The sequence below is a fragment of the Cinclus cinclus genome, chromosome 1, assembly GCF_963662255.1.
Source record: "Cinclus cinclus chromosome 1, bCinCin1.1, whole genome shotgun sequence".
Taxonomy (NCBI): Eukaryota; Metazoa; Chordata; class Aves; order Passeriformes; family Cinclidae; genus Cinclus; species Cinclus cinclus.
Window position 1 is genome coordinate 119,227,814 of NC_085046.1, and position 69,655 is coordinate 119,297,468.

Consider the following 69,655-nt stretch of genomic DNA (forward strand, 5'->3'; position numbering starts at 1 on the left):
TAGGGAGAGTGAAGGCAAAGCCAGTGAAGGGAAGGTGGAGCGGTGAAAGCAGGCGTGCCCAGGCAGCCCTGCAGGTGACACTAGACAGAGATTTGGAGGCGTTTCACAGTGTGATGCAGTAGCACAAAAAGGATGCAAAATTCAGGCTGCTACTGTGGCATTTCTCTTCTAATAGAGCAGAGAAAAAAAAAATCCTTCTAGCTAAATCTGGCTCAGTTTTCACTCCCAGAAGACATGCAGCATGCTGGCATAGATTGAAACAAACTGAAATGAAGGGTAGAAAGAGAGAAAAGGTCTTAAAGGTTGCAAGAAGAACATTAAACTCCTAAGAGGTTTTGAAATTTCCCCTTCAGAAATGTTACAAGAGGCAAAGTTTGAAAACATTAGATAAAACATGATGGAGGGAAATGAAGAAGGCGGTTGGCAATGGGTATATTTTTTGATTGAGTCAAATCATTCCAGCCAGAAACCATTCAAAGTCTCTTGCAGATGAATGGTGGCAAATTAGAAATGGGATGTCATTCTCTCTGCTAGTCCCACGGAGAAAGGCTTCATTTTGCAAATACCTTGTGCCAAATGACATCTCCATCAGTCACAACAAAAGAGTCAAGATCTGAAAGGAGAAGACAAGCAGCTTCTTTTTCAGATACATGTGCTCTCAATAATTCTTAAATTATTTCATGAACAATATTCATCATGTGGACCAGGGACTCATTATCTCCATTTTTCACAAGAATTCTGACCAACATTTTAATAATGTGTCATTCTGAAAGCTGACGCTAAAATCATATTAAATAATTTGAAGTATAAAGCCGTAAACTTTGCTGTTTAGCAAAGAGCACCACTGCCATTAGATTTGGCTACTCCCTCATCCTGCCAAAGCTTCCTTTAAATTGTGCTGTCCCTGACTCTATTTCAAGACTTTTCAGCTTTTTCTCAACCAGTGCTTCAGGTAATGGCTGCTACTGGCAAATTGAGGATGGGCAATTCCTGGCCTAGTTTCTGATAAATATAACTGCAACTACAGACCCAGTAGGGTTTGTGTGCACTTCTTCCTCAGTGCTGCTCTTATTCTCTGAAACTTTGGAGTAGTCATGGTGCAATAAAAAACACTCTTCCTTATGCAGAAGGAGAACTGTAAAACTTCATTAATATTTTTTTTCCTTTCTTAAGGGATAAAACCAAAACAACATGCTTCTCATCCTTAATTTTATGCACTGAGACTTGAAAATGGTGACTCACCAGAATTAAAAGGCAATTCAACTCTGTCTTTTGAGCCAAGATAAAAAGACTCATCTGCTGCATAAATCTTGGGATCCTACTAGAAAACAACATAAAAGTGTAACTGCTCAGTCCAGCCAGCATACAAAACAGTATCAGAGAAGTCTCACCATCACATATCTAGGTTCCCTCACTCCTCAAAAACCCTTCCTCTGGCTGTTACCCATGATGTTTGAAATAAGCACATGAACTTGGCCAATCCCTTATTTGCAACCAGACTGCCATGGCACCTCCAGCTGCTGCTCACCCCGAGCAGCATCCCCAGGACTCCACCCTGCCAGGCTGTGCTCCGCAGGATTTCATCTGTGCTCTGGCTTTCGGCTGTATCTAACCAGTTCTGCCCAAACACAGGAGTAGAAAAACAGAGCTCTGGCACTGTTGGTAACAGTGTGGACCTCTGAGGCTGAAAGAGTTCAAAGGCAAGGAGCCTTTCCACCTCCTGTCAGCTTCCTGATACCTGAGCAGGCACGCGCGTGTTCACGCACCTGCCTGCATGCACACACAGTGTGACAGCCATTCAAAGCCAGAGAAAGAAGGTGACAAATGAGTTCTGATCTCTTTCTCTAAAAAGAGGGCCATTTCATGTACTGTTAGAAGCACTGCATTGGCAGAATCAATGGTAAGCATCATCCTGTTTATAAATCAAACCAAGATTGTTTTCCTAATTACATTTACATCACTTTGATTTTTAAATTTTCGTCATAAACAGGGCATATATTCTGGAATGACATCAAGGACTTTCTAATGGCACAGAAAATAGGCAGATAACTTTGCAGCAATATTGACTTGTGATGCTTGTGGGCAATAAAAAAAATCTTTTTTCATCAGGACTCTGCATATAGGGGACTCCAAAACAAGACATGAAGCAACAAGAAATTGTTTATGAAGTATACTTTTATATTAACAATCAGGGAGGTGGGGAAAGTTAACAAAACCAAGTTTTAGTTAATGATCTTTACTTTTGTTCTAAGTTTTTCTGACACTAGCTCTGCTTCCCCTGCTCTGCCTCTCCTTGCACTGAATTCTGCCTGATCACATGGCCACAAGTCAAAATGAGATCAAATGACGCAGAAAACTAAAATTGAACTTTAACCCCCACTTCTTCTCACTAGTTATTTCCCCCATTCACAGGCAAGGAAAAAACCCCTCAAATATGAAGCAGAAGTCATTCCCCCACAAATACTGAAGTCAAACATAACCCAATCCAAACAAAAAAATGATTCCAGACAAACACCTAAAATGTTTAATTTGACACAAAGACTATCCTTTTTGCAGAGTTCTGCCAGCAGATTATCTGCAATGAGAAGTAGAGCATTTAGAATGAAGAGCAGAAATAGAATTGTAGGCGTGGAGACTGCTAGCTCAGAAGAGTCTTTTGTCTGGCGATACTGTGACTAAAGATAATCTTTGTTTATCTTGTATGTTTAACTTGTGTCTTGTATACCCAAAGTGTTGGAAAAAAAAATGTGGAATTACAAGTGAGTAACTGAACAAACCCATAACACAGGGTATAATTTCTAGGCATGGTGAAGGCAGGAAAAACAAACTCAGCAGTTATTATACTGTATTTATTCTCTTTTTTCTTTATAAGCACTCCCAGACTTGTGGCACAATAATGTTACAATTAAAGCATACTTTGACCAACAATTTCACAGCAGAATGGAACGAATTATGTGACATTCCTAACACAGCAAAGCAGAGCTGCAATGCACCCTGGCTACGCAAGTACAGCTTACAGCTAAAACTTTAGAGATGAAGGAGTGAGCTCAAGGCTGACGAAAACTGAATAGGATTTAAGTATTTAGTGTCACCCAATCAGTGAAATATGATTAATGAGTCTGGAGGAGTACACTGCTTTTTAGTCTCCAAAGAAAGGCGGACATGGGGGGAAACGTATTGGAGCTCTTCAGCGATAAAAGCTGCAGCAAAATTCTGCACAGTAAAACTACACGTTCAATTGCAGCTGCTTATTTCTCCTCTGTGTGATTAGAGCCTCCCATTTCCCTCATTACAGGCTTGATATTATTGAAGCAAAGCCAACAGCAAGTTAGCAAGCCAGCAGGGGATCAAATTGATTATACAGTTAGCTGTGAAAAAACTGAAATTCTTTATTAAGGGGAAATGAAATACAGTTAATTTATGCTTCATCTGAACCCCTCCTACACTACACTTACTCTGCTGGTATTCTGAATTTTCTCTGAAGCTACAAGACAGCTGAGAAATTACAAAAGCTTTATTGATATAAAAATAAGTCAGGCCTTCAGTATTTTTTAAAGGATTTTTCTATTACTAATTATCATAACTCAGTATATAGGACAACACGTCATTAAAGCCGAAAAGAAATGAAGGTGGAAAGCCTTTGGGTTTAGGTAGACTGGAAGATTTGTTGTCTGGTGTTACAGAGGCAGCCCATAAGTAAATGTAAGCATCACCTTATCAGTAAAGCAGCAACTCAATTTTTGTGGTATTTCAGTTGTAAATCTCTTTCCCAAAATGAAGAAAATAATCATTTCGGAACAGAAGTAATTTTCTGGGAATAAAACCAGGCCTGTCAGTTTATTTCTGACAAGGACAGACTGAGATAAAGCTTGTTTCTAAAATGAGACCTTGCAGAAGATGGCACCATGCTTGCCCCATCCCAAGCAGTTACAGCCAAGCAGTTCAGATCTCCCCTATAGAACTGAAAAGTGCTGAGAGCTCACAAGAAGAAAGTTCCCCCTGCCCCACAGCCCTTTGCTCTCCAGCCCCAAACATTTGTCCTTGGCAAAGCCCTGATAAGTAGAGCTGTGGATGGAACTCTGCTGAGGAATGTCTCCTCTACAAACAGCTGTCACCTCCCATTGCTTTCAGCAATGTGGTCCCAGACCACCAGCCACCCTTCCCAAAGACAATCACTGCTTCTTTTAATCTATTTTGCATTGTCCATTTCCATCCCCTGGCAGGAAAATGGGTACATCCTCTTCAGAAGGCATCTTGGTTTTTGTCCCATGAGGCACGAAGGATGTTGTAACTTGTGGAAGTTTAGCAACCAAGCCTACACAAGGGTCCCATGGCGGGAAATGCTTAATGAGACTGCTCTGCAGGAAGTGAAAATACCATACAATGCATTTTTAATAAATATGTCAGGATTCACAGCCTTAATCGTTGTTGTTGACAAGATTTGCTTTATCAAATTGCAAGGAGTAGCAGCCCTCCAATTGCCAGTCTCCTTAGATAGGCCTTCCTCTGCTTCCCTAGACTTTCTTCTGCCTTCCTTGTGTTTCTGATGCTTTCTTCATGTTGCAACATCCCTGTAATGTGCTTTTTCTCCCAATCACTGAGGGATGCTTTGAGATTTCTCCCTGGTTTCCAGACAAAATTTCTACCAAATTTCTATACCTGTCAGTGTCTTTTTGGATAAAAAGATCGTGACAATTTTGGCTGGCGTAGAATAAATTTTCTTCATAGCTGTTATAAGGCTGTGTTTTTGATTCGTGCTGCAAACTTGATAACACAGAGATGTTTTAGCTGTTGCTTATCAGAGCTTGCACAGAGTCAAGGCCTCTTCTGGGGGTGCCAAGGAGTTGGGAGGGGACACAGCTGGGACAGCTGACCCCAGCTGACCAAAGGGATATTTCATGCCGTATGGCATCATGCTCAGCATACAAAGCGGGGGGAAGAAGGAGTAAGGTTGGGACATTCAGAGTAATGTTGTTTGTCTTCCCAAGTCACCATGATGTGTGATGGAGCCCTGCTTTCCTGGGATGGCTGAACACCACCCGTCCTGTGGGGAATGGTGAATTAATTCCTTGTTTTCCTTTGCTAGTGTGTGTTGCTTTTGCTTTACCCATTGCATTTCTTTATCTCAGCTACTGAGTTTTTTCTCCTTTACCCTTCTGATTCTTTCCCTGATCCCACTGATGGGAGTGAGTGAATGGTTGTGTGGGGCTAAGTTACCAGCTGGGGTTAAACTATGACAAATATTCATGGGTCCTATAAGAATAAAAGCAATCCAGCTTGATTTTACACTACCCACTTTAGCAATATTAATAATAAAAGAGAAGTAAAAATAAAAATTATGCTTTTATTTTCTCTTGCTCTTCTCACCCAATAATTGAAAAAAATAAAGGTCTTCTTTTCCAGTTTTTGCTATAATATACACAGGCTGATCTGAGGAACTGCTAATAAATGCAAGTGAAAGTTTGCACACAACTTAAAATGCAGAAGAGCTTATTTCACTGAAGGCTGCATGTTTACCAGGAAATGAGGTGGACTCAAATTGCCCTTGTGACTGCTTGAGACATATACTCATTAAAGATACCATTGAAGTAATATGGAGGAGGAAATAAATTGCTTGAAAGGACAGTGCCAAGACTGGCAAATCTAAAATTTACTACACAGTCATACAGTAGCTATTCTGGGAGCCACAATCACCTCTTGGAAAAATAAACACATTTCCACAGAACAGCAATTCCGTATGTTGCACTTGGCCATCTTGACTGAAGCCAGTAGGGTAATGACTTTTACAAGTGGCAAAAAACCAGTCTCTTGGCAAAAACAATCCCTAACCTCATGAAATACAGAATATTTTGCTAAAAGGGAAACAAGGTTTAAATGTATTATATATATATACATATATATATATATATATATATAACTGTTGTTTACAAGAAAACTTCTACTAGAAGACAGTAAGTCTATGGTACACAAACTCTGATATGAAACAATCACTGATATAGAAATGCTGCTCTTATTCTGACAGGTGGTTTTCAAAAAGAAACAAACAAAAAAACCCAACCTGCTTCACAAACTGTTAAGTGAGACATGTTTCTGATAAATTCTCTGGGACATTCAGAATAAGTTTTTTCCTGATCCATAGCAGTTATCTATTTCAAACAGTATTATTTTTATATGATACAAAAAACATCATAGGGAAACAAATCACCTAAGCACCCTGGACACGTCATGGCTCTGACTGGGATGTAATCAGAAAGCATCCAGAAAGTTGTGTGTATGTGTATATACATCTATACCTACATATATACTCTGCACACAGAGTCCTTTCATAGGCTTTTATCTTGTATTTTGATGTTTAAATTTGCTTTTCCTTTGCTATGTGATTGGTTTTTACATTTATATATATAAAAATATATAAAATTTGAAATTATATATAAATGTATGTGTAACTCAAAAGATTTCCATTTTGCAAATGGAGCATGGCAAAAGACTAAAGACCTAGGGCTCTTCTCAGTATCCTAAGCTAGGGCCTTAAAAAATTCCTGTTGTGAAAATCAGTCCTCATATGGCTGTGGGGGCTCTTTAGCTAAGTGGTGTCATCTTAAGGTAGGGGCTTGAATTATAGAGCCTGAGTACTGATTTGGAGAACCCCCATTATTTGCAATAGAGTTGCAAGACTTAGTAAATACTATATGACTTCATAGTATATGACCAAAAAAAACCTCACCATGGCACAGAGAAAACACAGGGGACAGAGCTTTTCTGTTAGGGCAAGTTATTGTTCTGGGGATAAAGCTGCATACATGTAAGATAATCATATCACTGAATTGATCTATCCATGTGCAACAAATCTGCCATCTTCCTTTTCAGCACAATAAAGACAACCTGATCCATGCATAATAACTGTGCCATTTAACCATCCCTGGACTGTGGACAAGAATTAGTGAGTCCAAGAACCCTAAATTCCTTTAGGTGATCCTGTTATTGGTCTCAAATACAAATAATGTACTTTGAAGGTAGAAGAAACTTCTTTTGTACGGTAGGCAACAAAGAAAAGGGATTGACAGCATATATGTAGTGAATGGTACATCAGAGCCTGTCCTAGCCAAATGCTCTGTGTGTTACACAGTATTGTTTCCTAATACTTTCACAGCTGCTTGTAATGCTTTTTGGCTAATAAGTTCCAAATGCTTTTCAAAGATTCAGACACTTAAAAAAATCATTAATGTTTTTGAATGTATTTTTCTGTGAACCCAAGCTGTAATTCTGAAAGGAACATTCAGGAAAATGGACTGGTGATGAGTGCAACAAACAGGCATCTCAAAAGCAGCTGGCATCAAGAAGAGTGACAAAAATCAAAGCATTGAAAAGTCCTCTGTGAGTTTCAGAAATCTGTGGTCTGTGAGTCCTGTTTCCTGCATCTTTAAGACATAACAAATCATTGTTCTGCATCAGAGAGCATCCGTCTGCAGCTGGGAGCAATACACATCACTGACACCAACCACTGCTTTGGCAGGTGTGAAAACCTGGAGTTAAATAATTTTATCCCTAGGTCATTCTTTGAATCAGTTACAATGCAGAGGAGAGCTGCCTTTCCATCACCTTGCTGACAATTAGATACTCAACAGATGCAAAGCACTCATCTTTCTTGCTACCAAAAGTGAAAGCCCCCCCTTAACTCGGAATTTCCTTGCTGCGACAGAAGTGAATGTTTTATTTTTGCTTTCAGTTTACTAGAGTTTGAAAGGTCATGTAAGTTTACTTTTATGAATATTCTTAACATAATCTGGAACATAAGCACAGTATAAACACAAGAGGATTCTGAAAAGAGAGAGGTGGAGAATAATGCTTTACCATTGTAACAGTACTGTATTAACATCATCTCTTGAGTGAGGTTAATGCACTGTACAGGAATCTGGGCTGTTTTACTATAAGTGGAAAGTTACTTAAGTAGGGTGTCTCTGCAGTGATGAAGGATGCAGCAAAGAGGTGGAGATTTAAAAAGCCAGATTTGGTTCTCAGAATGAATACAGCAATGTAAGAACAGGTGTAAGAATTTGAGGACCTTTTTTTAGCTGCTACGTTTTGGTAGCTTTTCTACCCTGTACAGAATAAAGTCTTCAGCATTTAAAGCACTGGTGACCTGGGAAACTTTAGACAACTGGAAAAACAAAAAAATAAAAACCCAAAGCACAAACCGAAATAATCTGAAGCAGTAGAGCAATGCTGATTCACTTGGAATCCTAGGTAATACAACCCATCAAATCTAAGAACTTTTATGGGGACCCAAACCAGGATCTGGTAGGGAAACAAAGAAAAGTAAAAGAAAAAGCAAGGGAAAGAAGTAAGTTTGATGCAGTGGTAAAACATAGGCCTTTGTTAAATTCCCAGATGTACTCTGTGTTAGCTGTATTTTGAGGTACTGTAAGTTCCTCCAGGATGGAAGAGGTGTAATCTCCAAGCCAATGGGGGCATTATGAGGTTTAATGATGACTGTCTAATTGGTGTAAATGTGCAAAGTGGGAATGTGGAAGATTGGAACAAGAAGAAAACAAACAAAACTGTCTAACATTCATACAATTTTTATAAGCTTGGGCTTGTCTAAGGATAGAGAGCAACAGAGAGCAACTCTGTTCAGCCTGTTTTTGAACAGCAACTGCAGATGAGCTGGGATAGTCACAGCATTAAAGCATCCAGCTGACACTCCAAAAACATGTCTAAAATGAGCATATCCAGAAGCACCTAGTGGCTGAGGAAAAAAAAATTTCCCTGCTTTTGCATTACAAGTCCTATTTTTAGATCACTGGTATTTTAAAATAAGGTTTTCAAGAAGAATTTTTTTTTTAAAAAAACAGACTGAATTTACAGAACAAGACCAAAATGTGAAGTGCTGGATGACTGTGGGTGAAGGAAGAGACTTTGGCACAGGTTTCTCAGCAAGACAGCCTAGCCCAGACTCCTGGCCAGGCTCCAGCTTTGGAAGCTGTCCTCAGACTCCTCCGAGATGACTATCGGCTCCTCTTCCTGCTCAAAGCTGTTGAGCAATAAAGCTCTGAGTTGTCAAACTGATACTGCTCTTTCAAGCAGAAGTGCTGGATTCGGTCATCAGTGAAATAACCCTCCCAATACTAAAACTCCCAGAGCAGCTCTGAAATTGAAAACATAATTATAAATGCAATGATTTTGTTTTGTTAAGCTTTTTGGTGAATACTGGTTTGCTATTGTCTTTACTTTTGTGATCTTTCATTAGCAACAACTGACTACATAATACTGGAAATCTTTCACTACAAAGAAAAATAAGGCTGTGCACTTCACAGCTACATTTTAGGAGCATGAGAAATATTTTGAAAAATTACTTTATTCCTTCATTGCATCATCTCAGTAAAGCAAGAGAAGAAAGGATGTTGAGGCACAACAGAAGCACTTAGTTATGAGACTGGCAAAACCAAACTTGAATGATCCCTCCTTGTCCCATGGAAGCACTGCTCTCGTCATGTTAATTAACATTTCTCCAGCATCCCCAAAAGTCCTTGGAATACTGAAACAAACTCTTTCTTGCCTATTGACCACCATTTTTCTTGTTTTGAGATGTAGATTTTTTTTGGTTTTTGTTTTGTTATTTTAAATCTTGGTTGGTTTTGTTGTGTTGGTGTATTTTTGTTTGGTCAGTTTTTGGTTTGTGTTCGTTTTTTTTTTTTATTTTTATTTTTGTGTGTGTGTGTTTATTTTCCAGGAAGATCAAAACTTTGCATCTAAAATGCTTTGTTTTCCACCAAGTTCAAACTTCTGGTCACCAACACTTATATCTCAGCACTGATTTCTTCTGGCTGTCTGACTAATTATTCTTCTAGAATATACTTTCCCTACACAGCATTTCTCGATTTGCTAAAACATTTCTAAGCATTACTCCTTTCCTTGGAGAACATTCTCCAAGTGATGCTGCCAGGAATGTTCTAGCAGTGTGTTTGTGAATCAAAATCAGTATTTTATAGAGAAAAAAATAACAGGAAAGGTCTAGCTTGCCTCTAACTTTCTTAAAACTAGCATATTCATACAGCCAAGATGACCGTAACAGATGTGCTCCTATTCTCTTTTTCTTCTCACCACTGCCTTTGCTACAAGAATGAAAGCTACCCTATCACATCTGCAGCAGTATCAAAGTGCCCGAGGACACAGCTCCCCTGGTCCAGTGGTGCTGGAGGGAATCTGTTTTCAGAAAGATCTTTGAGGCACAAAGGTTACCATGATAATTCAGCTTCCTGCAGATAAACTGTAGAAGGGAGAATGGCAACTGAACTAAGCATGCCTCAAAGTTGTGCTGAGGGATGTTTGGAATTAACATCAGGAAAAGTTTCTTCACCTGGAGGGTTGTCAAGCAGTGAAGCAGGCTGCCCAGGGAAGCAGTCGAGGCACCATCCCTGGGGGTACAGATGAGGCACTTAGAGACATGGTTTAGTGGTGGGCTTGGCAGTGTTGGGTTAATGGTTGGACTCAATCTTAAAACTCTTTCCCAACCTAAATGTTTCTAGGTATCTGCTATTGAATTAAACATCTATCTCTTAAGTACCCAAGCATCCTTGAGAATTGAGACAGAGAAAAACAATTAATCATCCAAACAGCTAGAAGCGGTTAAAAAAAACCCCTAGCTTTTATGCAAAGAGTTTTCTGGCCAAGGCCAAGTTTTTCTATGTAAACAAAAGCAGACCAAAACTACCCAGTCTTTCTGATCTAAAGCACATTTCTGGTTGTATTATGAAAACTTCTTCTTTGGGATACACCCATTGGGAAGTTCCAGGATTTTTAGTCATGTTGACTGTCAAAAATGCACGGAGCTTTGTTGGTGGAAAGGATAATTTTCTGTTTCCAGGCTCAGACTCTTATTATAGCTTAGATCAAACCCTGTAATAAAACACTTAAACAACTGCCAATTTTATCATATGCAAATACTTAAACTTCTACTGAATCCCCGAACCTAATCGACCATCTACAGCCTTACTTACCCCAAGAACATTGCCAGAAGTACATATGTTCCTCATCATTTCATATTCTAGGCATGGACACAATGTAAAGTTTCAGTTGTGTTCATCTCATAGCAGGAAAAGAAGTGCCTTAATGTAACAAGCTCAGAAAAAACAAATGTAGATATCTGTTGATATTGTCTGAAAACTGTGTTTTAAACTAACAGACCCTCATGGATTTTTTAAATTTTTTTAAAAAAAAATTTTTTTTTTGGACAACCCCTGTGAAAGCTTGGAAAGAGTGTGGAGTCATATGAGATGCTCTCTTTAGAACCCAGAGCATAACCTCCCCCAGACCAAGATGCCTGCAACCCCTCCCTTTGCCCCCCTACAATAAAAGCCATAAATTCCTCCAGAAGGAAAGGGCACTGCTGCAGGATGTCCAGAGGTTGCACCAGGCTAGCAGGAGCTGCTGCAGCTATGCTACTGCAAAATGCATGTCATTTCTCATTTTTGCCAGAGAAGAGAACCCATGAACAGTGACAAGGCTGCCATTAAGAGTGTGATGTCTCTGCATTACAGACCAGATCTCTAGTCTTCCATGAAAAGGCAGATATGTAAAAAAACCCACCATAGTGAGATCTATTTCATGAAAACAAAATGCAAAATGGCAAATAAGGAAAAATAAAACAGAAGAATGGCAGTGCCTTTCATTTATAACACCACCTTTAAGCTTTATTTTGGCCTTATACTTTTTGGTAAATCAAGAAAGCTCACATGGACTCCAGGTGGAGCTGGGATGAGTGCATACTGACAGGAAGAGTTTTCTGTTAAACCATGTCACTTATGACACATGACTGAGATTTTTTTAACTGAGTGGTTAGATAAGGAGGCAGCAGATGGTCTTCTAACCCTGACCTGTGTCCACAGCAGCCTAAAGATACCTACAAATCTGAGAATTCTTAGCAGTGACTTGAGGCTGCTTCCCAGTCTCACACCCTCAGCCCTCAGAACTCTTCTCCTCTGGAGAGCCACTTCCTTGCCTGCAGGAGACCAGGACATCCCCAGGACAGACCTGGCCCTCCCTGCCAGGTTCTCACCCCAGCACCTCAGGCTGAACAGTAAAATAGTTCTCATCCATACCACTTCCCCCACCAGCTGTCAGTGCTCCTTGCTGCTCCCTCCCTCCTTTCTGCACTGCTCTCACTTTTTCACTTTAAAGCCTTTTGTCTCCAACAGTCCCTCAGAACAGCCAGCCACTTCAAATCTGCTGCTCCCATTTTGCTTTGTTTTATGACTGCTCTTGCATAATCAGATGTAATGTTCCTTAGCCTGTAGCTGGTGGAGGTAACCAGACCTCCTTTGTACTTTTGGCTTCCCCTCTGCAGGTGCTTGTATCCCAGCCCAGGAATCACCTAATGAAGTGGCCAGTGTCCAGGACAAATTCTTATATAAATTAACTGGAATATTTTGGTGGAGGCAGGGAAGGAAGAACCCTCCCCCAAAAAATGAAGGAAAGATGCACCAGCAGCCTTGCAGGAGCAGGAGACAGTAATTTGCTTTCTGAACTAATTTGGGTAAATTATGAAATAAAATGAAATAAAATTATATTTCCAATTGCTGCCTCCAAGGGAGCAGAAGGGAATCAGACAAGAAAGCAAAGCTTTGGAGCATCAGGAGATGTAGCTGCAGTTTTCAGTTCTGCTGGAGAAATCCTCTGTGAGAAGCACTGCAGGCTCAGCGTGATGTACCCACGGTTTGGTGGATGCACTCTGCTCAAAACCACTCTGCCGTTTTCAGGTGAAAGTTGACGTAGTTGGAAGTTTATAATCAACTATGTTCTGCTCTGTATTTTCTACTTAGATTCTTTTTATCATACACATCAGCAAGAGACATAGAAAAACCAGAAAGAACGGTGCTAAGAGCGGAAAATATAGACTTTTAATCTTGTAAATACGTGCTAAGCCTTGCTAGGGACTGCAGCGTTCCCAGCGCAGATAAGCATCGCTCCCTCGTGTGGTTAAAACTCACTATTGCCAATTTAGCGGCATTGCAGATCTTTGCATGGAAATTCAGGGAAGAAAGGATTATTTGCCGGGATCTGCATCTCAATGCATAGTCACATACCCGTTCACGCATGCAAAAATACGAGTACAATAATACACCTTGCACAGAGTTCACTCTGAACAGACAATTTCACCTTGTATCTGTATTAAAAGGCTAAAAAAATCATCTCCCTAAAAGGCTGATAAAAGCAGGAGAAGAAATCTGGGATCTGATAGGGAGAAATCTACAGCTCCTTAAAAAAGAGGTTGTAAGGAATAGAGTTTTTCATATGCAAACACTGTTTGAATTGTTGTCCTCTAGATAACCAATAGTTAAACACACAGAGTAGCTTGAAAATTGTGAAACTACTGGATCCCTTCACAGGATTAACATAGACCCTTGAATATCTTCTCAGAGTGTGTAGAATCCTATATAAGACTTTCTGTGAGCATTCAGAGAGCCCACAGACCTCATCAATTTACCTGTTAATTCACACCTGAATGGCATTTATGAGTCCAACACACAGTGTAGTGACAGTCCCTCATTGCATGTAAGCAGACAAGAGATGTGTTAATGCTGTTCAACAGAGATGTACCAAGGCACCCTAATGCCTCAGAGCCCCCTCCCTTGCCCTGGTTTCCAGCTTCATAGCACAACAGAGGATGCCTCTCATTTTGTCTCAGTGCAGTGGACCCTTCTTATGCACCTTAACAAAATAAGCTTGCATAAACAGGTCCCTATAAAAAAAAACCAAAACAAAACAAACAAAAAACCATGGTACTACTTCCAGTCAAGCTGCAATTTAGTCAAGAGAACAATGAATTATTTTCTGTGCTTTCATTGCTAACAAATCACATATATTAGAAGGTTTATATTAAATATTATTTTGCAATAAATTCCTCCCCAAAAACATTGGAAAGTGAAAATGGGAATAAGAGACTGAAATTGTTGAAATTTGTGTTCTATTAACTCAACAGGAAGATATTTGAATAAGAAAGCATTCTTCCATTGTATAGTATGAGCAAATATACTTATTCACAAGGGTAACAGCCAGCTCAGGTATTTCCAGCTGATATCAGGAAATGTTCAAATTTATCTAAAATACATAGTTACTGTTATGTGTTGCAAAGAATGGCTGGAGATCAAGAATTGTAATACTTTGAACACAGGACATACAATGTCATTTACTCCCAGGTAAAAAAAACAAATGTGCTCTCTGGGACTTTTCCACACCACCTTCTCGTTCAATATGTTTGTTGCATTCAAGGTGCAAATGTCCTTGAAAGAGAAAAATAAAGAAAGCATAAAGGTGATGTTTTAGGAACAAACGACATCTACATATGTCCGTGCCTTCCAGGAACTTGTAGATGCTATTTTTCCTTCTGTAGTGACTGTGACTGGTGTCTGTCTTACAAGAAAACTGGACCCATCTCTACAGGATTTTCCCTCCAAGCAGCCTCCCCACCCTCCCCCATCCTTAAGGAACCATAATTCAAGCTTAAATACTTTGGAAAGAAATTCATTTTCCTGCAGCATAGGAAGACTGATGCGCAAACATTAGAGCAATCTAATTTTAGATCATTCAGACAATACGCTGGATCCTTACGCGCATTTATTTAAGGCTATTTATAGTCCTCCAGACACAGCTGGAAGTATAGTCATCCATTGTGGAGCTATTCTGCTGTGCTCCAGTTTGGGAGGGAGGAAGGGAGGGAGGGATGAAGGAGGCAATCAAGAGTCTGATTGTTCTGGGGAACACAGGTAGAGAGGTGTTGGATGAAATGTTCATTTGCAGGCTGAAGGGAGATCAAAAGTTCTGACCACTTAGCAACACTGCTGCTGCCAAGAACTGTAGGGGACTGGAGAACTTGGAAGTCCCAAACTGCCCCAAATTACAGGCCCAGAGACAAGTGCTGCTCATAGCTGCAGGCACGGAAAAGGGACTGTGTGCCAGAGCAGGGGGAGGGGGGGAAACCTCAGAAAAGTGTTTAGTCCTCTGGGGACATTTTTGGAGGAGAATAAATGGCTATACTGTACCTCAGAGCCTGAGTGTTGGATTCAGCATCTCCCTCAAAGGCATGTGACTTCCAGAACAAAGGTCTTCTTTTTGCTATAGGCACTTGCGAGTTCATCTGTACACTGGCACCCCACAGTCTCTAGATCTTGGTTATCAGAATGTCTCTCAAATACCAACCTTCTTCAGTTCTTCTTTTTAGTTCATCTTTAAAAAAAACACAGCCAAAAAACCCAACACATCTTCTAGGTTCGGATGAATTTTAACAACACATTAAGGCAACATTTCCAATGTACACATCCAGTGGCTGAACTGTAATTAATGTTCCATGGTGTCACAAAAACCTTTGGACCATCAGCTCCGGTTCTCCTGCTGTAAGATCAGAACATACTTCTCCAGTTTGCCCTGTCTGATACACAGATCATCTTTTATCACATCTAGATGCAAGTTCTGGGGCCTCTAGCTATTCTAGAGCAGGTGTGCTATCTTAACTCATCGTGTCATTCAGATATCGAGGTCAAAGGACTCCCACCTAAAAATATGGACAAACCAAAGCACTATAGCACAACATCTTGTTTTCATCACAGTATGTCTTGAGTAGGAAAATCTGCTTTTGAAATTATTGGTGATTTTTGACAACCTTCCCCATGGATCTGGCCGTACAGAACCCAAGGCCTTGCTGTTTTCCTATAGAGCAGCCACTGCAAGGCACAGCAGACAAAGTACATTTGTAGGTCACAGATCCTTAAGTCAGTGTCCTAGTATCTATGTGAGCTAAATATGACCCACTATTTAAAGAGAAGAAGGTAGTAAGTTTAAAATCACTATTCCAAGGCTCACAAAAAGACTGAGATCTTTGCTCTCAGATCTGAATCTGCTTTTGGAAGTATTAGCCCGCAGATGTTGGCATGATCAAACCGTACTACTTGGGACTCCAAAAGATAGTTCCTCACTTGAAGAAAACAATTTGCACTTTATGAAATTGCCATGGACAAAATGAGTGGCTAGTAAAATGGGAAAAGGACAAAACAAAACATCATAATAAGGTAGGTCTCTGTCTTGAAGATTTTTGTTTATAAAAATTACGTATTGTAGATTAGTTATGACCCTTTAAGAGCTAACTGATCTCCAAAGAAATCCAAGCTACTCCCTGCAATGTGGGCAGGCCAGCAGTGCCCTTGCCAAAAGGGGTTAATTGGTTCTGCTGCCTTCTTTCAAGACCTCATGTTCCCAGACCTTTGAAGTATCCAGTGCTTGCTACTGAAAGACTGCAGAACTAAGGTATTAAAGCCAGCTTCACTTGCACGTAAATAGTGCTGTCAGAGTATTTTCCCAAATCATATGAAAAATGTTTTGATAGAAACAACTAGAGCAATAACAGAGAAGAAACACTGCACTACAAACAAAACCAACAGACCACTAGGGTGAGCGTGGCCAAGGAAGAGCAGGCTGCGCTCAAAGTTTCACTTCTGTGTTGGCAAGTCACTGTTTATTTTCCTTGTGAGGAACTATTGTATCCCTAATCAATTAATATCCCAGCTTTCTAGGAATACAGTTATGCAACTCAACTGACATGTAAACACCTGCAGCTAAGACTGGATGCCATCCAGAGGGACCTGGACAAGTTTGGGAAGCGGGCCCATGGGAGTTTCATGAGGTTTAACAAGACCAAATGCAAAGTGCTGCACATGGGTCAGGGAACAGCTGGTCTCAATACAGATCAAGAGCAGTCCTGCTGAGAAGGACTTGTAGGTGCTGGTGGATGAGAGGCTGGACACGACCCAGCAAAGTGCAGTCACAACTCAGAAAGCAAAAAATGTCCTGGGCTGCAGCCAAAGCAGCGTGGCCAGCAGAGGGAGGGGATTCTGTCCCTCTATTCAGCTCTGGTGAGAGCCCACCTGCAGGGCTGCATCCAACTCTGGGGTCCCAGCACAGATAGGATATCAGCCTATTGCACTGAGTCCAGAGGAGGCCACCAAGGTGATTAGAGGGAATCTCTAAAGAGGAAAGGCTGAGAGAACTGGGATTGTTCAGCCTAGAAAACAGACAGCTTAGGGGTGACCTAACTGGGGCCTTCCAGTACCTTAAGGGTGCCTCTAAGAAAGTTGGAGAGGGATCTGTGAGGGTGGTGAGGCACCAGAACAGGTGGCCCAAGGAAGCTGTGGATGCCTCATCTCTGGAGGTATCCAAGAGTAGGCTGGATGGGGCTCTGAGCAACCTGGTCTAATAGAAGGTGTCCCTGCCCACGGGGTCCTTTAAAGGCCCCTTCCAGCCTAAACCATTCTGTGATGTGAAATATGTATCAGAAAAAGGTCATTCAAGATAGAAAAAAGGCAAATCTAGAAGTGAATTAACTGTTAGAATATAATTCCCAATAAACTTAACACATAAGGTCAAAAATTAAGCATTTAGGTGAACTAGAAAAGGTATATAAAAGCACAGAAAATCACATTTGGAGAACAATTTCTGCACAAGAAAATACTAAATAGAGAGGGAACCCTTAGGCTTGAAAGAGAGAGGTCTATAAAATCAAGCATAATATGAGAGATGAAGAGGGAATGATTATTCACTACTTGAGACTCACACAAGGAAATCATCAGGTTTAAAGCACAAGCCACAGGAAATATTTTTTTCTAAACAAGGCATAGTTAAATTCTGTAACTTATTGAGTATTGTGGATGCCAAGTATTTAAATGGATTCAAGAGGGATTACACAAATGCATGTAGAATACTTCTATTGGTGGCTATAAAAAATTAAAAGAAAAAAGACCCTTACAGTTTTGATGTACCAGATGCTTCAGAAGTGTGTAAAGTGATAACTACCAGAAACCAGGGGGATGAAACATGAGGACACTTCTCACAGTTTTGCATCCCCTCCCTAAAGGGCCATGAGTGCCAGAGACTGGAGCACGTGGTCTTCTGGGTTTGTGCAGGATAGCAGCTCTTTGCAGAGAAGCCTTAGAGCTGTGGAGACGAGAAGTCTGCTGGGCTTCCCTGTAAGAGGAACCTCCAGGGTTAATCATAGCTTCTCTGGCCTTCACTGCAGCTCATTCTCCTGACTTCACTGACTTGTGGGGCAGAGAAGGGGAAGAGGGGAGAGTGAGAGAGCAGAAGCTAAGCAACAAGAGAACTATGGCACCATTCGTACTGCCTCTAGAAACTACGCCATTTCCTCTACCTTCTAAAAAATTTTTCTTCCAGAAAGCTTCTGAGAGCTTTCTTGACAACACAGACAGTTTACAATGGCTGAACATTTTTTTTTTATGGCATGCAATGAACAAAATTTAAATACCAGTGCCAAGGATTAGAATGATTTACATCATTCTCTCCAGGGTGGGGCATACTCTGTTCTCCACTCAGAGGCTCCTAATGCTCCCCATGCTGCTAAGCTATGTTTATCACTATAAATTAAAAAATTTCCCTTTCAAATCTCTGAAGCTCCTGAAGCAGAGCAGGCTTGGTGGTGGGGAACAGGGGGTATGCATTTAAGTCCTGAGGGAATCAACTGCTTCCAGCTCAATCTCAGCTCCTGGCTCCTGCTGCATTCTTGCAGGTCTCAGTGCAGCCATTCATCTCCAAAGCAATAGCCAGAGCAAGAGGAGAATGCTTGATATTGTTCCTTCTCAGTGTAAGCACTGCAAGTCTTTGGGCCTGTTTTCAACTGCATTTCCATAGATGTGGAGCCACACAAATTGATGTTTCACACCCTGTCTGTCTCAGAGGGCAGTGTGGCAAGGCCAAAGCAGTGATGAGGCCAGTCAGACATTCAACCTGTCACCATCAGTTTAATGAATTACAAAACAAAGCACATTCATAGTTCATAACATGAACTATGATTGTTTGCCATTTCTTAACAGGTCTACCCAAATCCAGATATACAGGAAGATTTTGCCCAGACTCCACCAAAGTCCCAGGAAATTCCTCAAGGAGAGCCATATTTCTTATTATTTTTCCAGAGATAAATTTCCCCGTGCCACTTTCCAGCAGCAAAAGCAAACCTATAAGGACCCAGAACAGCTAGATGTTTGGATTTTTTTTTCCTGGGCAAACTAGGGTAAAATTACCCCAAAGACAACTACAAAAATTAGTGGACTATGATGTTTTCCACTGTCACACCAGAACACTTTCCTGTATAAAGAGGGAATGTGTTAAACAAAGAAACACTTCCTTATCATTGTTAAAAAAATGCTGTAGGCTGCAACTTTCAATGTATATTTTCTGAGAAGTTGTTTTAAAAACTGCAGTTGTTTTAAAAGCTGTATGTTTTCATGTAGCTCCTGCAGCATCTAAAGCGAGATATCCAAAAGCAAAGCTCTCACCAAACAAGAGTCTCCCATTGGCATATAAAAGCTGAAATTTCAGGAAACAATTTCATAAGCCTTTCTAATCAATAAGTTAATTTTGAAAGCACTAGAAAATTGTGGAAATAGAGCACATTTTCTCTATTTTCTCCCACCTCAAGGATTCAGCAAAGAAAGCAGCATCTGCCACAGCACTGTGTACTTGCCTACAGAACTGATCTCAGACAGCAGATGCAATCTGAGGCTTACTTTGCACTCTCAGTGCTGCTTTGCATCTAAGGTGCTGCACTTTTGGGCTAAGATAAAAGCTTTAATATTGGAGGCCGACAACCTGATCTCTCAACCAGAAGTGAAGAAGAAGATTCTTGCCAAATTAGGACACCCTCCAAGCCCTGCACAATATAACCCAGGTTTTATTACCATGTCAAAACTACAAGGAGATTGGTCTAATTTAATTCTGTGCTGCTCTGCTTTCTGAGTTACAGCAGAAATGCTTCTAAAAAGACAAGAAGTAATGTTCCCTGAAAGTGCAGCAAGAAAGCAGGCCTTTGGAGACATTCTTGCTGGCTAGCAGTCCAACGCAGCTGTCACAGACTTTGGTGGCCTCTAGTGGCTGTTTTGTCCACATCCCAAACTCATCACATGATTTGGCTCCGAAGATTCCATCTGCCCCACTCCCCACCCGCACTTGGTGGATCACTCCAAACCTGGCATCAGAATGACACAATGATTCTGAGAGGTGCAGTAGGGGAAGAATAAAGTAGGAGCTGTTACAATCATCTTAGATGCCATGTACCCATCAAGAGCTACCTGTCCTCACCACCTACAGTACATTTCCTGTCACCTGACAGGCATAAACAGTGGGAAGGTACCTCTGGTTCTTGAAATTATGTGTTTTCCATTGATTTTCTAGCACAAGTTCTTTTTAAGACAGAGTTTAAGCTATGACGTCTAACAATGAAGTCAAGAACAAGACACGGATTCATGAAAGACTAATCTTCACTTAACATTGTCTTTCAATTCAGTTTGAGGATTTAAAAGTTACAAATGCACATTTTAAAGAATGAAATATTTAAGTAGTTCAACAGTTCTTCAAAAGCAGCAATCTGATGTGTCGTGAACTGAATACAGAGCTCATGGGATCTGTAGACATCCCCTCTACAATGTATCAAATAAAACCTAATGGAAAGTAACATTCCTGGTAAAAGTTTTCCAAAAGCTGTCTAACTTTCCCTTAGTTGAGTACAATTCTCAGATCCCACCACATTGACACATCACCCGCAGAGCAGTGTGGACCCTCTGATTCAGGTTGGATGAAACGTTGCTCTTCTGAATCAGGGAAGCTGAAGGCTACAAAGGCTTTAAGAGTTGTTCAGCTGAAGGGAGTGCAGACACCTGAATAACATGTCCCCAGGCTGCAGCAGACACTGCCCAGCACAGCTCTCCGTGCTCTCCAGGTCCATAGTTACGCGCTCAAGCTGGACAGTGCAACTCGAAGGACACAAAATGCTGCACAAACATTACAGCAAACGAGCCCCCCCTTCCCCAAGAGGGAGGGCCAATGCAGTTCCTCAAGCTGACAGAAGGTTTGAAAATCGATCCTTAACTCCCGATAATTTTGTGCAAGTTCCAGCTCCAGCCCGAGTTACAAGCTATTCCTCTTCAGCCTAAGCAGATTTCCTGTCTCCGGTGTTCGCTGGTTCAAGTGCATCTCCCCAAACAAAACACTGCATTTGCCTTTGAGCAGTACCTCCCTGATGCTGCTGGACCATAAGCAAGGCCAGAAGCAATTTACGTGCTTCCATTTTTGTAACAGACTATTCAAAAGCACAGTTTTAATTTGATACTCTTTATTATGATATTCAGGAAAACAACAACAAGGTGATTGCTTATTACAGCTTCCACAGACTGGGGCTCCAGACCTCATTGTCCTGGGTACACACACGCACACGCACACACACGCACAAAAGACAACCCTTGCCACAAGAACTTACAATCTACATAAACAAAACAAAGATAATGATTAATCAAGAAACAAAGAGGAGGAATCACCTGCGTGAGAACATGAGTTAAGTTTTGGCTTGGTTTCTAGTCTGCAGTTCAAGACTTGAAATTCTTACCCTGTTACAGTATTCTTATCACCATGGGCTGAACATTTACCCGTTGATTGCAACACAAGATACAGTCTTCAAAACCGAAAAACAAATATAAGGAGACATAAAGCTCTAGACTACAGTTTTTCAAGTGGTATACAGCAAAACTACAGTCTAGAGATTCAGAGATCCCAGATGCCCAGTTTCCTAAATGAGAAAGGCAGTGAGAGTGAACTGCAACATGCAAAGCAAAACCATCCAGGAATATCAACTTCTGTTAAACCATACTGACTGACATTTTTTTTTTCAATTCAGTATATCAAATTGCCTAACACTCTTGTGTGTGGCAAGAAGTAACAACTGTGTTGTGCTGAACGACAATGCCTGACCTTTAATGTTAACCACAATAAACACAGACAAAAAAATCAATACTGAAACACTATTGAATTATAAAGCTACACTTTAGCTGCTCTGATTCTGCAAAAAGTTTCAGACACAAAAAGAAGAAAAAGGAGTTGTCATTTCTAGCACTCACATCACAGACTTGCCATCCTTGAGCTGGATAAAACTAAAGTATCTGCAGAAACCTAAAATAAAAGTGACAGGACACACAGAAAGAGATCAAGAGCAAATGTATTGGATTCAAAACTAGGCCGTATGCTTTTTTTTAAAAACCAGAAATAAGAGTTGTTGTCTTTTGAATTGGGAACATCAAAAGAGCCTCTAAAAGGCAGAAAGCAGTCAGCCTACTGCTGCTGCAGCCCAGCACTCCTCACCCACTTCTCGCCAAAGGGAATGGACAGTTCCAGATGCCAACACCAGTCCCCTTTCACCCACAACAGCACTTGCTATGTGGATGTGAACTATATCCAAGTTGTATTGCAATTCATTCATCCTAAAGAGTTCCAATTCCCAATAAGGAGTTCTGATGACACTCAGCATATTGATGTGCTTATTCCTTTTGCATGTCTCATCCAGAAACACTCCAGCACTGATCCTATTTTAGTTCTGAAGAACACACAGAATTCCTTATTGTTTACTGATTTAGGGCTATCAGATCCAAAACTGGGTAGTTCAGGGAGCAGTGTGAAGAGGGGATACTCACCAGACACCCATCACAACAACTTACAGTATATAAAACAACCCCACCAACAAACCAACAAGCATGGGCTAGTCCAGTGCTCTAAAGATAATCCACAGTGTAAGAAAATTCAAATATGATGAACAGATGATAACTGACGTCAGTCCTTTGAAGTCTTTTTCTTTTTAAAGGATTTTCTAAATATTCCCCAAGCCTTCATTTTGTAGGACATTCTTATACCCTGCACCAGAAATAACCTAAATATTTGCATAACAAGATTCAGGCATTAAACCACAGCCTCCCCTCCAGATGCCATCTCTGCAAGCAGGCTCCCACCAGCCTGTAAACATTACAAACATCACCACTGTCTCTATTTTGTGTTCAAATCCCTTCAATACTGACATTTTCCGGAGAGAACAATTAGAACAGCAATGATCACCACTGCATAGGGAGCCTATTGAAACTGTCAATTTCTGAACATTTACAACACAGGCCCAAAGGGCTGAGTCACAAGTGGAACCAAACCCAAGTATGACCTAGGAATCAGCTGGTGAAATTCCTGAGAACAGGAAAACAAGAGAAACCAAACAATCCTCCCCTCCATGTACCAAGACACGCATACAATGTAATTCTTGCAAGGCTCTCTGGAAGACCTCCTCCAGTACATAAAGTGTTGATGTGGCAAAAGATACCTCACACCAAAAAAGCCCACAGCTTCCTGGCTGTTAAGGAAAGTAACGTTGTTTGTTTCATCCAGGACAAGCTACATTTTCAAAATCCCTATTTGTACACTGCCAGTATCTTCCTGCACTGCTTGGAAACCCTGATGACAGATAAAAGGCATCTCAGCACAGTAAATCACAAGTATTTCCCCTTCCCCCATAAGATCTGAAAAAAATCCATTATTCCTTAGTGGATTTGGCATGTAGGAACTACCAGAGAGACCAGGGCCCTTCTGGTACTGGTGGCTGGAAGCCTTTAAAGAGCTCATAATCTAGTCTAATCTTTAAGCAACATGCTGTTGAAAGGGGCAGCTGCTGCTTAGAACCTGAATGATCTCTACCCTGCAACTTTTCTTCTTGCTTATACATAATTACTTGTAAAACTCTGGGCTCACTATCCCAATGGAAAAAACCCAAACATGTTTGTTTTCAGGTGCACCAGCTCCCTGGTCTAGCTTACCATGCAACCAGAAAGGCTTGTGCTAGCTAAGGCAAGGGACAGAACCACAATTCTGGCAGCAACCTACAACCCTTCATGCTAGCATGGCTATGGAAATCCTCCCTTCCCTTTCATACCAAGTTTTTCCCCCAACAAAATCAACTCAAGTGCAGTCAGAAATCTTCAAAAGAGCAAAGGATTGCAGATGTGTATTGACCCTTTTTTACAGAAGTCAAATAACCTATACCAGAGGACCACATTGCTCATTACCATTCTGGGTACTATAACTCCATAAACACAACTAAAATTTTCAAAGAATAAAAGTACTGAGAAAAAATATCAAAGCTTACAAACAACTGCTGATTTTCTAAATGCATTATCCCAGCATACATAATTTACCTTCAGCGTAACATCAAGTTAGAAGAAACAGCTTATGCATTTTCTCTGCTCAGCAAATTCCTTCACCATCCCTAAGTTTGGGCATGGGATCACCAGAAAAACAGTATTTCCAAAGAGTATTTTCACATTTGTGAATGATTCACATAGGAGAAATTAGTCTTTGCAACCAGTCAAGGAGAAAGCATCCAGATGAAAACTAAAGCTCTGAAAATTATTTTCAGCTGCTCTGCATTCCTCGTTTGTACTTTGAAATTAAATATAATCACTTTAAAAGTAAAATACTGGTTTTGAGAGAATGTTCTGGCACATAAAACATACAATACATCTGGTGGTCAAAAAAGGCCTGAAATCATCTGTTGTTAAATCTTGAAAAGTTTTGACAAGATGGGGCGAAGAGAAGGAGATTCAAGAAAAAACAAACAAACAAACAAACAAACCCTATCCACTGCCTCTGTAATTATTTAATTCAAATCCATCTAAATGGACAAAGCTTTCTCTTTGTGGGACCTGGTAACTGATGAGGATAAATTAACTACTGCCTATTTTATTTGGTGTAAGATATAATAATGAACTTCTTAGTAATTTCTATTTCTAATTTTCTTGATGCCATAATTAAGAAAACATGATTAGACAACTAATGTTCTTCCATCTTACTGAAGCCCAGATTAAAAGCAAATAGCCAAAAAATGCAATAACATTTGAAAATCAATTTCAAGCAACTGAAAAGAAGTTATCCGGCCAAACAGTACTCTTATGCTAAAAAACATAATATCAAACTAGAAACAGAAGTCTCAGTATCTTCTAAGTTTATGAGTATTTCCATCCCAAGGCAGATAATTAAAAGTTACTGCTCTTGCCTCATCAAACATGATAAATACATATTTTTAGTTAGAAGAGAAGTGGCAGAAAATACTGGCTTCCAATACTCTCACCAAGTTCTAGAACAACTGTTACTTTCTATTCCTTGGCAGATACCAACAACTTCTCTAAGGCAATGATGAATATTAAGCCATTGTGGAAACAAAAGTGCTTTTGTAAATGTCCAAAGGACAAGAATGTCCATCCATAAGGCTAAAAGGAGACAAAAAGCAATGTCATTATTAACAGTCAAGAATATATTCTTCTGAAGTTTTTGGAAATTAACCTGAAGTTTACATTTCAAGACTACTGTGCCAAAGAATGAGGTTTACAAGAAAGAGTTTGCCTTAGGGAAACAACTATTACAACCCTCAGACTCCTATAAGTCTTGAAGATCTCAAGAAGTACCTTAAATGCTCGCTTCATAATTTGTTCCTCTACCCTTTATGATAGTTTCAGCTCCAGTACAACCAGATATCACAAGCAAGTTGATTTCGAGTCCAAGCACCAGACTAGACACTTAAAACTTACCCCCTTTGGGTTAAGGTACAAGTTGAGAACAAGGCACACAGAATCTGTGAAGGTTTTTCTAGAAACATCAGACACAAAACATCATTTTGAACAACAAATATATAATGTACATGATTCTCTCAAAATTTCCGAGTTCCAGTTTTCCAGTTTCATGGTCAGATTGGACAGATTCACAGTTCTACCCCTTCCAATCAAGACATGGGATACCTTCTTCTACTGAAAAAAAACTGAGTATTTTACAGGGCACACTGCCCCAGAGCTCTCAAGCTAAGCAAGTACAAGTCTGCCAAGTCCACTTCAGAAGCTGTGAACCAAATACTTGGGAACTGTGATTGTAATCAGCTGAAACATGTAATAAATGATCTCTAAATAACTCTTAGTAATAACTCTAAATAGCACTAAAGAACTGAAGAATGGATACCTACTTGTAGTGAGGATTTTGTACTAGAAACATTTATTCTGAGTAGTAAGCAATTGAACTGTAGAAAATACAGAATGCAGATTTATCACTTTGTTTGGTATAAACTCAATTATAATAACAGTTTTTAATTAAAATTATTTTATTTATCAGCTTGATTGCTCATAATTATTCCTTAATCAATAAGCAGTTCAATACTTGGGTTAACTTGATAGACTAATTCAGCAACTTCATCTTAAGACTGCAATAAGTGTCTCACTCATTCTCAAGTGAAACAGGTTGAATTGTACCCATTACAAAAGTGTACAGAGGAAACATTATCTGCATATTAAACTGGAAAACTAACTGGACAAAGTTTCATACTGAATACAATTATGAAAGATAATGAAAAAATTCTAAATTTAGATTTTTCCAGTTGTAGCAGAGATCACAATAAATCAGTTTTAAGAAGCTGTAGCTTTTAAATATTTTTTTCATAAAAATATATATAGGACAAATCAAACTATTTCCTAAGAGAGGTGAAACAAAGCAAAGCAGTTAGAATAAAGGAATGTTTCTCACTTGATCCACTTATCTAATTCCCTCTTCATGGGGCATTAATTGCCTCCCAAAGCAAACACAACACAGTGCAATAACCTCCACCCGTAAAATCAGGCAGACAAGTTTTCAGAGAAGGTCCAATGCACACTAATTCTCCAAGATAAGTACACTTCAAAAGCACAGACAGAAGTGGACAGTGCTACTCAAATCAACTCTTTCTGTGACCATACACGCTCCCTTCTAATTTTCAGGTGCTAAAAGCTATATCACAGAAAGTTGTTGTGTTCTTTGTAAGAGATTTCTAACCAATAAACAATAAGACTCTGCAACATTTCCAATTAGTTCAGTTTTGTTTTAATGATATGGGGCAATTCTTAAGAGCAGACATTGTGCAGCTAGTAACTACCAAATAAAGAGGTCTATTGGTGTGGTCTTGGAATCCCAAATTGAAATGTAAATTTGAGTCAAGGTAATTAACTGTAAACCCAGAGTATCTAAAAATGCATACTATGTTTTTACTTCAATTTTGCAATACTTCTTGAGGAACCTGGAAAAAGTGAAGTTGAACAGTATCACCAAGATTACAAAAACTGGAAGGAGATAATACACTGCAACAGTGATCCTCATTAAGTAAGTTATTTCATCACAGTAAATATTTAAAAAAGCGTCAATGTTTTTTAAAAAGTGTTGAATCCTCCCCCCAAGTGTTTGAAGAGAGATAAACCTTTTCCCTTAGTCAAAATGGTTTTTTAAAAAAAGTTTCTCAAAACAACAGCAATAATCAAAAAACATGAATTGTACTTTCTTTAATCCATAATATCTCTAGTGCTGAAGGGCCATCCATGTAAAAAGCAGATTCTTTGGGGACATTAGTCAATTAACTTAATAAAACCCAGTTTTACGAGGATTTATCCTTCCTGCTGCGAGGCGAGTCTGCTCCGTTTGAGGTCACTGTTCCATTTATTCCATTTTCTAGAAAAAAGGAAGAAAACACTTTTCAAATACGGTGAGACGCTTTGTATTTTATTACATTTTTGTGGGTCCTACACAAACAGCCTTTAACTTGTTTTCTGATGTACCCTCTTTGTTAAACCTCTTAATTATCATTCAGAGAGCAAAAGTATAAAGAAGTTTTTACAATGTGCAGTATTTAAAGCTTACTACAATAAAATCCAGTTTCCTGATGTAGACAGACAGTGAAATGTGTGCATTATACACATCTACACTGAAAATCAAGACCAGTTATGGTATTTTAGAAGATATTCTGTGAAAAAGTAAAGTACAACTTGAAGATGAGATGAGATGGTTTTGTGAAATTCTGGAAACACAGTATATACACAGTTCTCTGCTACAGGTCTTAATTATTTTTCCCACCTACCTCACAATTCTTGCCAAAATTACACTCCTTTGCTTACCTTTACAAGCGTTTGATACATAGAGGAAATCCTTTATACACAGATGTACTCACAATTTTTAAAGCACACACTTTAACATACAAAATTTATTTACGTTATGATGAAGATATTGACACAGACATGACAGACAGAAGTAATACACTAATTCAGATTTGCAATGAGTATGTGTAGGTGGAAAGAGTTCAAGATCAGGCACCTAAGAACACAAAGCAAAGACGTGTTACCAGCTGCAGCTCTCAACTTCTATCCCACTTCAGGGCTAGAAGATCTCAAGAGGTTTCATCTGTACAAGTACCACAGTGATGATTTGCTAGCAAAAGTTCCCCCTAAATCAACGATGCACAATCTGTGGATTCATAATGCATACAACTAGTAAAGTGGAGCAATGTGATACCATTGGGAATTAAAAGTACCCCCTTTATTCAGTTTCACCACAACCAAGGAAACAGATGTTGCCTGACATTAATCATATTTATAAAACATATCTAAAGAGCACAGTGCATAGCCAGCTAAAATGCTTGCAGCCTAACATCTCTGCTCTGACTCATATCATTCTGACTTCAAGCAACAGTTGCTGGTTTTTTGGGTGCTTTAAAAATATATATATATATATATATTTATAAATTTTTACAATGGACTGGTTAAACTTACTTTTTCCATCTGCAGATGTGCTAAAGGTCACTAGAATGTGGCCAGTCTACACAAACAACTGTCAGCCTCCCTCTTTCTCTCATGACACCCAAATGCTCCAATTTATGCAAACGAGTGACAGAAAAAACCCACTTACAAACCATTAATTAGACCCAATCCAGCTAACTGAAGTTATATTTTCTTATACAGTTTAGGTAAAACAAAGAACTTGAATCAGCATGTGGCTGGATACCCCACCTACATCACCAGCAGGATTTTTCTGTTATTTCTTGCTTTTGGCATAGACTAAAAGTAACACATTTTAATGTGTCGTGGCTCCCAAAAAAACATTCAACCACAAAAACAAAACCAAAAAAAAAAACAAAAAAAAAAAAAAGAAAAATTGCATATATTGTTCTTTCAAAATACCTGCTTTGCTGCACCCTATGCAAGTGTTCTAAACAGACAACATAAGAGGAGTACTCAAAACAGAAGAATTTGAATGACCTGAATTATTTTATTTCCATTTAAAATAAGGAATAAAATTCTTCAGGGTTCAAGACAGCCACAGTTCAATTATTTCCTGAACTAAACCACAACTCCAATTAACTGACTTTTTCACTATTTGTTTACCACTTGCAAGTCTCCATTGAAGTTGGGCAAAACACAGCAGACTCACTAAACTACATGAATGAAATAGATTAAGAGATTTTAAAAAGCTATTACATTTCTGAGTCCCTGATTAAATCACCATCAAGGCATATTTCAAAATTATTTGACATAGAAGACTTAAATTAAAAAAAAACATAGCGAGAAGGCCATGAACATGAAGCTCTGATTAAGCAGGTCACTTGCATATGAAGCTGCCCTCACTCAATCATAAAAAAAAATCCAACTGAATTTTCAGATGACAAAAAATAACCCCTGAACTACACAAAAGCCAAGCTGTGAAAAGTACAAATCATTCTAAAGGGAGTCCAGCGGTACCCTAAAACGCATGATTTTAATAAAAATAGAAACTTGGGAGAAATAAAAAAATTACTCATCTCCCAACACAAATCTCAGTTCTCAGTGCAAATGGTCTTGACACACATTACTTTCAATAAATCAAAAAGTGAAACAGGTCAGTAATACATGATTGGGATCAAAGGATCATGCTGAAGAATGCTTTTGAAACAACTTCTGCCATTCCAAAAGGGTGCAGAAGCTACTCAAGCTAGCAATTAAATACATGGAAGTTCCAACTGTTGGTACAACAGTTAGACTGAAGTAGAGGGATTTCAAAATGTTTTTAAAAGAGCACATAATTTTTTCTTGGAGGAAAGAGCATTCTGTTCATCTTTCATACTGTTTCCATAAAAAGGGTGTGACATATTAAGAAAGTCAAATCTGGACTCTTCAGTTCATTTCCAAATGCTTCAACACAGGTTTAGAGTAGTAAGGTGTTATTACCTTTCCTTAAATAACTATAAATTTCCGTCTTTTATAAAAAACAGTCCAAGACAAAACATTTTACTGGGTGGATCATCAAACCATTTCTTTGCTCTAAACCCTAAATTTTGTGGCAATGTAAAACAAGCTTAAAATCCACTGCAAGAAAACTTTACAAATAAATGTCTAAGAGAACACATCTAAAATTGCATCTGTTCCCTTTATATAAGAGAACGAAACATAAGCATGACACATTTTGTTCAAGTAATGAAATTAAAAGAGAATAAAAATATTGTGCTGCATTAACTAAAAAAACCCCAGTAATTCCTTAATTTGGGCAGTTAGAAAACCCAATATATAGTGATTTTTTCTTAAAAATCTGTTCTTCCCATGGCAATATTCACCAGCACTGCTTCTGCAGCTGAGTCATCTCATTCACAAGTTAAACACAAAATGCTTCTTTTGTGACCTAAAGCTGGTTTTGAGAAGCCAAGGCAACAGAAAAACTGAAACTACAAACCTCTTTCTTTTCTGGAGGTCTTTCCTTTAGCTGATACAAACTTCTTTTTCACTGACTGAGGCTGAGAAGAAGAATGCTCTCTCCACCTTCGAAGCTGGAAATTAATGAACTTCCACATCATAAATGCTTGAGTCATGCAGATGGAGGCCAGCACACTGATTCTAGAAACAAATAATAGGTGAAGTTTTATCAGTAATTTTGCCTCGTTACTTAAACAGAAAAGGACACCTCGGGTTTTTTGGCAACTTCCACCCCCTTCTACTGGTAACATCCATTTTCTAAACAAAGAGTTTGCTTGCACAGGATGACACTGGGCTTAAGCACAGATGTTCAAAACTAGACATAGAGTGACAGTGAAATCTTTGCCCATCAAAACTGGTAAGTACCACGTTTCTTTCCTGTTGTCTTTATCAGATTTACTCCCAGGGTACTAGTTATTAACAGCTGAAAATGGTTTGAGAGTGTCTTGAAGCTCAGAGCTTCAAGCTTTGCAAGGTAATGCTGACAGGGTCAAAGTTTCAATATCTTCTTTTTCTGCATTCCTAAGAAGGCCAGGTAGTTCAATCACCCAGCAGCAACAGGAGCCATAATAAAGGCAGAGAAAGGGGCAGTAATCTTTAACCAAGACCAAAGCTGCTCTGGACACAAGGCCTTGACCTCTAAGATAAACTCACAGCAATCATATCTAGAGTTCTATTTACTAACTTCAAAACATTTGAAAGTAGTGTCTGTAACTGGATATTCCTTTTAATTCTGTTGGTTTATTTTTGGTTTGGTGGGAGTTTTTTTTGGTTGCTTGGTTTTTTTTTTTTAAACAAAGAAGAGTAACCAGTTACAGATTTCTCAGCTGTAGACTAAATTCAGTCTTACATAAGCTATTCCTATTGATCCCATTGGTTGCATGAAAACACTCATTCAGAATTACTGGCATTAGTACCATACCATTTACACTGTGTATTTAACATGGGTTTGCAGCACATGCTTAAGAACTGTTCCAGGTTTACTATACCTAACAGCCAGGATATTGAAGTTCCCAGTACTGAAATTCAGCTGCTGATCTTCTGCTCTTGCCAGTCCAAAGCCAAAAGTGAGGACTGAGAGAATCAAGGTGAGAAGCCTTCCCAAAACAAAAAGAACTGCCCACAGTGAAAATCTAGAAATAAAAACACCACAAACACTAAATAAACTTCCCATTCAAAACACATGCACTAACAGTGCAAATGCTTACCCTTCACCATACAAATTTATTTGAAATGTAAGAACTTACCTAAATACATGATTTTGCACCTATCTTAAACACATCTTATGTTATGAAAACTGATTTTAATTCAATGTAAAGTGCTTTCCAGCACTATTAGAACAAAAGCACAGTTTTAGTTCCTACAGAGCTGGCTGTATTAGCAACCTATCCTGTTCCTTTCTCTACAAAACTTAAAAAAACCCATGTTAGTATAGATTGAAATTTTTCATTTAATACTGCTACTAATATTTACTTAAATAGGCTAAAACAAGGTAAAAAGTACATTGATGGCTTAGAAATAAAATACTAACACTAGTCTGGAGAACTGTGGTTGCTTAAGAAACACTGTTAGAACTTCCTTGTAATTTTGGTTTCTGATAAGTTAAATGCAAAAGGCTCTAAGACAGAAATTACATTAATTTTAAAGATGAAGACTATTTACCCTTTCTGGTATTTTTCATCACTGAAGTAGAAAAGACGGGATATGTGGAAAAGAAATTCAACGAAGTAATGCAATACCAGAAGAACAAGTCCAAGATGGGTCAGACTGTCAAAACAAATAAAACAAACATTCAGACATTTTGTTACATATTTAAGGCAGAGAACAGAACCAGCAAAAGTTTACAACTGACTTACTTCAGGAGATAAGCTCCAGCAATATGAAACAGGTAAAGTCCAATGTACACAATCTGGCGAAAGATATCCTCCTATTTGGAAGAAAAAAGTGACCATGTGTTATACACAATGTCATACAGTATTGTACTATGTTATCTGTTATTACAAACTACTCCCTAGTTTTGGAAATTCTTCTTGGTGTATCAACCACCTTAATGTGGCCTGGTCTGGCACTGAATTATTCAGCCTGGATCATCTAATTCCACACAACTTATTGCTCATTTAGCAGTAATATTCAGTCTCTTACATACGCGACCGTGAGAAAAGGCATCAAACACGGAAAGATGATGTTTAAAAGGATCCATTTTTATTTGTTATGACCACTGTGAATTTATATTACAATACTTATTTTGTATGTATTCTGTATCATCAGATCCTGCAGCTCCACATGTTTGCTGCCCATCAAATTGTCAGATTGCTACAGAATAATATAACAGTCTAAAAATCAAAATGAAAGGTTTTCCAAGTGTTGACATCGATTCTGAAAGTTCAAGGCGATCCAGAATTGTGGCATGCTGTTTCTGGCAAATACAGAGAATATTGTTATTAACCAGTCATGCTAAAGCACATGGTGGTCCCACTTTAAGCCAGGCTTTAGCCAGCCCTATTAAATTGAACACTTCATGGAGAAGAAACAATAAAGAGGAAGACACACAACACATGGAAAGCAGATTGTGCCATCTGTGAACAGAAGAATCACTGAAGTATGCCAGATGACAATAAAAACCTCTTTTGGAGTGGTAGCAGAGTATATTAAGTAGTGCTTAAGAATCTCCTTCTTTTTGGAAAGATTCTCTAAACTTCAAGCAAGGATCTTATAGCTTTATCTTGTATACATGAAATAAAAAAGGCCTAAAATTTTAATCTTACAAGAGCTATACTATGTTTTTCAATACTCACTATCAAATCCAACAAACCCACAGAATCAAACAATTGTGACAACAGCAAACACCACACTCATAATACACAAAGAGCAAGAAAACAGGTGGAGAAAGACCTACTCTAAATTATCAGAAAGAAAATGAAAAATTAGTTATTTCAGATAAAGACACAGTAAATACAAATGGTCAGTTTCTTGAAGCACAACCAGGACCAGCCTCCAACACTTTAACTTTAGAACTGAAACAACATTTAAACAGCCCATGCTTCGACAAGCTGCCTGAGGCTGTGGGCCTTGTGGAATAATGAACGAGGTATACATGACTATACAGGAACCAGAGTTAAGAAGTTATTTTCCTGTTTATGTCAGCAGGACAGATAACTAGACCTGAATAAAAGCAGCCAGTTCATTCAAGAGAAGGAATAAGACAAGGAAGTCAAGATGGCAGAGGCTAAGCTGTGGTGAAAGAAATATCAACTCTGAACTTGCTCAAACAAATCGACTATCACTCTTTAAACTTAATGCAAAAGTCAGAGGGCACAATTTCAAGCAGTGACCAAGTAAAACACTACTATTCAACATACAGCACTTAGGCCACAGCTTTCTTCAAGTTATTTTAAGAAAAAGCACACTTGACCGTGAAGTCAAATTTGAAAGGTGTCACTAGCACAATAGAGAAACATCAGCTGCAAGGCATCTGCAAAACAGTATTCATAGTGCATCTGAGCAGCATAAAACAGTGCATCTCGTCACTATTTTACCAGGTCTCTTCTAGGCTCCCTTACAAAGACCGGTGGTTATGTAACACTTATGTTTCATTTTCTTGGATGAAACAGAACTTGGCAACAGAGATGCAGCCTAGTCACAGAGCAACAACAGTCACAGAATGGTTTGGGCTCAAAGATTCCTTTGTAAATCCCCAACCTCTACACCATGGACAGGGACATCTATCACTAGACCAGGGTTCTCAAAGCCCCATCCAGCCTGACCTTGAACACTTCAAATAAAAGCAAATCCCCAAATTCTCTGGGCATTGTGTTCCAGTGTCTTATTGTCTTTATGATAAAGAATTTCTTCACATCTACTCTAAACCTACCCTCTTTCAAAATCATTGTTTCTTGTCACTACAGACCCCAATAAAAAGTCTCTCTCCATCTTTCTTATAAGCCCCTTTCAAACAGTGAGAGGCTACAATAAGTTCTCTTATTGTGAGCCTTCTCTTCTCCAGGTTGAACAAACCCAGCTCTGTCAGCCTGCCTTCAGAAGGGGTGCTCCAGCTCTCCTTCATCTTCATGGCCCTCCTCTGGACCCACTCAAACAGATGCACACCTTTCTTGTGCTGGGGACCCCAGAGCTGGATGCAGCATTCCAGAGCAGAGGGGCAGAATCCCTTCCCTCTACCAGCTGGTCACTGCTTGTTATGCAGCCCAGGTGACACCAGGCTTTTTGGGGGCCAAAGGTACACTGACAACTCTTGTCCCATTTTCATCCACCCATTTAAATGCTATTTAAATCAAACCCCAGACTTTCATGCTCCATTGATGTATAGAATTATTCACAGCTTATATCCCACACCCATATAACGATTCACCAATGAGCCTATTCAGACTATCAATTCTGAGAAACAAACAAAAAAGAACCAGTTGAAAAGAAAATCTCACAACCCTTTGCTCTAGGGAAAATTCTTTCAGTGGATGAGAAACACTAGTAATTTTTATTTACAAAGCAGATATTTAGCAATTTTACTGCAATTAGCATTTAACTGAAAAGAAAGGAAGCCACCTTGCTCTGGAGTTCCTCCCATTTACATTTTGAACTTACTTTTTTAGTTTTCTGAAAGTACAGTTCTGGAAAAGCATGAAACCAGTATGCCAACTGTAAGATGTAGAAAAACTTCATTTGAAACCTGTACAATACAGCAAGAATAGAAGAATATTATTTATTATGAATGTGCTTAAAACATTTCAGAATCTTCTAGTGAACTCATTTTATCACTGCCTCTTAAATAAAGAAAAACTACAGACCCTTCATGCCAGTCAAGTCTAAACTAACACTTTTAACAACAAAATCATTATGACAAAGCTTGTGAAATCCTAATTCTTTATGTAATAGCCTACATAAAAAGAACTTTTTATGCTGCAAGTTGTCAAAGAATCGAGCCCACATAAATACAACCAAAAAATACATTAGTGACATTAATACATTAATATAGTTTTACAAACTACTTATTCTACACAGATTGTACATGACACACCCTAGGCTTAAAATACTCCCTCCTCTCCCCCAGCAATCCTCTAAGGAAGAGGCCTTACGGAATCAGAGTGTGCGGATAGTCCCTCCACAGAGAGGTCGGATCTGATATATAGTTCTCCTAAAAAATGGAAAGAACAAACAAAAAAACTTAATAAATGCTCTAAGATGTTACCTTCTAGTCAGAAATAATGACTGGACGCACATGTATGCATTTATGTATAAGCACATGTGTACATACAAAAATACTCACATGTACCTACACAAGTAAAAGCTGCAGATCTATAAATTTTCTTTTTAATTTTTTAAAAAATCCCCGAGGAATCACAAATAAACAAAACCAAACCAACCCACAAGACAAAGCCCCAGCACAAAAGACAGTTCCTAAGACAATGCACTGGCTTAGGAAAATAAAAAGCAACCAAACAAATCAAGTGATTATTCAAGACAGAATGTCCTTATGAGATAGAAATTATTCCAAGATTACTAGAGCCATGAGTCTTCTCTTGTAAACTGCTGACAAACTTTGAACTTAACTAAGAGAAGGAAAGGTTTTCCACAAGTTATTATGTTAAAACAAAAACAACAGCAAAAAAAAAGCACAATCTTCCCTTTCTAAGAGCTAAGCTCATATGCATCCAGCCACTAGCAAAGAGTACATCACCTAAAAGCACACACTGAACTGGTTACTGCAATCTGTCATATACCCATTCCCTAGGATCCAGAATGCTGTGTGTGGTGTTTTCTAAACATTTATTTTATGCTAATAAACCCACACAAAAAAACCTACAGAGAATTAAATACTATAATAAAGTAAAATGGTTTTATCTTATTCAGTCTGACAGTAAATCAACTCAAGACTGAGCAACAGTAACACTACTGACTCTCTACTCAGTTATGACTAAAACAGAACCCTTAAACTTGTCCCCACTTTAAAATTAAAACCAGCTAAAACCAGAAAAATAAACCAAAAACATATTTATCATCAACATAAGTGAATTTTTTGACATCTCATAATACAAACAGAAGACAAAGCATACTTACAGAGACAAGAATACTTGTTCCCCAAACACAGGAGAAAAGGTAGAATGCACTGAGTTGCCCAGACTCATTGAACTTGCTATGCTTTGTTTTTGAAAAGTGCATTTTCCTGTTAATTTTCTGAAATGAAAGTCGACTGTTATTTATATGCTGGAGTACTTCACATTTATTTGGTAACTGCATCACAGTATCTGCAAGTTTTTATGCGTATTTTACAGGTAAAAATTTTAATGCAGAAGTTTACTTTCAATTTAATAGTCTTAAAGTCTAATTAAAACCCGACAATTATCTTGATGAAAGGAATTTATATTTTGTACTTACATCCAGTACATACTCCTGAATTATAGCGTGTATGATTATTGCTACAAGCATGTAAAAGAAAATTGTAGCCAAGTCTTTGATGCCATAGTAATAGAGGGAGATTGTTTCTGCAGATTGTTCTTCTAAAAGACAAACAGAATTAACTGTTAGGCACCAATACAGTTTAATGGTTAACAGGTTTATTTCTTAGAGAAAAACCTTTCAGACAGAAGTAGCTTGTAGTCAGCTGAACAAATAAAAGTCAAATTAAACCACCACCATGAACTAGGTCACTAGACTGTTTATAGTTATCTTGTCCATCACATCACAAACTCAATTTTACTCTGGAAAGATGCTATAAAACTAAAATGTTAAGAGCACTTAGCATGTTTACCCAAATACACTGAAAGTGGACAACAAAAATATGTCAAACTATCACCCCACTTCGACTTTAAAGATTATCACCCCTATCACTCTGACAAAGCCAGAGTCACAACTCATGTGAACTTATCTACCAATTAGATGGTGCTTCAGCACTAATGATAAATCCAGCAGAACAGAAACATTATCTTTAACCTAATTAGCAAAACAGTGTTTTAATAAAAATAAAGTGAAATTCTTGAAAGCAGCTGGTTATCTATTGAAACTGACAAGTTCCCTTCCTGCCAAGTCTAGGAAGCATGGCATGTTAATAATGTCTGATACCCTGTCTCCTAACTAACCTCCTGCAAGATACATACCTGTGGCAGGAATGGTAACATTATACTGAAGTGTAACAAAAATGACAGCTGCTTTTGCTGTAATCTGAAAGAGAAAAAACCAAGTGCTATAAATTCTCATGGAAATAAACTACATTAAGCTGAAAACATTTGCCCCTAATTTTGGCACCCTTGTCCAGCACGTTTTTCTCCTCCCAAACAACTGAGCAACTCCCATTATCTCACTACTGCACCTGACTTTCCAAGGAGCACACACGGCATGGTCTCTATACATTTGTTTACAGAATATTCAACCGGGCAAAAGAAAGATCTTTGAAAACATAACTTACAAACAGCTTTTCCTACCTACAGCAGTAAAATGAAAACTCATGCTAAAATTCTGTCTCTAGTCCATACTGTATTATTACATCAACAGAATGCACAATAACATGGAGTCCCTAGACCATCATACATTCAGCAGTGGCTGAGAATAAACTTTATTTAAAAGTACCTTTTTTATGTGACAAAATTTGAAAGTCAGTTATCATATTTATAAATCTGTTGGTAGTCTGAAAAATGTGGACAGGGAAGGAAAAAAGGCATAAACAACAGAAAATATTTTCAGGCCAGTGGGATACCAACTCAGTACAACTAGCATTCTTTTGACCCTGGGGATCCTTTGGCAAGAAGTGTAAAACAAATGAAATTAAATTTAGCAGTAGTGGTACTACTTCTTTATGATGAGCTGAGCTGTAAGAAAAACTAGAATGAATAAAAATAAGTTGAAGATAATATGTTGTCCTAATGTTATTTCTTTGGGGGGGTGGGGATATTCTAAAGTCCCCAATATACAAAATGGAGTACAGGTTCTTATTGTCAATAAGCACAAACTTGTTTTTTATTATAACACATCTTTGTTGAATCCCAACATGAATCAACATACCCTAACTAAGAGGGAAAAAATAACTGGTTTATCATATTTATGATCAGATAGTTTCTCATTGCTGCACAAACCCAGCATCTATGTGGTAACTAATAGGGCTGACAAAAAACCCAAGCTCCTTTAGCAATCCTGGAAGGATATGTTGAGTGTCTGAAGATAATGACTAGGCTACTAGTAGTATTAATTATTCACAGGAAGTGAGATTTTTAAAACCAGTGCTTTGTCAACAAGCCCTCGATTTTCTCTTAAACCCTGAATACGTGGTAGACTGCTCAGTCCATGTAACTTCAGGGAATCTAACCAGTTTGCTCAAATTAGTCAAGTTGCCTTGGGCTCCCTATTCATCAAGGGAGCCCTCAGAGGACAATTTGAAACAATTCTGAACTGCCCTTTGAAGGTTCTGTCAGCTACTCTCAATACTGGAATTGTACAAGTCAGGCAGTATAAACACCTTACCATACCAATACTAACCATAGAAAGTGATTTCCAGCACCTATAGCAAAGCATTTTAAAAACTGCAACATACTACATCTGCACCAACACTGAGACATGGCTTTTTACGCTGCATTAGAAAATACAGTGGGTTAAAAAAACTCTAAACAAAAGAATTCAGCACATTCAACCCCCCAAAACCTCTAACCCTACCAGTAACACTGTTAATACAGTAAGCCTGATGTGGGCACAAGAAGTAACAATTTAGGTTTAAGTCTTTAACTTCATTTCCCAGAAAATCACCATATAACAGCTGTCTTTGTGATTTTTGATAGCAAACCCAGACACAACAGCAAAGGTTCTGCCCTGTTCTGTCTGTCTGTCTGTCTTCCTAACTCCACTGGCCTTTAGTGCTGAGCTGTACCAACAGCTGAATGAAAACATCTCGAAACGAAACTGTGGACCTATAATGAAAAGGTCCACAACCCTTAACAAATGTCTAAAATAAACGCCTGAACAAATGCCTAAAATACCAGAAACATATGGCCAACAGTGTCTTAATTTGATGATCGGTGATCTCAGATCACCGCTAACATTTTGGCAGTCACGGAGGCCAGTTACCTTCCCAGCACTAAAAACGCAGGTTTTAAAGCATCTGCATTCAACATGGGGACCCAGGGAGCGGAGGGCCTGCAGCAGGGCCGGCCCTCAGGCCGGAGGGAGAGCTCCCCTCTGCCGCTGCCAAACCTCGGCGCGTCTCCGAGGCGGAAGGAGGCGGCGGAGATGCCCATCCCATCCCATCCCATCCCATCCCATCCCATCCCATCCCATCCCATCCCATCCCATCCCATCCCATCCCAGCCGCACGGCGCCCGGAGCCGCCGGGAGCCCCGGGATACTCCGCGGGCGGGGGATGGTGCGGGGGCGCGGGCAGGGGGACCCGAGCGGCGGCCGTAAGGACACGTCACCGCTGCTTTGCTTTGCTTTGCTTTCCTTTCCCGCCGCGCCGCCCGCCGGGACCCGTAGTGCCGGCGGGCCCCGGCGGGGCCGCGCACACAAAGAGCGGGGGATCAGCTGTGGCGGCCGGGCCTCGCCCCCCGCCCCCTCCCCGCCGTGCCGCGCACTCCTCCCCCCCCCGCCTCCCTCCCCGGCTGCCACGTAACCCCGCCGCCCGCAGGAACCCCCGCGGCCGCGGCGAGCAGCGCTCCCCGCTCCGCCGGGAAAGCGGGACCCGCGTCCCGGCGGTAGCCGCGGCTGCGCCCGTCCAAGCCGAGCCGGCGAGAAGGGCGTTCCCCCCGGGGAAGCGGGGATACGCCGCGGGGAGAGCGCCCGCGGTGGTTCTCGGGCGGTGCGGCGGGCGGGGATCGGCTGCGGTCCCCGCGTACAGCGGGTCGGGCGTGGGCCGGAGGGCAGGTGCGCCGGGAGGCGGCGGCGCTGGCTGGGGGCAGCCGCGGGGCTCCGCCGCAGCCCGCACAGCCTCCCCTGCTGCCACGGCACTGCCGCGCCCTCCCTCCCCTCCAGCACCGAGAGCCTCCGGTAGAGCCGGGAGGAAGCGGGAAGAGGACCCCCCGGCGGGGGCGTCGGTGCCGCCTCACCTCGAACATGAGCCCCAGCAGAAAGATCATGGCCATGCAGGACACGATGTCCGCATGGTTCTGCACGATGAACTCGTGGCTCAGCACCGGCGGGTTCTTGTTGCTCTTCTTGCGGATCGCCATGGCGGGCCGGGAGCTGGGCGCCGCCGCCTCCCCGCTGCCAGCACAGCTCCTCTGGCCGCGGCCAGGAAGAGGCGGAGGGGAGGAGGCGGCCGCGCAGCCGGGGAATGGCAGCGCCGCCGCTCCGCTTCCCCCGCCCCGCCGCCAGCAGCGCCCCTGCCGGCCGGCGGCGCGGCGAGGGCAGCGCCCTCCAGTTCAAACCCGCCAGTTCAAACCCGCCAGTTCAAACTCTCCAACCCGGGGCGTGCCAGCGCAGCCGAGCCGAGCCGAGCCCTGCCGAGCCGTGTCGTGGCACCCGAGAGGCAGTGCTGTACCCCCGGCAGTGCCGGCCGGATACTCGCTGGCGGTAGCCCGAAACCCGCGCGGAGCACCGGCCCAGCTTCACTCTCCTGTCGAGGCAGCAGCAACAGGAAATGACCGTGGGGTTTCCTCCGGGATCGCGATCTAACAGAGCGGGCTGCCCCCGGTTCGGGTTGTGCCGCGGTGCCGGGATTGCACTCCCCCCTGGCCTCCCCAGCTACCCAGACTCACCCCTGATGTCTCTCTCCTCCACCAGGGTTCTGGCTAAGTTTGGTTGCCACCAGACCTCTGCCAGCTGGGCTCCCCGAAAGCGAGAGGAGGCCGCGCGGGCTGGACTCGTTCTGTGTGCCCTCGAGTTGGTACCGTACCGCACGGTACTGACTGCTCGCACCGTACTGTGTAAGCAGAAAGAACAGTAACAGCAACAAAAAATCCAGTTCCAAGAAAGCACACGGGAAGAAAACTAACCGGGAAGTACAGAGCCAAGAGACAAAAAAGCTAAATGTGGATTAAGAAATAAACAAACAAAACCCCCCAAAAACAACAACAAACCCCAGTAACAGAAGGCTCTTGTCGGGTTATAACGATGAACGAGGAGATCCGAGAAGTCAACCTGATGCAGCACTGATTCAAGCTGAATTCAGCGGTCCTTCAACCCTTGCAAAATTCATGCTATCTTTACTATTAAAACTTCTGTTAGGCAGATGCTGCCTATATATTTCCTATACATAGGGAAAAGAAATATAAAGAAATTGACTAATTTATAGCTCACTTTTAGTGTTGTCAGAATGGCTTTTGCTGACGGCAGCTTATGAAGACAGGGCCAGAAATTAAGTAGTGTAGCTATTTGGTGCTGCTTTGCTTTGCCATAATTGAGAGTGTGCACCAAGTCCATTGTGTGAGCTGTTTTAAATAGGTTTTCTTCCCACTGTATGGAGTACTGACTTATGGAACAGATTGATCAGTGCAAGACCAGGTTTTTCAACTATGAAACATCCTCATCAGCTGTGTAGATGCTCACAGGTTTTCTATGAATTCATAAAGAGACAGCTATATTTGGTGTCTGGAGATTATCTAGGACACTTAAAAAACCAGAAAAAGCTACAGAAAAATTTCCCTTCGCAGCTGGATATTTTTTTAAAGTTTAAACAGAAGGAGCATTCATATTTTAGCCCCAAGATGTTCTGTATTCTAGAAATGCCTTAATCCCCTGACTGTACCAGTATTGTGCAGATGTAAAGTAAGCAGGACATTTCAACAATAACAATGTGAAAGTATATCCCTGATTGCATACAATACAGTCATGGATGGAACACACTGCACCTGTGAAATATGCCTGGTTGGAATAAAAATTGGGCACCTTTCTGCAATGTAAGTTTGCATCTGTTTCCCAACTCAGACTTAAAGCAAATCAGGTAATCTCATTTCCACAGAACATAACAGGATTTAACTGGGACATCTTTCCTGAAGCTTTAATCAGCAAGTGCCTCGAGTGCCTGGCTAGATATCCTGTCCTACAGGCCCTCGGTTTCAGCTTGGCTGTGTGTTCATCCTGATGACAAACATTGCAAACTGCTACACTGAAATGGAAAACAAAGCAACCTGTTGTCTCACCTGAAGTTTTAACACCTTCCTTTACTCAGGAGTTTCCTCTTCTGCCACATGAAGTTTTGTATGGCACTTTAGGCAAAGTAGGATAGTCAGCCCTCAGTCTGTGCTTGCCATGGGTGACTGGTCCATTTGCAGGTTTCTTCCCAGACATCGATGTTTTCTAGAGCTAGGCTTCAAAACGATCACATTTTTTAGGAAGGAAGTTCCCTACAATCTGAGTCAGAGGGAGTTTCTGGCATCTTATCACAGCAGCCACCATCGTGTGTGTGTGTCCCAAAACCAAATACAGCGTTTCAAGGTGGCAAGATTGTGGGAGACTTCAGCAGGAAGTTTATTATGACACCTGCAGTAACAAGACACAGCCAGCTTTCTATTTGGGAACCTTTCCTGAATTTATGTGTCATCAAACATGCTTAGAGATAGAACCAAGAACAGTATTTTAAAACAAGTATAAATAAGCAAATCTGCTAGGAACAGAATGGAAAACTTCAGAAAGATGATACCTACCATCAAAGGTCTTGGTTTTAAATGCAATAAATGATGTTGCCTCTCAGGACAGGATCTTGAAAGTAGCTGGCAGGAAGGCTGGAAACAGTTTGTACTTCCTTCTGTCCCCAGCTCTTCAGAAAGTTATCTCAGCAACTGCTATTAGCCCTTCTAACCTGTTAAGACAGAAATAGCTCCCTCTCTTCTTTGTAACGTTTAATGCATTCTGCACAGGTGAATATGTTCACATGAGGGACGTGAATGGGCTAATCACCCTTTTAATACATACACGGTATATCTTACATTGTTACCTTTTCAAAATAAATGTTGCATTTAACATAATCAATAAGGAGCCTTGAGACCTTTTCAAGATGCCATAGCAAAGTGTCCTTTATTATATATACATCTTAGTAACAGTGCAATTTCTGCTCTTAGTATTCCAAAGACACCATACATGATCATTATTGACTTGTCTGGTTAAGCAGCCTTTTTCCTTTTTTTTTTTTTTTTTTTTTTTTTAAGATGTCAATGTTGCGCGTGTGCTGCAGCACAGCACGGAACATGGAGTTTTCTATTTGTATCCTCTTGCTTCTTCACTGCCTGCAAGTTTCAACAATTCTTTAAGTGCATTCTAAAGCCATTTCCATGTATTTCAAAATTTATAGTAAAACAGAAGAAAATTGTTAAATGAAATTAGATTTTTTCTTTAGCTCAGCAAGGTAATGAGACATCACCTCTTCATACCAGTTTCCTGCTGTCTTAGGTTCTCAGACCTCATGACAGAAAACTGTCATTTCTGTTTTTTCTGAAGCAAAATTATATTTCTGTTTTCCTGAAGCAAAATTCAGAACATGTGAATTACCTTTTTCAAAAAAACAGTGATAATTACATTTTTATGCCTAACAACAGAAAAGGTAACTATACATTCATGGAATAGCTACAGAAAAACTATTTATTAATGGAAAGAAATCCATCTGAAAACTGAGTAATTATTCCAAAAAGAATTGAAGACAAAAAAAAAAGGTTTGTGGGAGGAAGGGATAAAAAGTGTCTGGAAAAATGTAAGTAAATAGAAAATACAATAGAAAGGAAACCTAGGACACCTGAAAAAAACCTCAAAATGCCAATGCAGAAAAAGTAAAAAGCAAGCATGTGTCATGATATGGCCAAATTTCAGATCAATTAAGTTTGCAACAAGCATCATTTTTAGCAGAAAGTAACAATTTCCCTTTTTCAGGGGTCTGCCTACTACTTCAGATTATGGTTTCAGTTTTGGATTGCTATTCATGTATTTTTGATTTGGATTTGTCTCAGCTGATCAGAACAAATGGCAGCAGGTTCCTAAAATAATGTCAATTATTAAGACATGTCTTAAGTACCCAAACATATATGCAAGTTTCACAAATGAGGGTACAGGATTGAATGGTGAAAGGTTTTCAAGGACATGTATTTGTCCTGGATATTTTCAAACATCTCAGATCTGCCTTTTTTTTATTTTTAAGGCTGAGTAATATTATAAGAAATGTATCTATCATCAAATGTCACACACTTTGAATACACAAAGTAATGCAGATATTTATGTACTATTCTGCAAGTGTAAGGCTCACAGAAAAATTAATTTGCACATTAATCTCCAAACGTATTTTAATACACTGCACAGTATCTTACAACCAAATACAACCTTTTAGTTTAAATATTTCTACTTTAAATGGATTAACAGCACAACTTGATTGTTAGTCATGATGTCAAAGACAAGGTTAACTTCATATGGCATATAATACATATCTCAATTTATACTGCTTTTTAATCACACTCTTGCAGAATCTTATAAAGAATTTAAGACTCTGGTCCAACTTTGTGCATTTTTTGACACTTGTTAGTTAAAATTAATGAATCCTTTGAGTGAATTCCATAGAAATTGTGTTTCCACCAAAAAAAACAAAAGCCTGAAATTACTTTCAGTGTTTGTTAAAACCTATTGCACTGAGCAACCAGCGAAGATAAGCACAGTCAGCTGAATTAGAAAAGGAACATAAAGCCCAGTATTTACACCTGTTAGCAAAAATAACTTGGTTTTTTAGAATGTACAGATAACTTTTTACAGGTAATATTTGAAAATCACTTTTTGAGAAGCACAAGCAGGGGAAACCAGGTTTAGACTAACATTTTCTGGTTTTTTTACTAGATATTTCTTTTATATATGTGATTTATTAAGCTTATAATATTGCTTTAAGATAATATTAAATTTATAAGATCTTGCTATTTTTCTTTTGCCACCAATCATAAAACTCAGCACTTTATAACAAAAGTAAGATTCAATTCTTCACACTCATTCCATTTTATTAACACAGTACCCACCAGGGTATTTTTAAAATTTCACTGAAGTAGAATGTGAAAAATGTAAGTTAATTTACTGTAATGTTGCTTTAAAATTGTTACCACTTTTTTAAAAGTAAGTAAAAATTAGTTTTATTTTACATATAGTCCCAACTCATCATGATTTTTCATACAGCGACCCTGCAGATTATGTACATTCCTGAGCAATCTTGCCTAACTTATAAATTGTTTTTCCATCTGAAGCTGGGAGTTTCATCACGTACTGTTGAGAAAAAGAAACCAAATTAGTCACAAACCAATACTTAGATTTTATACATAAACATTAAATTATCCCAGTCTTAACCTGTACATGCATATGTATGTCTACACACAACATGCTTTATTAAAGCTAATTAAATACTTTCCTTCATGCCAGTGTTCAGTTTTAACTGAAGGTGATAAACATTAACTGTTTCACAATGTTACCTAGCAGTATAAAGAGTGATTAATAAAAAGGTTTTAATAATCCTCTAGTTACTTAAATTTTGGTATATTAAACTTTCTAGATACTAAGAAATCTGAGGTAGCAGAGCACTTGTTGCATTTTCTGAAATTTATAACTTTAGATGGAAAAAGTCTGTGCTGCTAAATTAAGAACAGCCAAATTATTTTTATCTCCTCATCAGCTATGATGTGAAACAATGACCAAATTATTTATATCCAATCATGGGATAAAGCTTACACATGTGTATTGTGCCACACTCCTGCTTACAAGACATTATTTCTGTTTTAAGTAAGAAGAGCACATCTGTAAGAGGCAGTGTTGCTCCCAAGTGCAGCTATAAAAGTTATGTACCAACAACATCCATAATCTCTAGTATGAAGTGGTTAATTAATGACTGCAGCAGGCACCATATGGCCATCATTTGCAGAGAGTAACTCACTTGTAAAGTTGTAATATGCTTGTCACATTCATTATTGATACTGACAAGATGTTCCTTTGAAAAAACGTTCTGAAGAAAATTAAGCAGACAGTGTTATGTCTACAGCTCAAGTCTTTAATAATGAGAACAAAACTTGAGATGCTGCAAGGTCTCAGAGTATGTGGAAAAGACAGCAGATGATATTAAAATCAAATGAGCAAGTACTAAGAGTACACAAGCATTTGTATGCTACATACTCAGAATCAGTCTTAACAGATGCCCTTAATTTGAACTGAAAAATGGGCAAAGATCTTGTGATGTTTAGCATTTACCATAGGTCTGGGCCTAAGCTTGTATTTAAAAGTTCAGCAACCCCAAGTGCTCCAATGAGATTGCTTCTCACCTTCTCTCTGAGCACATATTCAAGTATAAAAAACAAAACAAACTTCAAAGGGTACATATCTCCTGCTTCCAGGAAAGCAAGACACACATCTGAATCAAGGGCCTCCAACTGGAGTAGAAGAGTCAACAATTATTCTGACTAGCATTTCCTCTAGTTATTTAACCTTCCTTATAATTTCAAGTAGTTGGTATTTCATGAACAGCTACATGACTGTATCTCCTCTCTCTTCAAAACTAAAATGTGATTTCTGAGAAAAATGGAGTTATTTTTGTTCAGTAAACATGAAAAGGGTGGTTTTGAGAAAGCAAATTCTTAAGTCAGTAGCTCACTCAAACAAATTATTTCCTGGGCATTCAAGATGCAGACTCTCTTGTAGGGAAGACTACCTTTAAAGAGAAAGTTAATTTATCCACTACTTGATCTCAACAGAAAATGCTGTTGTTTGAACTACTTCAAGAGTGAAAAGAAGGGATAAACAGAAAACAGCACCTCATGCCCTTGATGAATCTGGTTGCACAAAACTGGAGAAATGTATAGGTCAATGTTAATAACCAAGAATTGAGATAATATTTAAAAGCTGGTGCAGTAAGTACCATGCTGGTAATGTTTCTATGGCATTCTGCACAAAATAAGCCCAAAGAGAACATTTTCTGAACTTCAGGAACGACTGTATTCATGTGACTCTAGTCTATTTTACTGGAATAAAAAGCAGGTTGTTATTATTATTACAAAAATTCAGTTTTAATTTTTCAGTTAGCACCAAGTAGCCATTCTATTAGTAAGATAAACAGAAGGTCTAAGTTGAAAAAAATACACAAATTTCATGTTATTCAGGTTGGTAAATGCTGAAAATCTGCAACAGCTGTAAATTCATGTAAATATTTACAAAAAATATAAAGAGACAGTAATGAGTGCAGTTATGTATTGTACAGGAAGAAAATACTTTCCTAAGCTTTGGCTGAGTAACATTTCCATAAGCACATGCCATTACAGAAATAGAATACTTCACCTTGCTCACTAAGAGTAAAGGCACAAGGTAAAAACAGTAAACTAAATACAGCAGCTCTACTTAGGCACTGTACTAAACAGAAATTGTAAAAATTTACACTTCATGATTTTAACTGTCTTTATAACGCATATATACAAAAATATGCAAAATACTTAGCATGGGCAGAAACTTAAATGTAAACCCATAAAATGCTATGTACATGCATATTTAGGTATGAATTTCAGAAAATACAGGAAGGTATAAATGCTAGCATTAGGAATGTATTCTATGGCATGTTTTAAATAAAAATTTAAAGGTATATGCACTGCAGTAATTTGAGTCCTAAGCACTCAAATACTTAGTAAAATATTTCCTAAAAGTTTGGAAATACTGCACAACCATCCAGTATATTACTCTACTTCAATTTGTCTAATGGACAGCTACTGCAAAAAAATTGCATTTTTTCCCACTAGAAAATAACGCATTAAAATAACACAAGAAATAGTGCATAGAACATCAAAATGAAAATTACCCTCCTTCCACAACTTACACACTTTTCCTTCTTTTTCCAGCTTCTTCAAGTGGACTAGGAGGTTATGTTCTGCTGCTGGAAGTAAATTTTCAGGGATTTCCTAATGGGAACAAAAATATGAATTTTATATTTGTTTAAATATCCATCAATTATTTTTTCAATATATGGAACCCCCGATTTATTACCACAGATTTTCCTCTTCTGAATCAGTATGGGAACATTCAGTTAGTTTTGGAACAACAGCAAACTAAGATGAGTAAATCAATTTTACACCAGTTAAATGAATAGTTTAACAACACATTTTTGTTTACTTTGCTCGTTTTTGTGCATTATCCATTTGTATGATGAAAACTTTTGCCAGCAATAAGAAGACTCCTCTTTTGAGCTTGGTCTGCTCTGGGTTGTCAATGTAGCTGAGTATTTTAAAATATTCTCTATGGAACTGCAGCTCACCTGTAACTTCCTGCACATTGATGAATCAAAAACTCAAAATTTTCAACTTTTCTTCAGGAGACTCCAAATACAGTTTGGGAAATCCACAACTAATAATCATGTCATACTTTTCACTTTGAACCAAGCGCTAAAATTTTATTTTTTCTTAGTCTTATGAAACTGTGCCTAAGATCTGGATAGTTAAATAAGCTTGTAAGAATAAGCTTGTGGGCCTCATTCCAATTAAAGTGCTTAAACAAGACAATTTAAAAGCATAGTCATAAGTGAACCCTGAACAGGCAGAAATATTTTTCATCCCTTTTAAAAAGCCATGATGATTTTCACTCAAAGACCAACACTGTTAGATACAAGTTTTATGAACCTAACCTCAATTTTCTTTAGTTTGATCTAAAAACTTTCAACTAAAATTACCTTGTATACTATCTTCACAAGCTCCGAGGATGTATATGATTTCCCAGTATTCTTCTGGAAAACACTTAGAATTTGCTGTTCACGTGCAAGTCGGTGAGAAATGTAGTTTTGAATTCTAGTATTTGCATCACTTACTACTGGGCCATGACCTAAAAATCAAAACACATGTACCAGAGTACTATTACTTACATTTGTAATTAAGTATGCTATTGAAAAATTGAAACATTCTTATGTAAACTCCAGTAGATTTAAAAGTCATGAGAAAAAGGTTTGAATGTCTGTACTACAGTCCACATCTGCAAAGCATTAAGATGGAAAGGAAGAATTAGGACATTCAAACTCTGAACATGGAAAAGGGAATACTTCAGATGGAATAAGGAAAGCAAGGGAAGACTACTTTAGGCCATTAGAAAAAAGAAAAGGAGTACACTGCTGAACAGATTCAAAAGATGAGATTCAGATTATTGTATTATTTCTGTTTGCTTGGCTTCATGTCCCCAAAGGATACTGATACTAATGATTTAAACTGATACTGGCCTTTGAACAATAATGGCTGATGCAAAGGATTTAGGTACTATTGTCCTGTTGGGGCAAATACAGAGGTGACAGGTAATTTCCCCAAACAAATCTTCAAAACTGATTCACACGCTGTATTTTATGCCTTTAAAAATACTGTTGTGAGTATGAAAAAAAAATAATGGAAGACAAATGAGGCAGTCAGAACATGTCAGGGCAAGAAAAATGGAAGGCACAGGGCAAGTTATAGATGGATCATTTTATGTCTGGCTGGTTAATAACCAAAACACATTTGTGCCTGGACTGACTGGCAGATCAGAAATGTTCAACTTACTGAGAGGTCACTGAATCACATTATGAAAAGGCTTAATTGGTAAAGCACTAATCTTTATGAAAAATCAAATACTGTTTCATGGTACATTAAAATGACAGAGAAAATATTGTTTAGGCATGAGAGCTACATGCATAGAAATGAAACTTACTGTGTTACCTATAGAGGAATTGACTTGAACAAATATTCATCACATGCTTTTTATAGCAAGATTTCCTATCTCTTTGCCTGCACAACTCACCTGACATAGCAGCAGCAACTTCCAGCTCTGCCCTCCGATTTAATAAAAAGTAATTTATAAAACTAGTAGAAAAAAACCTACTGTAAAAAACCCATAGCTTTTAAAAGTTATTAGTTATTTTAGAAGTTATTTGGTATCATCAGAATCAGTTTCTTTTGAGGTTCTCTGACTATTAAAAACAATCACCATATTCTTTACTTGTACTTTTGGGCTTACTGATTAAATGGGTTTTTAGTTTTTAAGTTTTTAAAATTAAAGCTTATTTTGCCTGAGGACAGGCAGCTTATAGAAAAAGAGCAACTGATTTTTCATGTTTTGAACTAACGTGTCAAAAGAATCTATCCTTCCACAAATCAATATTTATACATACCTCAACTTACACATTCACTTCAGCATGCTTAAAATTACTAAGTATATACTGAAACTTACCTTGTTTAAAAAAGTATTATAAATACAAGATATATAATGTGCAAATATAAAACTATACTGGCATATGCAGTTATATTTAATGATTTCAAGCATATTTAATAAGAAGCTATTTTTCCTTACAAAACAAATTACAAGTATAACAGTATCTCTACTGTTACCATTTATACACTCAAAATTTAGAAAAAACATAATAAGATATATAAAGCAGAGACTGTAATGTTAACTGCCCATTCTCTTGCATTCTCTAATGACAGAAGTCTCACTAAAGTAATCAAAATTAAGAGTTGCACATGGAAAACCTTAGAACCTGGCCCTAGACTTCCACGTGATTTGACTTAGACTACAAGATCAGTGTCAGAACCTGAAATGGAATCCACATTTTGCAAAAGGGACTTCATATCCATTATATCATCTGATCCATAGCTGTTGTGTATGCATATAAGCACATTAAAATGATCTCAGAAAGACTGAACTAAATCCAGATGTGGAATTTTCCCATCATTTTTCAGGGACAGCAATAGAGTTATTTATTTATTAATAAATAAATAAATGGATTAATATCTGAATACATGCAAAAAGTTTCTGAGCATATGAAAAGCACTCTCAAAATATGATTGTCTTTCCAGCAATTCAGCTTTAATATCAGACAGATTAATATTATTTCCTCATAACACATTGTGAAGTGTGAGATTCTCTTACTTTAAATTGCAGCACAAAGGACAGAAGTGAAGAAAACAATTGGCTCATGACATCTTACAAAGATGACTAATTCAAGTACCATTTTTTTCTGTATTACCAAGAAACATTGTTTATTATTACAGGATGGAGAGCCCTCTACTGACTAAAATGCCCTTTTCTTGTCCCAAGGATTCTCATCAAATATTATCTGTAATTAGGTATCACAAGTGTTGTGCCTGAGTCATTCCCACTTTAAATTTAAAAAGAAACACAAAAGGGGAAGGGTGGACAAAATTCACCTACTCTCACATAGCCAGCAGTCAGTTTGTTACAAAATTCATGCAATCCTGAGGCTACCACATGAGAGCTAAAGCATGGGTGGGGGAAAGTGAAACAGCTCAAGAACTACGAAGACCTGATACTGCAGTATTACTACTACACACTACAGTGTGCTTGGCTTATATAGAACATATTGGTAAAGCAAACTACTGCTGTAGTTACACACAACAATAACAACAATTGTTCTGATTGAGCAATAGCACTTCCTGCATAACTACATGTACATTTTGTGGTGCCTGGATGAAAAAAGAAAATTAGTTCCAAACCATCTCAATACTTAGCTATCACCATGAAAATACACAAAGTCAGACTGGCTTCCTAATTGCAAGTCCAGTATGAACACAGTTAAAACAGTAGCAAACACAAATAAAGAGTGCATATGTTCAGCATTGGTGAATGTGTAATCTATCTACATAACCATTAAGAACAGAGTGAAATAAAACATACAGAATTGATAAACCAAACAGAATTTGGCATATATGGGGTTTTGGAAGGCAGACATTCAGTCAGAGGAACAGGGAAAGAGAGAGAGGGAGGGAGAGAGGGAGGGAGAGAGGGAGGGAGAGAGGGAGGGAGAGAGGGAGGGAGAGAGGGAGGGAGAGAGGGAGGGAGAGAGGGAGGGAGAGAGGGAGGGAGATTCTGAAGGCTAAAAAACTGTTAGTTTTAACAGTAGTTAAGTCAATAAATATGACTAAGTCACTATTCTGTCTACATCAACCTCCACATCTATGGAATATCTAAGAATGTTTTTCTTAAACAGCATTTTTATGCCTAGATCTTAAAGGACACATACTTCAAAAAACACTATTTTAAGAGTGAACACAAGAGAGTAGGCTAAACACAGACGGCTAATGAAAGAAGGCACAACTGAGAACATACAGTAGCTTGGAATGACAAGTTGAAGATGAAAAAGTCAGAAAAAATCTTGAGATTTAGCTCTGAAAAAGCAAATGGGGAGCTTAAACCTTAGCTACCTAATGAATTCTTGAAAGGCAGTCCTGTCAAACAGATGTGGTATATATGAAAAGTAAATGCATTCCCAAGGTTTGGAGGAGAGAGAGGAAAAGAATCAAAGGAAAGCTGTAGACTTTATTCAAAGAATGAACAGGCAACTTATTGTTAGAACATTTTTGGCCTCTTAGCTCTTGTTCAAATTTAACTGAAGTCATTAACTAAGACAGCCACTTTACAGTTCTGCAGCTTTCCAAGATGAATCTGTACTTCAAAGGATGCACAACTTTCTCAAAAAACTTACTAGGTTACTCACATTGGCAGTGTATGCGGGGATCAAAAGGAACAAAAGAATGACTATTATTTTTAATTCCAGGATAACATTCAAGCACAGGGATAAAGTAACGTAAGAAAATTAAATCTGTTGTATGATTCCAACAGTGAAAGATTTTGGCCCCTGGAGTCTTTTGGGCACAGAAAGATAAGACCCACCCTGAAATAGAGAAATTTCAGAAAGGAAAGATGCCTAGGACTGAAAATTTTTAAGTTTTGCAAACCACCACGACCAAGTCAGCTTATTTTACTGCTTATTAAATTGAACTGTAACATCAGGAATGATGTTTGATTGGAATAATAGATCTCAAATTCTTAGACGTGGCATTTAAAAATTACATGGTAAAAGAGAGAGCAATTAAAATTAAAACACACTTACCTGGATAAATCAAATCTGGTTTCATTTCTAACAACTTTTTCAAAGTTTTCATGTAATCAGACAGGTCTTCTATTACTGTTGTTCCTTCCCCTAAAATACAGTCACCAGAAAATACAGCATTTTCTTCTTCTAGATGTAAAACCATATGATCATCAGTGTGTCCTGGTGTATATAAAACTCTGTTTAAAGAACAAAAAACACATATATTTTTCATACAGCATATATACTTAATTTTTGAAGCAGGAACAAATGATGGTAAAGTAATACACTTGCACAGCCCATAATGAGAACCAGAAAAAACTGACCAAAAAAGGCTGAAAAGTTGATGTAAACAGGTATTATTTTGCCTAATCCATTTTCTTATAACATGTAGAGAACATCAATCATCTCTAACATGCTTTTACTTACATGACACACTATAATACAAATGCATTAAAGGAGCTGACTAGCCATGTAAAATTTCTGTTATAGAGGGCTTTATTCAAAAAACAAAACTGACATGAACTGGAGTTCCTGACATATACGTTATACTTTGGAAGGAGGGCAAGGTTGATATCTATTCTTTTAGATGTTAACTACAAACTTGACCCAGATAAAGTCCAGTCTCCAAAAATTTATTTTTCCCTGAAAGCCCCATAGCACAGTGGAACACAGCTGTCAAATACAAAGAACCATGAAGGTCCTTCAGCTGTTCTATGTGTAGGTCATTAAACACCTGCATGGGAAGGATTAAGGACCCACAGCTTGGATGAGCACTGTATTTGCATGCAGCAAAGGGACAGGGGGTGTGTACACAGTATATGGCAATCTGAACTGCCAAGGAGCTGCTCTGGGGCGTCCTCTCACAATGATTTCTGAAAAGCAGAAGGGCTTTATGCTGAGGCTGATGCAGTCTGAAAGTAACACAATCCCAAGGAGAATCTCTGATGATATTTATTAGAATCTTCTTGGTAATGGCAGACGCATCAAAGCAGTGATCAGAAACCGACTAGAGCTGGTTGCCAAGTGTGCTGTAAGGGCAAGGCTAAACGGCTCCCAGCCACCTTGATGCAGGGCTGGGAGACCACAGGTGCAACATCATCTGATGCAATGACTTCCAGCTCCTACTGAATACTGAGCTCAGCAGAAAGCAGGTGAGGCAACATCAAAATGAAGCTGATGGGCTGTAGCTCACCTTTGGGAAATGGTATCCTTCAGTTCTTGATGAAATTTTACCAGGCAGCCCAACCACTAACATTAAAAAGCAGCAGAAAGAGAACACCAGACAGTGTGTGGAGAGGTGCTGGCATCACATCTTGCCCCCTTGCTGTCGCACACCTTGGAAACCTAAAGGTTGTTAACTAAAATTTAACATGCAGATACTGCTGTTTTGGAACCAGTGGGGGGTCTAAGAGTAGCCCTAAAGCAGTTACCAAATTAACCCAAATGAGAATACCTGCTTTTAATGAACCATAAAGTATGGCTGCATTACCCCTGTCACAACCCACCAGTAGGAGCTGTGAAGTTTGTTTATAAATTCTCTTCAGGATCAACAAGGATACCAGACTATGTGTCTGGGAACTCACATGTTTTCTGGTGTAAACTAGCCCACTATTTGGTCTCAGAAGTGTTGGCTAAGAACCCCTTCACTTCGAGGACACATTTCAACAAGCTTCCAATTGTCACCACAAACTTCTCACAGATGCTGGCTAAAAGCCCTGCATTTTTACCACACCCTTCAACAAGCTCCCAACTCCCACAGTAGCACAGACAGCCTGTTTGAGCCCTCCAAGCATGGAGCTGGAGTAGGGGACTGATGAAGGCATGGATCTGAAGGCAGAAAAGGAAGCTGGCTCAGGACTCTGCTGTCCCACCTCCAGGGGACTCTCCCTGCCAATGACTTCCCTGTCACAAAACATGCCTATGCCTGGTCCTCCACAATTTCAAAATGTGCTAATCTTTGACTGAGTTGGATTGAAATAAAAAAAATTATTTTCCATCTCCAAATTTTTGTCCAAACATGGGCCATGTAGAGTAGTCAAATATCTTCAGTATGCAATATAATACTCTTTTTACTTATATTTGTACACTAATAAAATAAAATGCTTCTGGACAAAATATATCCCTTTTCTTTTTAAATGTTTTTTCCTTCCAATCAACCAAGTGACATATTCTACAAGTGAGATATAGTTCTCATCTAAACTGGGGAAAACAAGCAAACTTTGCTCTTACAAGAATAATGTCTTGCTAATGAAAGGAGTCTGAAAACAGAATGGTCAGAGCTTTTTATTGTGTGCAGACTTCCACAAGGCACAGTAGCTTTCTGTTTCACATTCACTCCAACTAACATTATAGGCCATAAAAAGAAGTCCTCCAAAACTGGCACCCTACAAGAACCTCATCGGTTCAAGGTCTAAAACTTAAGTTTTTAAGTATTAAACGTTTTAGAGTCTCCTAGGGAAATATTTTCAAAGTACAAAGAAAGGCATGCTAAACAATCAAGCCAGACTACAACAGACCTCCACAATTCTAATAGTAACTATGTAAGAGGGATGAGAAAGTGTGTAAAATCCTATTTGATTTTCCCGGAGAAAGTGTTTTTCTAGGGAAATATTGTTAATCTCTCTGCTGAGCCCAAAGACTAAATCCGAAGGCTAATTTCTGATAATTCTCATTCATAAAAACAATGTCTTTGTTTTAACATATCCTGCTGGATCATGATAGGAAGTCTACATGCATAAGTGCTGAAAAGATTAGATGTATGGACTGGCAATCATTAGAAATTAGGATACATGTACATGTCAGAATTCTGAAGAAAAAAGAACTTGCAGAAATTTATGGTTACCTGAGTGTGGCTCCCTCTGTCTGTACCACATCTCCATCTTTTAGATAAAAATATTTATGTCCTCCTTCTATGGTTTCTTCACAATGAGGAACACGAGGGAGCTTACATATGCGATATTCCGAGTCTAAAATTTAAGGAAAGCAAAGAAAATTATATTTTGAATTTGTCACTAACAAAGGTAGATGGGTTACTTTTTGAATACGTACTATTAATTATCACACAGTATGAATACAAAACTAGAAACAACAAATCCTGTAAAGTAACTTTGTATTTGTAGAGCAACCTTATTCCAGAGCCAAAACCACTAAATAGTGAACTAGCCAACTGATTCTGAACACAGCACTCTGTACCAGTGACAAATGTGAAGTTGTAAAAAAAACCACAAATGAAATTAATAAAGATCAGTAATTACTATATTTTACAAGTGTTCCTTCTTGACTCGTGAGCCAACTTCCCCAAGATTTTACAATGATACTAAGATTTTGCCACTCACATTTTGCTTTATGATTCACATAAGCATCACTCAACATTTGCCTAAAACTGGATGAAGATTTTTTGACCTGCAACTTCTCTCAGCTTTCTTCATTCGAAACAGTGCATAAAATGTAAACACCTTGGCTGGAACAGCTATAGGATAGCACCCCAGAAAGGCATTTATATTCCTTGCTACTCTTCACAACCACACTGATAGGCTGGCAAGCCCAAAATCCTCACTAAGACACCAATATGCCCATGTCTCCACAGCACCAATTGTTTTCAGTAGTGCCCAGGCCTTGTTGCAGATAAGCACCTGGCAACTTTACAAAATTAAGCTCATGACAAAGTCCAACATTGTTGAGAATTACCACGTTATCTATACTGCTTTTTCTCTTCTCAGATGCCAACACAGAAACATCTCTTACTGTTTATCAACATAGAATACACATTTTTAGATCAGACTTGACTTGCACACTGCCCTACTGCTTTCCCCTCGTGCTCTGAGGCCTATGAATTTGAATTTGTCAGCAAGTACTAATGGGTTCCTGTAAGGAATCCCAAAGTTATGCACATTTCTTTTTTAAAAGCCAAGCTATTTAATTTTACCAAAGTGAAAATAACAATAAATTTATCACTGCTGTCCAAGTAAAACAGAAGCAGTATCAAGTTTTTCTCACATATCTTAATACCATGCTGACAGTAATCTAGCTTTTCATCAGAAAAATTCACTATGAAGGCATGCACACATATTGAAGAAAACATGTAGTACTAAACTATTACATTCGGATTATTCATTGCTCTCAATCTACACACTGCAGCAGAATCATGAAATAGCATGTAGTTCATACAGCAATTCCAGAAGAATAATCCAGTTGATTTGCACAGAAGCATTTCGTTAATGTCTTTCTTGCCATGTATCTAACATTATCAACAGTATCTGAAATCTCTGGCCTACCATTTGGGATGTTTTTGCAGATATCAGGTATTCCACCAGTATGATCACGATGCCAGTGTGTCACTAGAATTTCTTGAATCGCGATGTTGAACTCTGACAGTGCCTGCTTTAAACAGCTGATATACTCAGGAATACCTGGCTCCCCGGTGTCAATAAGGACTCTTCTACACATAGACCACAAAAAAGGGAGGGAGAGACACACACCAGAGAAAAATAAAGAGCATTCATACGACAGCCAAGTAATATTAATAATATAAGCCAACAGATGGCAATTTAGCAATAATGGATGTCTCCACATCCAGACGCCACCTTTTGCATCCTGGTATTTCACTCCCGTGGCACAACAATTAAAAAAGTGGAATAAGCAATAAACGTAGGCCACACATTTACAGCTCCGCGGCAAGCGGCAGAAGCCACGGCGGGGGAGCTGCGCGGCCTGAGGCACACGCCCGCTTCCCTCCCTGAATTCCCGGCCTCGGCCCGGGACGAGACTCCACATCCCACCCGCCCGAGCCGCCTCCGGGCACTAGCTCCAAAAAATTTAAGGCTGTACGGTTTCCTTCCTCTTTTAAACCCTGACTAAGGGATTTGGGAACAGGCCGGTAGCGGCCTCTCGAGCCGGAGGCAGGGCACGGTACCCAAGCGGAGCCCGCCGCGCCCTGTCCCGTTCTGCGAGCAGGGTCGGTACCTGTGTCCGGTGCCCACCAGGTAGGTGTTGGTGCCCTGCAGGGTCATGGGCCCCGGGTTGCAGCCCAGCACACGCACCACCCGCGACGAGAGCCGCTCGATGCGCGGCAGCAGGGACACCATCTCCGCAGCGAAGGCTCCCGGCTCCCCTCAGGCCGGCCCGGCACGGGCGGAAGCCTCCGCCGCCCGAGCTCCACCTCCCGGGGCCGCCCGCCCTGAGGCGGCTGCTTCCGCTGCACGGCGGGCCGGGAGTGCCGCTGGAGCACGGCTCCCGCCGCGGGCGCTGCGGTGACCCCGTCGGATAAAGGTCTTCGTGGAGGAGGGCGGTTCTCGTGCCATGCAGTTCTCTGTGCCGGGCGGTGCCTCGCTGCTGCCCGGTGAGAGGCGTGGCCGTGCTCGGCCGGCTTTTTCCGGAGAAATTTGTTGTAAGAGACAGATGCGCCTTCTCGGTATCCCAGGAACACGGCCACTCCCAGCGTATGTAGGAGCTGCGTATGCTCCCGCACGGCGCGTAGGAGCTATCTAGGATTCAGCATTTGTAATGGAATTGCAGAGCTACTGGAGAGGGTCCAGCAAAGGACCACTAAGGTGATGAAGGCACTGGAGCATCCCTTTTGTGAGGAAAAGCTGAGGGAGCTGGGACTGTCCAGGAAAATCTCATCAACGTGTGTAAAAACCTGGAGAGAGGATGTGCGGTGGTCAGAGCCAGGCTCTGTCACAGGGCAATTGCCGCAGGTCCTGTCATGGTGCCCAGTGCCGGGGCCAGAGGCAATGGGCACAAACTGGAACACAGGATGTTCACTCTGAACATCAGGAAACACTTTCCCACTGTGTGGATGACCAAGAAAACAGTTTTAATCACCTGGGCGCAGTGGACCCAGGAAGGTTGTGGAGTTTGCATCCTTGGTGATGCTCAAAACTCATTTGGACACAGTCCTGGGCAGCTGGCTCTAGGTGGCCCTGCTGGAGCTGGGGGGCTTCCAACACGAACTCCAGTGGTCCCTCCCCAGCTCAGCCATTCTGTGATTTTGTGACATTATGTCACTGTCAACCAAATAGAAATAATGTGCTTACAAGCAGCGTTCGTTGTAGCTCCTGCAAGGTGCTGAATTTTGCCTGTTTGGCTTTGCAGCATCTCCTCCCTGATTAATTGCCTTACAAGTGACATTGCTAAAGTAGATAGGGCATAATTTAACATAAAATATAAAATAAAACATAATTTAATCTGAAATAAAAGCAGGTAATATTACTGTGAGTAAAAATTTACTAATATTAAAATTTCAAATATTGTCTGATTGTTTTATATAAAATCTCATATGGTACCTATAATCATAGCAATACAAAGCCACAGTCAGAAACTGTACCACTGATGCTGATAATCCCTGTATTTAGGCCTTCAAGCCAATTTCCTTGATTTATCTGATAAATCTTTACTTATCTGAGATACCCATTTACTTATCTGAGATATAAAGTTGTTACAGTTATTTTTTTTTTCATGCTCATTAAAGCATGAACTACAGACAGCAGAAGGGATGTTTCAGGTCAAAGGAAAGAAGCTTTTATGGGTGCAGGGATGCTGCTGAAATAAACAAGAAAGCCCCATGCACAATATTCTAGTCTCTCCCTATATCATTTGCCTGTATGCACTTTTGTAAGAAATTGTGACTAGACCTGAATTTACCTAATCCTGAGGTACCTTCTCATGTTTATTTTATAGCATATTTCTATAGCTATTGGTACATTCAACCCATTTTCAGTCTTCAGGTAAAGTTTAGTTTAATCATTAGAAGAAGTTACTACCTAACCAGCCAAGGCAAGCTGTGTATTTAAGTGGTTTCTATTTTTAAGAAAATTATGAATGTGTAGAGAGGGTTTCCAAAATTACGTATCTGAATTTTATATGTCCTTGTTAGGCTTTTTTTTTTTTTTTTTTTTTTGTTTTGTTTTATTTTGTTTTGTTTTGAAATTAAGAATTGTTTGGGGAGCTGTAGACTTGTTCTCCGGGGAATACTTGTTACTATTCTTGCTGTCCTGTAGTAAAGCATTTTCTGATGTTAGGCAAGAGCTGTGAATTTGTTTTATCTGTAGGTGGCAGCAATGGTGCCTTTGGAGAAAGAAATACAGGTTCTCTGATCACCTTCATTTCCTGCACAAGCCCATCTGTTTAAAAAAATCTGTTGTTTCTCTTATAATACAGTGGTTAATAGGTATGTAGTGAAAGTCTTGCTATTATTCTGTGATGTGGTACAAGAAAAGATGAATGTATACCCTCAAGTTCTTTTGGTTCTCTGAGTGTTTTGCATTGTTAAATTTTTGAGGGGAAAAGTGTTCTGAAGCAGGTAGGCTACCAGTAAAAAAAAACCCAAAACCAGCTGAGTTTCCTAAAAATTGAATAAATAAACCTAAAATTGTTGGTGATATGCAATGATTAATTTTGTAACAGCTATGAGATACACAGGACACTGACTGGTGTTTTTGAAAATCCCACAAGGTTCGAATTTTTAGCACTCAAGAAATCTTTGAGTACTGGCACCTGGCTTTTTTCACATTTTAAGCATAAATATTGAGGATAAATGCCTTTCTACTGTGGCTGTGTAATAGCCTAATATAACTAAGCACAAGCATGTAATTCTGCAATAATTAGTCAGAATCAATTGATAAAAAATGTCTTGAGAGACTTATCTTCATAGCCATTGGCACATGAATATCTCATTGAAAGGATTTTTTTATTTGCAGAGTTTTTCTTTCTGTTTCATTATAATTTTTTTCTTTTTATCTGGTACACAGATAAAGGGTTTAAACCAAAAAGAAGTGAAGCAAATTTTGCAGAGACAAAGGCCATGGGATGCAAGATTCTTGCATGGAGGGGCAACATTGTGAAGAAATTAAAAAATAGATCAGCAAGTTTGTGTGAGATGATTGGGTGGGGTGATGAAGGGCCTGGGATATTTCTCTAATAAGGAAAGGCTGAAAGACTTAGTACTGTCCAGTCTGGAGAACAGAAGGCTTATCAATGCCTATAAATACTTGAAGCATCCTTCCTACCACATTTGGAAGCCAATAAAAGGATTTGTACTGAATATCACAGGAGATTTATCACAACTGAGAATTGTGCTTGCTTTGATGCCAAGTCTAACCAGAAGGCAAATAAATCATCCAGCCACTTATTTATCTTGTGGGTTGCTTGATTTACACTCCAAGAATCGGGTACACAAACTTTTCCCCTCAATCTGTGACATAGAGTTTTTGTAATTTTTTAAAATTATAACAAAGGTCATATCAGTGAGTTTGTGACTTGGCTGACTTAATAGTCTTTCAAGCACTGCAAGGACTGCTTAGGACTAGGATGTTTCTAAAGTGTAAGGGAGAAGCAGGAAGGCACACAGAAAAAGACAAGGGTTGATATCATGTTCTTTATGAAGACACCGAGGATTGTACCTCCTGTCCCAAGAGCTAGAAAAGCTGATGCTACAGGTGAGCATCATCCTGTGCAATGCAGTCACAGAGGCAGAATCACACTTGTGCCTTGTACCCTGCACTGTTTTAAATATACATAAACATTTGGTGTACCAACAGCTCAGCTGGAGCAGACTCTTGCAAACACTTGAGTTTTACCAGAGGAAAACAATTTTAATCACCTGTCCTTGGCCAGATGCAGTCTATTCATGCATCATTGCACAGAGAGGATTTTTTTAAAGTGCATTGTACTACAGTTTTTAATTGTAGCCAAAAAGATTGTTCTTTTCGCATAAATCTTTGGGATATATACATGGGTATACAAATAAATGAATGAATATATATATAAGCAAACATATGCACATAATCACACACACAAACACTTGTGTTTCCAGAGATATTTATTGGCTTTTGCTCAACAAGTCTAATGAACTGAAGTCTAAATTGTAAAATGAATACACAGACACAGAAACATACAGGCAAAGTGATTTTTTTTTTACTTTGTTGGAGTAAATTGTTAAATTATTTTATTGGAGAGAAATTTTTAATCTGATAAACGTAGTATTTATTATTAACAGGGACTTCTGTACCAAATTTTTAGAATACAATTTTTATAATACAATCTTAAGAAGGATGGTTCTTTACAGATAGCAAATCATTAACTATGTCACATGGTTTCCATATGATTTGAGTTTCACTTTGTGTTATATCAGTAAGCCCTTTAATTTCCTTGGACAGCAAGTCTTGTAAAGGTGTGGATGGGAAACCCATAAATATGGAAACCTACAGTTTTGGAAGTGAAAAAAACCTCCATCCATGGCCAGTATTAAGGTAAGTGCATTTTAAATCAGAATTTTAAATATATAATGAGAACTGAAGCCTTGCTAATCCAATTTTATTGTTTCTGCTTTATCACAAAATGATTCAGTATGTTAGTTTTTAGAGGGGGCTTATATTTATGTTGACTGACAGTTTACTCTTTCTGTCAGGTTGGATCTCGTATGTTTAATAAGATTGGGGAAAATTTAATTCTGATTGGTACAAGTCTCTCCTGTGGCACTTAATTGAACCCCACCTGGTACTGAGACTGTGCTGCTTTTGGAGTGCTATCATGCATAAAATGTAGGGCATTAAAGGCTGGGATCTTCAACAGTGATTTCATGTGCACCTGTGAACAGGTGTTGGTGCTTGGATTTGAAATTAAGACAATGGACATTTGTGATTATAGATTTTTGTGAGTCTTGGGTAGAATTTTTTTAGGGTGCCATGAATAAAATATACACCTGGTGTCTTCTCAGCTGTTCCAAGGCTCTTTCAGGACTAGAATTCTTATTCAAAATAATTGTGAGACAGTAAGCAAGCTGACATGCTTGATAATGTATGGCTCTTCACTTATCTCAGTTAACCTGATGGCTTTAAATAGCACCAAGATGTCCAGACAGGTCTGCAAACTACTGGTGTGCCAGTAGTTTGGACAGTAGGCTGTCAGGAGTAGAAATCCCCTGGCTCACAGCTGCTCTTCATGCTGTTAGTTCAGAGGAGTCTGCCTGTAAAACTGCCTTTCTCATGTTCCTCTGTGAAGTGCTCACATACAGAAAGGATAGGGAAACTGAAAAGAGGGGGGAATCCTATTACTTTTTATACTCATTTCAGGTGCAAGGTTAGAGGCTACTCCTTGCCACTTCAATGTCTGGTAGAGTATTAGTCATTAAATGTGAACCTTGGTATCTTGCCTAATTTGGCCATAAATTGTCTTCCAAAGAACTTTCTATTTGAATCCAGGTATTGACCAACCTGTTACTGTTGTTCTTCCTGTAACAGTCAAATAGTGAACTTGTTTGTTTTGTTTTGTTTAATGTTTGTTTGTGTTTTTAATCTGTTTTAAAAAACATAGATACAGCTTGACAAAGGTGGTACTCATGTTGCAGAATGATATGATGTTATATAGAGTAAATACTGTTTCCTTTGGAATTTTCTTGAATGAACCCTAGTAATAAACTCTTAAGTTGGTTTATACACAAATTTTCAGACCTAAAAAATTCAGTGTCACAAAACAAATGGGGTTGGAAGTGACCTCTGGAGATCATCTAATCCAAACCCCCTGATAAAGCAAGTTCACCTGTAACAGGTTGCACAGGATTGCATCCAGGCAGGTTTTGAATATCTCTAGAGGAGGAGACTCCACAACGACTGGGCAGCTTGTTCCAGTGCTCTGTCACCCTCAAAGTAATGTTTTTTTTTTCTCATATTCAGATGGAACTCCCTGTGTTTAAGTTTGTGCCCATTGCTGGGCATCACTGAAAAGAGTCTGGCCCCATCTTCTTGACACCTGGCCTTAAGATATTTATGTTCATTCATAAGATCCCCTCTCAGCAGTCTCTTCTCCACTTTGAACAGAACCAGCTCCCTCAGCCTGTCCTCATGAGAGAGATGTTCCAGTCTCCCAGACATCTTTATAACCTTCTGCCGGACCCTCTCCCGTAGTTCCTTGTCTTTATTGAACTGGGGAACCTCAGAACTGGACACAGTACCCAGATGCAGCCTCACCAGGGCAGAGTAGAGGGGGAGAATAACCACCCTTGACCTGTTGGGCATACTGTTTGTAGTTCATCCTACAGTGCCTTTGGCCTTCTTGGCCACACAGAGGTATTGCTGGCTCATGGTTAACTTGTCTTTTTGTGTTTGTAAACACAGAGTTTTTCTGTGAATTTATGCTGGACTTTGTACTGAAGTCCACTTCCCAGAATCTAACTGTGAATTGGTTATAAATTGCATTAGTGATTTGCAAGAGATTAGTGGTATTTTATTGGAGAGAATAGGAAAGATCAGTGAAAGGATTCCAACTATCCCAGCTGCAAGATTGTCTGATCTTTCTGACCTCTTCTGGGCCAGGACACGAAACCTAAGTAGGAGATAGAATGAGAGGCTAGAAATAGCTAAGGCCTAGATCCAAAAAAATAATCCATACACTCGGCACCTTTTCAGGCTGTTATGTTCCCGCTTGTCTTCATTAGGAAATTAAGAAGTTAAGTTCTCTTTTTTGGGTTTGTACTTAGGTCAAAGTGAAGATGAGCCCAGTCAACCCAAGCAAAGAACAGTCATTACCTTTGTTTATGGGTTATTAACCGATTCTCTCATTTCATTCGTCTGTGGCAGTGTGCCTGAACTCACAAAATCGAAAGGGACCTGCCTCCACATGCCCTTTCCCTGCTCCAAGTTCCCTGGTGCAGCTGTTCACCATGTATTGTCTGGAACTGTTTGGCACTTGGCATGTCCTGCATCCCATGCTTTGCATTTGCTGTCAGCAGCTTTTTCCTAAGATGCATAAATGAAGTAAAAGAACTTTGTAGCTTTAACTTTATAGTTTTGCAGAGGTGAATGACAAAAAGAATGTACTGCCTTGTAGCTTTTCTTTTTTGCCTGCCAAATACCACAGATCTACAGAGAAAAGACATGTAAGGACTATGCAAGAGGTCACAAGAATCCTTGCAGTGTTGGGCAATATAAAATGTAGTTCTGACTACAAATTAATTATATTTGCAGTGAGCTATGTGGTTAAATCATCTGTGTATAGCTACACACAGCTGAGAAGACATTTCTCAAAGAGGTGTAGACTGGTCTTAGTCTGGCTCCTTACAAGCCTGTTTAACAGGAGAGCTGCAATCCTATTTAGCACTTTCCTACTGCATGTGGAAAACCAAGCAGGAATGATGAAAACACTGGACAAATGCACACAAATGCAGTAATGCAGTCAGAAACTGACAAATTATGTTTATTCTGATATCAGGGTGTGTGCTCAAGACAAAAATTTTCTCAACATTTTGCCCTTCCTTCCTTCCTTCCTTCCTTCCTTCCTCCCTTCCTCCCTTCCTCCCTTCCTCCCTTCCTTCCTTCCTCCCTTCCTCCTTTTACACTTCCTGCTTCATCTTTGAGCTTAGACTCCTATAATGGTTTGGTTTGTAAGGGACCTTAAAAATCAGCTGATTCCAACCCCTCTGCTATGGGTTCCTTCCACTGGACCAGGTTGATCAAAGCCCCATCCAGTATGGCTTTGAACACTTCCAGGGATGGGGCAACCAGAGCTTTTCTGGGCAACCTGTCCATCACTACCCTAGCAGGAAAGAGTTTCATCCTGGCATCTTGTCTTAGCCTACAGTCTTTGGGTTTGAAGCCATTCTCCCTTGTATTACTCCATGATCTTGTACAAAGTCCTTCTTCAGTTTTCTTCTAGGTTCTCTTTAGGTACTGGAACTGGTGACTTACAAATTAGTACCCTCTGGGTACTGGTGGTTTGTGCGGTGCACAGAAGAATGGGAATCAGTTTGGTTTTTCTGACACACTGACAATGCTAAGTAATAAATATGAAAATCATCTTGCTACATATATGTATATACATATATACAATATATATAAAATCAGAGGAAAACAAAATTAAAAATATTTCTTATCTAAGAAGGTTTTAGTTTCTTTTATTGGAAAGAGTGCATACGTGAAATTTCATATGAAATGGTGTGCTCTACAAGGAGGCAAAATTAAGTTAAAAACATACATATTAACTATGCTGACTAAAATTATATTCAGCCTGACCCATCTAAATGGCTCACACAGATGTTTGTAGAATTGAGAGCAGTCTTGACATAACAGACAACATTAGGACAATAACACAGTCAGGGAATGTGGGGAAATAGGACATTTTCTTAGAGCACCATATGAATTCTGGAGCTGTCTGATGTGTAGCAGTGTGCTTTATCAGCCAAGGACAAACTTGTGGGAGACTAAACATTAGCAATTCATAAACTTTGCTGTCAGAATAGGTCACATAGGCAGCAGCCACTGTGATACTGGCAGCTGCTGTTGTTCCTCTTGATGCTTAGAGGTAGCCCAGAATGCCCTGCAACTTCAAATAGAAGCAGATGAAAAATATTTTTTTGCATATTTGTAAAAATTAATTCTAGATCCATAAGGCATGAGAATAAATGTGAGTGCTTTGCTGAACCTGGGTTATTTCATTATATATTTCTAAAAGGAAGTGAGAAAAATTCAGAGCCAACATAGGTGATAGACTATTCTGAAGCAGCACCAGCTGGCAGAAGTGAGTACACCTGTGGGAGATGCAGTCTGGAAAAGGAGGTCCTCTGCTTAGTGACAGAGCTCTGGGAGGTGAGTAGGTTGGAGGAGTATCAGGGATAGAGACACACACACACAGACTGCTGGAATCACTCTCTCTTTCCTGAGATTGCCCCACAGGCAGGCAGGATGCATGAGATGGATGATTCCCTATCCACTCTTCACCTGGCTGAGCACAGTGACTTAAGCCTAGGGGGCAATGGCAACAAGTTCCTGCCCAGTGCAGCAGCTGTGTCTCCCCTGTGACTACCCCACCTTCACAGATGCTCTGGCATAACAGGTATGAGGTTCTGCAGGGGGAACTGAATAATGAGGATGTTGGCTCATCCGGCTTGGAGATGTCACTGAGCTTAAGTTACCCTGCACCCTGTGTCAAACTCTTACTGCTCTCTACGAAGAAAAGCAGGTTGTCATCAGGTGGGGGTCAGTCTCTTCTCTCAAGTACCAAGCGACAGGATGAGAGAGAATGGCCCCAACTTGCACTGGGAAAGTTTGGATTGGATAGTAGGAAAATTTTCTTCACTGAAAGGGTTGAAAAGCATTGGTAGAGGTGCCCAAGGAAGTGAGTGAATGTCCATCTCTGAAGATATTTAAAAGATAATGTATATATGGCACTTAGGGACATGATGTAGTGGTTGACTTGATAGTCCTAGAGCAGTAGTAGTTCTCAATGATATTAAAGACCTTTTCCAAACTAAATGATTCTGTGATTCTATGTGTTTGATCACATCTTTGTAATATAAATTTACTGTCCTAACTACTGACTTAGTAGCATCAGTTTAATGGGTTTAATCCAAGTGTTTTGATATTTAGAAGGTGAAATTTAACATGTACCAGAGAGTAATTTTCCTTTGATAAGGATTTATACAATGCTGAAAGCTGTGATTTCATGGCCAGAATTTTGACAGGACAATCATTATTGCCAGGCCACTCACACCCTGGCTATATGAATTTCTAAATTGCATGCAAATATTCATCGGTGAATTTTGATGAAATGGGATGTGTAGTATAATACTGGGATTATGTTGCAAAGTCAGTGGACATCTGAGCGGAAGCATGTGCAACATGCTTGGCAATGGCAACATTGGCAATGCAGCTTGTTTTTTGCATGTGAAGACTGTGAAGCAACAAAACAAAATAGCTGTCACCCCTGTGAATTCCAAGCCAGAGACAAAGCCTTCCTAATTTTACAGGATCAAATGTCATCACTTGTGCAATGATGGTGAATATCTAGGAACATCTCAAGAACAGAGAGCCAGTGGAGCTGTGTTTCCATGAGTGTTTCCAACAAGGAGGAGCCCTGTCATCTGTGTTCTCCCCAAAGCAACTCTACAAAGGTAGAAACCTTTTTTTTTTTTTCCTGTCAAAGTGAATGATATTTAGAAACACTGGTAGTTCTTTATCATTCACATATGACAATTCCAGTTGTAAAGAAATTGTAGGTTTTTTACTCTGTTGTCTTTCAAGTAGCTTATATACCTTGAAATAATGAAAAACATATTCTCTTTAATGAATTTATAGGGAGAAAAATCAAATGGTAAACCTGCATTTGTCTGTATTATTGGCATAATCATTTCACATTACGTTTAGGATGTACCTCTCCCTAAAATACATAACTAATCCAATACTTTCCATTAATGTAATTTTTTTTTACAGTTGTAGTACCTTTTTAAAAGACTTTTTGCAGTTTATGAATATTGAAGCACAGAACTTCTATGGCAATAGATATATTATAGGAAAATTGGTTAGAGTAGTATAGCTATAATAGTTTCAGAGCAGGCACAGGGTTTAACTGAGCTGTGGGCATAATAAAGGAGAAAATTTAAACCTGACTTATCCTTTAGTATGGACTGAACTTTGCTAGGCTAGGAACATAGGTCAACACTAGGTCTAACAGTTGGCAATGAGCCCTTCCTTAAAGGTCATATTACATGCCAAAGGGACAGATGAGAATGAAAGTACAAAATACTCTTAAAATATGAACATTTGTCACAGTGAAGTGACATAAGCATGTGGAGCTCAGAGAATGTCACCCTGCTTAATACATAATCAAAGAGCAGTAGAAGTATTTGGACTTTACTAGAAAAAAATAATATATTCTATAAAGTGTTCAAAGTTGGAAGTGGACTAACCAAAACCACTACAACTAGTGACAAATATATTGCATACTATCTTAACAGCAATATAAACTTTGTACACAATGCTCAGAAGGAATGAGCTTTGAAAACTGACAAGTGATTTCAGGTGTGCATCCAGCTGAAATATTCCTTTTAGGACATTTCTTGCCTTGCATATCACCTCCCATCTCGGCTGTGAGCTCTGCAGCTTGATATTTGTGCAGCTGGTTTCCACTTTTTGCTGCTTGGACAAACACAGGCTCTGGTGAGTGAGTCCATCCATGGACAACTAGCAGATCAGTCTACCCAATTTTTTTTTTTTTCCTTGCAAATATTGCAAACTTCCCAGAATTTTACATTTCAGATGTGAGAACCAGATGTTTTGGAATACTAATTGTTTTATAAACAGAAAAAAACTTCAGATGCCTTGTCAAACAGTTCAGTTCTTTGCTTATGAGTGATTATTCAGGGAAAAATAAGATAAATACACAAAACCATAAAAATAAAAGTGAGTTTCCTTTGGGAGGAAATAATGGATCCTGAGCCAGCTCATGGACTGAGTGGCAGGGATGCTATCTATGAATCGATGCAAAAAGCGAAGGCTTGTCCCCTGAGGCCCTTGAGTAGTAACAAAGCTGCTCCACACCTACTTCTGTTGTTGTTTCCATGTTGCAATTCTAATTCATATGGCCAACATGCCTTAACATACAAGGGAATAAGTCATAAATCCTCTAGCATGGCCTTTACCCAGGAACTGACAATCCTGGCTGTGTTGCTTGTAGCTTGGAAGAAATCTCTACACTGCCTTCCCTGTGGCCAAAGGAT

The 69,655-nt window shown here is 39.3% G+C and overlaps 2 protein-coding genes across 7 annotated transcripts; both read right to left on the bottom strand.

Annotated features, from left to right (window-relative positions):
• Positions 1–25,520: 25,520 nt before the first annotated feature.
• Positions 25,521–41,171, bottom strand: TRAM1 (translocation associated membrane protein 1). 3 transcript variants are annotated; one of them, XM_062489535.1, is made up of 11 exons: positions 41,099–41,171; positions 37,520–37,583; positions 36,801–36,922; positions 36,483–36,599; positions 35,501–35,559; positions 35,010–35,094; positions 32,270–32,340; positions 32,076–32,180; positions 31,403–31,546; positions 30,394–30,554; positions 25,521–27,369 (listed from the first exon to the last, which is right to left on the bottom strand). In XM_062489535.1, the coding sequence occupies exons 3-11, from the start codon at positions 36,849–36,851 to the stop codon at positions 27,296–27,298; spliced, it is 867 nt and encodes a 288-aa protein (XP_062345519.1). In that variant the 5' UTR covers positions 36,852–36,922; positions 37,520–37,583; positions 41,099–41,171; the 3' UTR covers positions 25,521–27,295. The 3 variants fall into 3 exon arrangements, with proteins under 3 accessions (XP_062345519.1, XP_062345504.1, XP_062345511.1); XM_062489520.1 differs by lacking the exon at positions 41,099–41,171 and adding an exon at positions 40,448–40,614; XM_062489527.1 differs by lacking the exon at positions 41,099–41,171 and adding an exon at positions 40,448–40,614 and having other exon boundaries at positions 36,801–36,907; positions 37,502–37,583.
• Positions 41,172–43,218: 2,047 nt separating this feature from the next.
• LACTB2 (lactamase beta 2) lies at positions 43,219–58,267 on the bottom strand. 4 transcript variants are annotated; one of them, XM_062502311.1, is made up of 8 exons: positions 58,132–58,267; positions 57,444–57,607; positions 56,012–56,135; positions 53,188–53,366; positions 48,991–49,139; positions 48,149–48,226; positions 45,497–45,563; positions 44,629–44,645 (listed from the first exon to the last, which is right to left on the bottom strand). In XM_062502311.1, exons 1-8 carry the CDS (start codon positions 58,251–58,253, stop codon positions 44,629–44,631), a joined length of 900 nt encoding a protein of 299 aa, XP_062358295.1. In that variant the 5' UTR covers positions 58,254–58,267. The 4 variants fall into 4 exon arrangements, with proteins under 4 accessions (XP_062358276.1, XP_062358285.1, XP_062358295.1 ...); XM_062502292.1 differs by having other exon boundaries at positions 43,219–45,563; XM_062502301.1 differs by having other exon boundaries at positions 43,219–45,563; positions 48,145–48,226.
• Between the last annotated feature and the right edge of the window lie 11,388 nt (positions 58,268–69,655).

Bases quoted from the DNA above. Each gene is read 5' to 3' on its own strand.
- TRAM1 (XM_062489527.1), bottom strand. From the start codon at position 40,570: ATGGCGATCCGCAAGAAGAGCAACAAGAACCCGCCGGTGCTGAGCCAC. The intron at 37,584-40,447 runs GTGAGGCGGCAC...TTTCTCTTTCAG, and splicing joins TGCTGGGGCTCATGTTCGAG to ATTACAGCAAAAGCAGCTGT. The intron at 32,341-35,009 runs GTAAGTTCAAAA...TCTTCCAAATAG, and splicing joins ACTTTCAGAAAACTAAAAAA to GAGGATATCTTTCGCCAGAT.
- LACTB2 (XM_062502283.1), bottom strand. From the start codon at position 58,253: ATGGTGTCCCTGCTGCCGCGCATCGAGCGGCTCTCGTCGCGGGTGGTG. The intron at 57,608-58,131 runs GTACCGACCCTG...GTCTATGTGTAG, and splicing joins CTGGTGGGCACCGGACACAG to AAGAGTCCTTATTGACACCG. The intron at 56,136-57,443 runs GTAGGCCAGAGA...CTTAAATTTTAG, and splicing joins CTGCAAAAACATCCCAAATG to ACTCGGAATATCGCATATGT.